The 72,089-nt window shown below is 35.4% G+C and overlaps 2 pseudogenes; one reads left to right on the top strand and one right to left on the bottom strand.

The window, feature by feature from the left end:
- Positions 1-44,817: 44,817 nt before the first annotated feature.
- Positions 44,818-50,041, bottom strand: LOC123827752 (annotated as a pseudogene).
- An 18,342-nt stretch (positions 50,042-68,383) lies between these two features.
- LOC123827753 lies at positions 68,384-68,652 on the top strand (annotated as a pseudogene).
- Positions 68,653-72,089: the final 3,437 nt, after the last annotated feature.

Consider the following 72,089-nt stretch of genomic DNA (forward strand, 5'->3'; position numbering starts at 1 on the left):
GCTGAAGTTAGCTGTATGAAATGGCATAGAAGAATACATATAGTCAGCACTCCTCATCTGTGAACTCCCAACCATGGATGGAAAACAGTAGTTTATGAACAGATTTATTGAAAAAAATCTGTGTATAAGTGGATCTGCACAGTCGCAATCCATGTTGTACAAGGGTCAATTGTATAAATATAATTCAAAGTAATCAAAGAAAGATATAATGAAAAATATATAGTAAACTATACATTGCTTGATATAGTTACCACATAATAGCTATAATTATTTAGTAATTACTATAATTACTTTATATAGTAATTAACATAATTGCTATATAATTACTCTATAAAGATATAATCATCAAAAAATTGAGATTAAAACAATGAAAGACCATGTAAAATCCTTTTTTCCTAATAATAATAATATGAGTAAAGAGTATTCCCATACACTCTAGTTAAGAGCACAACTTCATATATCCTTTTTGTAGACAATTAAATGGCCCTCAATCTGTTTTTATCTTTTAGAAATTCAAATCTCTTTCTAGATATTTTTGTGAGAAAATATTCAGAAATGTGTTATGTATAGGATTATTCAAAATGTCGGCATTTATATTAGTAAAAATTTTGAAACTAAATATTTAACAATGGAATATTTCCTAAATAAATTATAATATATCCATACAATAGTATACTAACCCTCCCTTTAAAAAATAAACAAATGTGTACTGTTAAAAATATTTAGTGGCATGGTAGGATGTTTATAATTTTTACAGTAAAACATTTTGTAATATTAAAGTAAATGATGCAATTACATTAAATATGCATAGAAAAGAAATAGGTTATGGTCTTAGTTTTTAAGGTTCTTATTTCCTCACTTGGCTTTTCATTATTTATTCAATTTTCAAACACAGTGAATGTACTGAAGACTACCAAACTCTATATTTAAAATGGTTATGAAGGAACTTTTATGTTATGTGGTTTTTAACCACAATTTAAAATATATGTTATATTTTAAATCTAATATATGTATTTAAGATAGATCTCCAATTGTGGAAACTTGTTCTATTTTTTGTTAGCACAGGAATACTTCTATCCAAAAGGGCTGCTGGAATCAGAAAACAAAGGACAGATTAGGTGCATTATTAATTCACATTTCTTGGCCAGAATTAGTTAATTTGGCTATCATGGGCTCTGGGTAAAAGAATAAATATCTATTGGTTAGAATTTTGGGAAATATATTACTTAAAACATATCTAGTATATTAAGTATATATATATAAACACAATAAATAGGACAAATATATATATAAATAATCTAATCAGAATAAGTGACAATTTATATAAGGCACACAAATCTTAGCAGTAATTTAAAAACTAAAAACTTGCAACACATACCAGCAGAAAATGTATCACAGATATTGTAGTCTAATATAGTTCATGACAATAAACCAAAAATGTTAGACATTTAAAAATAAAAAATGCAGCACTCTTTCTTTGAATATACTTTAGAAGTAAATTTTATTTTTTTGAAGACAAAGATTACTTGTATTGAGAATCACTATATTAATTTCATTTTGACAGATCCAGTGTTTGATTTGTACTTGGTATTATATTTGATTTGTTGTCCAAGGAAAAGTGACACATATGACCCTTCCATCAAATCTTCCCATTTTCCCCATATGAGTAATATCGTTGCAGCAAGTATGTAAGAAACTGACAATGTTTTCAAGTTGGTCTCTGCCAGTCATTTGCTAAGTGGAAATCCAAACGTAGGTATGGCCTCACTTTAAGCAAACTTAAACTGAAATATAGGTTTATAAGACAGACCTGTTAATCAGTGACTGCTCACTTCATAAAATGATTCATTCCAAATTATATACTTCCCTACCAAATTTAAACTAGAATTAAATTTTGATTTGCACAAGTTCTCAGTAAGAGGTTTACTATACTGCTATCTATTACTAGGCATCTGAATACATTTTATCTACAGGGCAGACTAGAGTAAGGATAAAGCTATACTTGGTTAAGAAGTAGCTGGCACTCATAGTGGTTTAGTTTAGATCACAAAAATATTGTATAGAAGGTTAAACCTTTTATATTTTATACTATTAATAATTAAGAGTAATTGAAGAATTATAAGTAAAGGATGGCATAACCAGGCTTGAATTTAAACATGATAATAAAGATTACAGGGGGTAAATATTAGAGACAATGACAAATTAGTAGATACCTGCAATAATTCAGATTTTGAACAGCTCAAATTGACCATAAAGATGGAAAGATACAGATCTGAGAATGATTTGGAAGATTAAATCTACAACATTTAATGACTAATTGTGTATTAAGGAAAGGAGAAAGTCACAAATGGCTCTAGGATTTTTAAATTATTACCTGAGAAGGAGAATATAAGAAAAAGCACAGGGTTAGGGTATATAATTAATGTTCCTAGAAGACATGAAGATAGAGATATCCAGACAGAAATGGAAATATGAGATGAAAGATAAAATCTTCTGCCCTGGAGATAATGTTTTAAAGTCATCTTATTATATAATGTGATGGTTGCTTTTATGTGTTGTTTTGGCTGGGCCACAGGATGCCCAGATATTCTGGATGGATTTGTGAAGGTGTTTTGGCTGAGATAAATATGTAAATCAGTGGATGTTGAGTAAAGCAGATGGCCCTCCATAATGCCAATAGACCTTATGCAATCAGTTGAAGGTGTGAATAGAAAAAAAAACACCAGCCTTCACACTTTATTGCAATGTCAGTTCTATAGCACATGATCTTCAGACTAGAACTCTATCTACTTTCCTGGGTGTCCAGCCTACGAACCTACCCTACAGATTTTGGACTTGACAACCTCCATAATCATGTGAGCCAATTTCTTTTTTTTTAAAGACAACGTGTTTTTTTAAAGATTTTATTTATTTATTTTTAGAGAGGGAAGGGAGGGGGGAGAGAGAGAGAAACATCAATGTGCGGTTGCTGGGGGTCATGGCCTGCAACCCAGGCATGCACCCTGACTGGGAATCGAACCTGCAACACTTTGGCTCACAGCCCGCGCTCAATCCACTGAGCTATGCCAGCCAGGGCTAAATTTCTTATAATAAAACTCTTTACACACAAACACACACACCCTATTAGTTAGTTCTGTTTCTCTAGAGAACTCTGACTAAAACATACATATATGTAGGAATGAGTTGCCATCACCTAGGAACAAAGTATAAAATACACCCCCAAAAGTAAAAATATTTAGAGGGTGATCGCAGCAAGAAGAGTGATGACTGAGAAGGGATTAAGAAATATAAAAAGGAAGCCCTGGTTGGTGTGGCTCAGTGATCTGAGTACTAGCCTGCAAACCAAAGGGTCACCAGTTCTATTCCCAGTCAGGGCACATGCCTGAGTTGCGGGCCAGATCCCTAGTGGGGGGTGCCCACACATTGATGTTTCTTTCCCTCTCTTTCTCCCTCCATTCCCTTCTGTCTAAAAATAAATAAAGTCTTTTATAAAAAGGAAATATAAAAAGAGAGGCAGCAAAATATATTATCCAAGAAGAACAGACAGGAGAGTATCAAGAAATAAATGACAATCAGGGTTAAGTACTGCAAGGAGGTACAGTTAGATAAGGACTAAAAAGTACCCAAGTAGATTGGGTAAGAGGTAGAAGTTAGATCAGCCACAGCATTATCCAATTTTGTATGAGATGCTGTGATAGCAGAATGTGAGAATAATGCCTGATATTTGTAAAGTACTTCATCATCTACATAGCCCTTCCACGTGTTTATTTATATGATTGAATCTTCATGACAATACAGTATGAGAGAAGGAAGTACAGTTACTGTCATTCTGAATTTGAGAAATGAAAGCTTGAACAAGCTTCCAAAAGCTTTACCTTTCAAATGTCAAAATTAGTAAAAAAAAAAAAATCTAGGTCTCCTGACTCCTAGTGTAATCAGTTACACTATACTGCAAGAAACTCCTACCAAGCTACACTATATTCTAGAGAATCTGGATACATACTGGCAAAAAACTTGGTTATCCTTGACATCAACATCAGAAGTCCTGGACTTCTAAAACATTCCTACCTTGAATAATCCATTATGAAGTATTCATTTTTTAATCTAAACCTTTATAGACGCTACTAATGTTTTTGGTTTCTACCACTTTGTATGGTAATTACATTCCATAGGTTGATTACTATTTTGCATCCAGCCACACTTTATTTTTAAATAATTATAATAATATTAATAATAGTTAATATTTACATAGTGGTTACTACATTCTAGACACTGTTCTAAGCACCTTACAAATATGGGTCTGTCTGGAAAAATTCCAGCCATTACTAATATAATGAGAATGGGTTGCATGACATTGATGTAACCTGGCAGCCAAGGAGAGGGGACTGGAATGCGCCTGTGTGAACAATGATGACTTCACTGTACTAGTCAGTGGAGGTGATAAATGCCATTGAGTGAGCAAGTGTACTTTGTAGCCATCCCATTCAAAATGACTGAGTAGAACAGCAAATTTGCATCAAATTTTGTGTTAAGCTTGAACATTCCTCCACAGAAACTATTCAGGTGATTAAGAAAGCTGCAGCTATGAGCAACTGGTGATTGGCAGCTTTGTCACAACAATGCACCTGCTCATGCATCATATCTTGCGCAGTTTTTGGGCGAAGCATCAAATCACCCAGGTGATTCAGCCCCCTACAGACCACATTTGGCACCCAGCAACTTCTGGCTTTTCCCAAAACTAAATTCACCTTTGAAAGGGAAGAGATTTCAGACCATCAAGGAGATTCACGAAAATACAACTGAGTCTACACATCAACCAGGCCTATACATCAGCTGATGGTGATTAAAACTGTGTGAGGTTCCAAGGTCCCTATTTGGAAGGGGACTTAGGCATCATTGTCTTATGTACAATGTTTCTTGTACCTTGTATCTTCTTCCATAAATGCCTCTATTTTTCATATTACATGGCTAGATATTTTCTGGACAGTCCTCATAATTTATAATATGGTATATTACATTAATTGATTTTTGAATGAAAATCAATCTAGGATAAGCTCACTTTGGTCACAATATGTCATCTTTTTTAATATTAAAGAAGCTTAATGAAATGCAAGTGAACACAGACAAGTAAATAAAATAAGGAAAACAGTGCATAAAGAGAATGAGAAATTTAATAAAGAACTAGAAACTGCAAAAAAACAAACAGAAATCTTTGAGCTGAAAAATACAATGATAGAACTGAAAACTTCAATAAGGAGCTTTAAAAGCAGACTCAATCATGCAGAAATAAAAATCAGAAAACTCAAAAGTAGGTCATTAACAATAAGGACTTCAGCAAATTTTATAGCAGGGACTTTGTAGGCCAGAAGAGTGGGTAATATAATCGAAGTGCTGAAACAAAAATCTGACAATCAGTAATACTCTACTCAGCAAACATTTCCATCAAAAATGGAGGTAGACATTCTCAAACAAGTGCTGGAGTTCTTGAGCACTAGACCTGCATTACAAGAAATGTTGAAGGGATGTCTTCAAATTAAAATGAAAGGACAGTAAATAACAACAAAAAACATATGAAAGTATAAAACTCACTGGTAAAGGTAGATATATAGTCAAATTCACAATATCCTAATACTGTAACGGTGGTATGTGAATCACTTTCACCTACATAATCACATTGTATACATAAATATATACAAAATTAATTTGACAAGCACACCTCAATAAAGTTGAAAAAAGACTATTAGAGAAAACTCGTGTTTCTTTCACAAGCAAAAAAAGAAAAGAAATATATTGGAGGTATTCTATGTGCTTTGAACATTCATTCTAAATCTTTAATTGACATCATAATATTCATAATTATATATATACATATTAAAAATAGCTACTCCAGATTTTATTTTTCTTATATGCCTTATGGTAGCAGAGTTGTGTTATATGTATGAGTTAGGATTTCAGACTAAAAATGTTTGAAACATACAATACTATACCATTATGCAGGTTTCTTTTTCTAGAGACATGGATGTGTGTGTGTGTGTGTGTGTGCGCAATAGGTTGTATTTTAGCTTTTTCATAATAGCTTATGTTAAGAGTACAGGGGTAAAATATGAAGTGATTTTACAATTGCTCAATAATCACTTTTGTTCTATCCTCACATGGACCTTTTTTATCCAAGTGTGGGTTGTGTCAGCATAAATACATTAGGAGAAAATATCAGTTCTTGATGTAAAGATATATTGTCATAAGAACAGAAACATCTGTTTTAGATATTTTATATTCCTATAAATGGCGGGTGCAGGGATTACATCTACACATCCACGCATTCGCAGGTTGCCTTGTGAAATTTTTTTCCCTCCAAAAGGGATGAGTTGGGAGGAAAATGCTTATTTATTTGAGTAGGCATTTGGCAGCACTGCTTTAGAAAAAAGTGCTGGTGTATTTTACCAGCACATACCAAAAGAAGTACTGAAAAAGGTAAGAAAGACAAGGGAAGGAAGACATGGATAGTCAAAGGTAGTCTTTACTATAAAAATAAGATTTCCACAGGCAAGATGTGAAGACAGAGAATCTAAAACAGAGGACTCAAGAAGCATAAGATACTTTAAAAAACATTTTGAACTGTAGAGGCAGCTAAAGGAAACTATGTGGCTGCATTGGGAAATCCTTCATGAGTTCAAATTATTCTTCAGAGACATGCAAATATAGAAGAAAATACATATAAGCAAGAACAAATCTAAAATCTTCTGTTAGAATATGGTTAGAAAGGTCAAGCACAAAATATGCTTGAGACCTATAAAAATGCTGAGGACAGACAAAAGGGCTTTGGTAACAGTATTAAATGTAAGAATGAAAACCAGGACAAGAGGGGACCTCTGCTAGAGACATAATATGAACAGATGATAGAAATATATTGATTCAAGCCTATTTTGTGCCTAACATTTATAAGGAAAAAATACCTTCCTATTCGAGTCCATTAAATAAATGTGGTTAGGGGTGAAATGAGGCCCAATACATAGGAAAGAATAGTAAGAGAGCATTAATGTTCTATCAATGCTTTAAACTTCCAGGCCAGATAGATTTTATGTAAGGGAAATGGAACAAATTCCAGATGTAGTTATCAAACTTTTGTCACTAATCTTTGAGAAATCACAAGAATAGAAATATCAGAAGAATGGAACTGCACAAATATTTCTCTAATTTAAAAATGTTGTTTTGATCCCCGCCCCGAGAATTGTGCAGAATGTAAATCCTCCCAATTGTAGACAACCGGCATCTTTGTGTTGATCACTTCCCAATATTTTTATTAATAAACAAATACATTTATGACCATTTAGCAAAAAAATAGTAAATACAAAGTATACCTTCATTTAATAGAAATAAATATTGTTAAGGTTATTTAATTATCTTTATTAAAAGGGTTACTGGACTGATAAACTGGTAGTTAAGGGAAAACAGGTGGTATAACATACCTAGATTTTGGCAAGACATTAATAGAGTCTCTTATTTTATCTGCCATATAGGTGTCTCTTTTTTGGCAAGGCCATTGCAAGTTTGAAACTGTATTTTCATCAAATGTTCCCTTGTGTCCTCTCGCTGGGTTTTGAACTCCTTTAGGGCAAAGATGGAGCCTTATTTATTAGTTCTAAGAACATAATAGATACTCAATAATCATTTGTTGAATGAAAGAATGAACACATTAATGCATTAAAATGATTCAGTAAAGGATGGTTAAGAGAAAGTCAAATGAATGTGTAGCTGGTTAAACAAGTCTGAAATGTTTTGATTAGCTGTCTTCTGCTTCTGGAAAGATGGAGTAGGTGTACTTTTCTATATTCCTCCTGCTAAGGACAACTGAAACTCATAAGTATTGTATGCAAAACAAACAAGAACACTCTGAACGGTGGAGAGAAGAAGGAATATTGGCTGAGGACCTCAGGAATAAAGGAAAAACATGATGGTGAGTTCCCTGGATTTTCTTTTTGCCTTATATATACCAAACTTAAAGCAAAAGATGACAACCAAAAAATGAATAAGAGCCAACAAAAGAAAGACGCCCATCCCCTAAATCTATTATTTATGGCTAAAGGACAAGGAAGGGGTCAGACAATCAACATAAAAAAACTTTTAAATAGTAACTGCTCTACTTCAGCAAAACACCAAAGAAAAACTGCGACCCAGTATCTACCCACACCAGAAAACACAGTAAGTGGCGAGCCTAGACTTTACCTTCATTAGGGCTGTAATGTGGTATTCCAAACTCTCCACTGAGAGAAGTGGACTAAGGAGAAGGCTAAGTAGTGAGTGAGTGAGGACTCTGATCTGAAAGGGGAAGTAAGGAAACACACCCTTCTCTTTACTTCCTGCATGATATCTTACTGGATACTGCTGGGAATATGGACTTCTACCCCACCAAGAAGTAATGAAATACCCCACTTCCTCTCCACTGCAGTTGTATCATAAAAGGTCTAGGAGGAAAATGAAAAAAATTCACTATTATCCTGCAGTCATGATGCCACACATTCTCCTACCACTGTGGTGTCAGGAGAGGACATGTGAAGAACCACTTCTACCCACCGTTATGACAAGCAACTCTCAGTGTCAAAAGAGGACCTAATGGGGAGCTTGGACTTTGACTCCCATTTGGCAGTAACTAGGCAGCACCCTACTTTCCTTTAGCAGACTGGTGTCAGATAAAGTCAGCAAAAACAGGTTTTAATAAGATACCTATTCTTATAACATCACACCCAAAATACTTAGGTTTCTTTTAAAAAATTACTCATCTTGCCAAGAATCAAGAACATGGTTAATGATAAAAGACAATTTGTCTGTGCCAAAACCAAGATGACACAGAAGATGAATCACCTGACAATGGTTTTAAAGCAGCCATCATAAATATTCTTCCAGGAGCAATTACAAGGTGGCTTGAAACAAATAAAAATATAGAAAGTTTCAGCAAAGAAATAGAAAGTCTGGGTAAAGAAACAGAAAATTTTTAAAATAACCAAATGGAAATTTCATAAATGAAAAATAGGAAAACTAGAATAAAAAGTGAATTGATGAGCTCAAAGAAGAATGGAGGGTGCAGAAGAAAGAATCAGTTAACTTGAAAAGAGAATAATAGAATTGCCCAATCTGAAAAATAGAGGGAAAACAAATGAAGATAACCTCAGGAACCTCTATATCTATAAAAAAAAGCATCTAATATTCATGTTATTAGAATCCCAGAAGAGAGGAGACAGTGGGCACGCTTAAAAGAGTACTTAAAAAAATAATGATCAATGACCATTTTATATGCAAGAAAAGTATTTGAAAAAAATCCAGCACATTTTCATGATAAAAACATTCAACAAACTATGAATAGAGGTGCATTTCTCAATCTGATAAAGAGCATCTGCAAAAACCCACAGATAATCATATATAATGGTGAAATACTGAACACTTTCCCTTAAGATAAAGAATATGACAAGGATAACCAATCTCTCTTCTTCTACTCAACATTTTTCCTGCAAGTTCTTGCTTGGGCAATTAAGCAATAAATTTAAATTAAAGACATCCATATTAATAGCCCTGGCTGGTATGGCTCAGTGGATTGAGTGCTGAGCTGTGAACCAAAGAGTCGCTGCTTCGATTCCCAGTCAGGGCACATGCCTGGGCTGCAGTCCAGGTCCCCAGTAGGGGACGCATGAGAGGCAACCACACATTGATGTTTCTCTCCCTCTTTCTCCTCCTCTTCCCCTCTTCTCTCTCAAAAAATAAATAAAATACTTTTTTAAAAAGACATCCAGATTAGAAAGGCATCCTTTTATAGTAACATAAAAAAGTACAGAAATCTTGGAGATTGCCCTGGCTGGTGTGGCTCAGTGGATTGAGTGCCAGCCTACAAACCAAAGGCTTGCCAGTTTGATTCCCAGTCACAGCACATGTCTGGGTTGCGGGCCAGGTCCCCAGTAGGAAGCGCATGAGAGGCAACCACGCATTGATGTTTCTCTCCTCTCTTTCTCCCTCCCTTCCCATTTCTGTAAAAATAAATTAATTAATTAAAAAACCACATTTGTGGGTGAGCTTGACCTTTAGGCTGGGTGGCAGTATGGATTGATTAAAACTCCATTGTATGAGCTGCTGTGTGGGAGCTGACCCACAAAGTGGAATTCACCCTAGTACAGTCTAGTGCATGTCGATTTCCTATGGCACTTGTGGAGCTAAATATGTAGTGTTCTTTTGTGATCTGAAGCCAGCCACTGAATGTGTTGGTTCTGGAGCCTCTTGGGAGTGACTCTGGTGTAGGTCAATGTCAGGTGTTGCCTGTAACTGGTGGAAAAGCCAATATTTCTTGAAATCAGTTTTCTTTCCCTTTGTCTCTCTCTTTTCCTTTTGAAATCCTTATAATGTGAATGTTAATATGCTTGATATTGTCCCAGAGGTCCCTTAAATCATCCTCATTTTTAAAGATTCTATTCATTTATTTTTAGAGAGAGGGGAAAGAGGGAAGAGAGAGAAATATCAATGTGTGGTTGCCTCTTGCATGCCCCCTACTGGGGACCTGGACTGCAGCCCAGGCATGTGCCCTGACTGGGAATCGAACCAGCAACCTTTTGGTTCACAGGCGTGCACTCAATCCACTGATCTACACCAGCCAGGACTATGTCTTTGTTTTTTTTAAATAAAAATAAAACAAGCTCTGGCCAGTTTTATTAAGGAAAAGTTTTGCATGATTTTCTTCTCTCCAGTCTGTTCTGGCATGCCTCTAATGATATCAGAATTACCTGGATCAATGACAACCAGAATGCACACTCTGCAGTACTTTCCACACACTGTGCCCAATTCAATATTATTGCCACTGCAGTGATGGACACCAGTCATGGTCAACATCACATAGTACTCCATTTCAGATTGCCTAAAGGCTGGGCAGTTGTTGGTGAGGATGACCAGTTTCACTTTGTCTTGTCTGATTATTTTCAGTGTCTGCTTATACCTCGGCTTTTACTTTCCACTTTTCATAACAAGATGGATCCTAGAGTTGATTGATTCCAGTGACTCCCAACCAAGAGCAGCCACCCAGATAGCCAGGGAGCAAGACAAACTCTATCCTAATTTTTTAAATTGTTTTATTTTTGCTGTTCTGACTGGGTAATTTCTACTATTTTGTCTTCCAATTGGCTAGTATGTCATCTAATATATCATTTAATGTTCTGCTGACTCCCTCATTATACTTATTTGATTCTTTATTTCTATTTTTTCATATGTTTTCTAGGTTTTTGTTGAAGTTCTCACTGTGTTCCTCCATTGTTCTTCTGAGTTTGGCCAGCAACTTTATTACCATCACTTTGAACTCTTTATAGGGTAAGTTACTAATCTCTGTTTCTTTCTTTTTTCCTGTTTTTTTTTATCTTGTTCTTTCGTTTAGAACATATTTGTGTCCTCATTTTGTTTGACAATGTGTTTGCTTCTATGAATCAGGTGAAACAGTTACCTCTCTCGGTCGTGAAGGAGTGTCTCTTGTTTAGATTATGTATCCCTGGTGGCTTTGGCAGGCTAGCTGGAACTGTAGAGAACATGAGTGGGGGAAGTTCTGGGATGTACCACACTGGAGCCTCTTTGTGGGGTTGGCTGGAGCTTGAGCTGGAGCAGGTCTAACGCAGTGGAAGACCCAGGACATGCCATGCTGGGGATGCCTTGGCAGGTTAGCTGCAGCAGGAGTGGAAATATTCTTTTGGGAATCTTAAGGCTACCTTGGCAAGTTTGGAGCTGTATATCTCTCCTAGTGTTGAAGCAACGATCTTGTGTAGGAGATGTCACATGGGGTCTGAAGTGCAATCCATCCTGACCACCAGAGCTGGGTGCTCAAGGGCTGTCCCCTATGTGATGTGCATTTGCTGATTGGTTCTGGTGGGGATCTGCAAGTGGAATGAGTTTGTAGCTGCTCACCTGCCATGTTTGTCAGTACCATGAGTGGCTGGGGTTGGGGTAGGGAATACTGCTCACCTGCCACTGTTAGCAGGTATGAGTGAGAGTGAAAAAATGGCACCTGCCAATGTCAGCACCAGCAAGTTAGAGGGAGCCTATAAAAAATGGTGACTGTCACTGTTTTGTCCCTAGATACAGTCCCAGAAGACTTCTGCCTCTCTGGCAGATGTCTCAAGATCAGCAAGTGACTCTTCATCACATATTGTCTGGACTCTTCTCCACCTGTTAACTTTTTGCACTGAGTCCTTAGGCAAGTGGTTCTGCATGCAACTCTTTGAAAGCAAGGTTTTGCCCTGGCTCGTGTGGCTGTGGATTGAGCACTGGCCTGCGAATCGAAGGGTCTCTGATTCAATTCCCAATCAGTGCACATGCCTGAGTTGTGGGCTAGGTCCCCAGTAGAGGGTGCATGAGAGGCAACCACACATTGATGTTTCTCTCCCTCCCTTTCTCCCTCCCTTCCCCTCTGTTTAAAAATAAATAAATAAAATCTTTAAAAAATAAAATAAAAGTGAGATCTTCATTCACTATAGCCCTATTTTTCTCCTGGATGTGAGCCCAATTGGTTTTCAAAGTGTCCTTCCAATGCAGGATCCAAGGGCTGGACTGCCTGATGTGGGGTACAAATTACTTGGTCCTCAGGAAGAAATTCTGTTAGCAATTGTTTTTTGAGATCCCTCCCAACTGTGAGTCCCTGCACAGATTTTTGGTGAGAGCATGTCTCTGCCACTCCTACCCATCTCCATATGGCCCTTTTATCCTTTTTGTGGAACAGGCTTTCAGATTGGTTTGAAGTGCTTTTCCGAGGATTTTGTTCCATATGTAGGTGTATATTTGTTGTGTCTGTGGGACGTGTGTTCAGGATCATCCTAAGCCACCATCTTGAACCACCTTCTCAAGACCTACACTTTTTTTGTTCCCTGTAAGCACAATATGCTTCTACAGTGATACGTGGATGCAAAAAAAAAATGCACACAGTCATAAAAGGCCACACAAATTTAGGGTACTTTATTAAGACTGAACAGAGAGTGTTCTAAATATGTGACAGAAAAAAATAGTATCATAAAACTTAGCACTGGTCAAACCACATCTTTTATATTATGTTTAGCTCTAGGCATGACCTTTGGAGAATGACAATGACAAACTGAGGTGTATCTAGGGATGGTGAAAAGAATGGTAAAGGATATGGAAATGGTGTCAGATAAGGAATGGTTGTGGGAAGTAAAGATATGTAGCCCAATGCAGAAAAAAAGATGGAATATAATAGTGGTCTTTATGTATTTAAAGGACTATAATGCAGACAAGGAATTATATTTATTCTGCATAGTTTCAGAGGAGAGAACTGGAACTAACAAATAGAATTTTCACAATACATTTGACTTTAATATAAGGTAAAATTTCCTGACTATAAACATTGTTTAATAATGGCTGATATGTGACATCATGTATTCCATTTTAATGGAAGTTTTAAAGCAGAGGCTATATGAATATATTAGGGTGGGATTCTGTACTGTATAGAAGTTGGTCTAAAATACAGAACACAGTTTTTCTAAAACTTCAGAATGCATCTTTGTGCAGGGAACGTCAGGGATGAGGCCTGACTCATATTTTCTTAATGGCACAAATGATTCTGATACAAATGGTTAAGAATCCCATTTTGAGAAACATTACTTAATTTACTATAAAATAGTAAGTAATATGCAGAAGTGTATGTTTCTTCTGAAGTGATAATAATAAATTGGCCAATATAAGGAGATGAACAAAACTTTGGCTATTTTGAAATATTCTGTTAACCACAAAAGTTTAAAAATCACCCACATAATAATATCGAACCATAAAAAATGGTATAATCTGGGAAGAAATTTCATTAGTTTTTTTTCCCTGAAATTTTTTTCCCTGAAAATTTCTTGTTTTTCACCAATTCAAAAGAACCTATGCATCCCAATGTTCATAGCAGCACAATTTACAATAGCTAGATGCTGGAAGCAACCAAGATGCCCATCACTGAATGAATGGATCAAAAAACTATGGTACATTTACACAATGGAATTCTATGCAGCAGAAAGAAGGAGCTCCTACCCTTTGCAACAGCTTGGATGGAGCTGAAAAACATTATGCTAAGCGAAACAAGCCAGGCAGTGAAAGACAAATACCATATGATCTGACCTTTAACAGGAACCTAAATAACAAAACAAAGAAACAAGCAAAATATAACCAAAGACACTGAAATAGAGGCCAGGCTGACAGTGCCCACAGAAGAGAGTAGAGGAAATTTAAGGAGACAGTGGGAAGGGTTCACAGGAACAAACTTAAAGGACACATGGTCATAAACTAAGGGGAGGATGGTAATGGGAGGGAAGTGGGGAGGGTAGGAGGGGGGCTGGATTGGGAGTAAAAAGGAGAAAACTGTATTTGAACAATGATTAAAATTAAAAAAAATTTCTTGTTTTTAAAATATATTTTATTAGCCCTGGCTGGTGTAGGTCAGTGGATTGAGCTCAGGCTGCAAACCAAAGCATCGCAGGTTCGATTCCCAGTCAGGGCACATGCCTGGGTTGCGGGCCATGTGAGAGGCCACTACACATTAATGTTTCTCTCTTTCTCTCTCTTTCTCCCTCCCTTCCCCTCTCTAAAAATAGATAAATAAATCTTTAAAATATATATATATATATTTTATTGATTATGCTATTATAGTTGTCCCATTTTCCCTTCACTCCCCTCCATCATGCACACCCCCTCCCACACACATTCCCCCACCTTTACTTCATGTCCATGTGTCATGCATATAGGTTCTTTGGCTTTTACTTTTCCCATAGTATTCTTATCTTCTCCCTGTCTATTTTCTACCTACCATCTATGCTACTTATTCTCTGTACCTTTACTCCCTCTTTCCCCCTCCCACTCTCCTGTTGCTAACCCTCCACATGATTTCCATTTCTGTGGTTCTGTTCCTGCTCTAGTTGTTTGTTTTTGTTTTTGTTTTAGGTATGGTTGTTAATCATTGGGAGTTTGCTGATACTTTACTATACATGTTTTTTATCTTCTTTTTCTTAGATAAGTCCCTTTAACATTTAACATAATAAGGGATTGGTGATGATGAACTCCTTTAACTTGACCTTATCTGAGAAGCACTTTATCTGTCCTTCCATTCTAAATGAAAGCTTTGCTGGATAGAGCAATCTTGGATGTAGGTCCTTGCCTTTCATGACTTGGAATACTTTTTTCCAGCCCCTTCTTGCCTGTAAGATCTCTTTTGAGAAATCAGCTGACATTCTGATGGGAACTCCTTTGTAGATAACTGCCTCCTCATCTCTTGCTGCTTCTAGGATTCTCTCCTTAATTTTAATCTTGGGTAATGTAATTATGATGTGCCTTGGTGTGTTCCTCCTTGGGTCCAACCTCTTTGGGACTCTGAGCTTCCTGGAGTTCTGGAAGTCTATTTCCTTTGTCAGATTGGGGAAGTTTTCCTTTATTATTTGTTTAAACAACGTTTCCACTTGTTTTTTTTCCTCTTCCCCTTCTGGTACCCCTATAATTCGGATGTTGGAACCTTTAAAGCTGTCCTGGAGGTTCCTAAGCCTCTCATTTTTTTTGAATTCTTGTTTCTTCATTCTTTTCTGATTGGATGTTTCTTTCTTCCTTCTGGTCCACACCATTGATTTCAGTCCCAGTTTCCTTCCCATCACTATTGGTTCCCTGTACATTTTCTTTTATTTCACTTAGCATAGCCTTCCTTTTTTCATCTAATTTGTGACCAAATTCAGCCAATTCTGTGAACATCGTGATCAGCAGTGTTTTGAACTGTGAATCTAATAGGTTGGCTACCTCTTCATCGCTTAGTTATATTTTTTCTGGAGATTTGATCTGTTCTGTCGTTTGGGCCATTTTTTTTGTCTTGACATGCCTGTTACATAGTGATGGGCGGAGCCTTAGGTGTTCACCAGGGCAGGGCAACCCACATAGCTGGGTTGTGACACCGTATGTGGGGAAGGGGTCAAGAGGGAACAATGGGACTTGCTCTGTTCTCTGCCCCAATTCAGTCACTTCCCCCACTTTCTCCAAGCAAACTGGGCCCTTTTGGTGCTGATTCCCTTGTGGGTGGGTTTGTGTACATTCTAGCACCCTGTAGGTCTCTCCAATGAACTTTCGTGTGAGGATGGGAGTTCCCACTCGCCTTTGTTTCACCTGGTTTATCTGTACGTGAATGTGGGACTGCCCAATCCACTGGTGCCTTGTCGACCAGCTGCAGCCTTATGTGCCCGTTCCACACTCTGCAGCCTCACTGGGTCCACTATTGACTGCCTTGCCTCAAGTGCTCTCCACCACTGACTGCCGGACTCCACCCCTCCTACCAGTCTGGATGCATACGTCTTCTTTAACTCCTTGGTTGTTGGACTTCCATACTGTTTGATTTTCTGTCAGTTCTGGTTGGTTTTGTTATTTTAATTGTTGTCGTCCTTTTTTTGTTTGTGCGAAGAGGCACAGTGTGTCTACCTATGCCTTCATCTTGGCCGGAAGTCTCATTAGTTTTCATTAAAAACCAAATAAGTATGCAAAACATTGTGTGCAGTTTTCAAATATGTTAGGAAAGATAAACTTTCCTTAGACCTTTCTAGGTTCTTCAGCTGTAGTCAAATTAACACAAGACAGATTAACAGGAGAAAAACAAATTTAATGATATACTTATGGGAGCCCCATAAGTACACTATTTAAGGCCCAAGGACAAGTCAAGCAGTTGGAGTTTATATGCCTTGCTGAGATAAGAGATGGAATAGGGGTCTGTGGCTTCAAAGGGAGGGAAGACAATTCAGAGGAAGACAGGAAGAGCAAATGTTTGGTAAACAATGTTTGCCAAGTCTGTAGAGACAATGAGACACAGAGAGGATTTTGAATAAACAGGCTGTACTGCACTCTCCGCCAGGCTTAGGACTGCCAGTCCGTATTCTCTGTAGTTATTTCTGATAATAGTTTCCTTCCTGCCTCAGGCCCTCTATCTAAACCCTTTTAGGCAGTTAAAAGGGAGGTAATAAGCTCTTCTTGAGTCCTTTTGGCCTTGATTGTCTTTAGCTCAATATAGTCCACATGCAAAATGGCACATTCTGGACAGACTTGTTCTGGACCCCTTCAAATACTATTTATTCCTGCTCAGTTGGGGGAAGGTCAGGGAGAGCTTAATTGGCAACAGTGATCAATAGCAACTGAGTATTTTATTGAATGTTCTGGAAGTCCTCAATTTATTTTAAAACTTTAACATATCTTCAAGATATTCTTTTTTCTTTTTTAAAAAAGAACTTTGGCATAACCAGCATTCTTTGAATTATTATAGAACAAATAACTACTGGCAGGTAAATTATTCACAAGAAATTAAGTATTACCAGAGAACTCAAAAAGACCTTTGGTTTTCCTTTCTTTAAATTTGCAAAAGAAAAGCAACTAAGGAATTGGATATGAAACTTGAATACTGATGTATTACTTATTCTCGTGCTATTTGGAAAAAAACTCATTATTTTTACTTCCCTGCATGTACTTTCTCACCACCATTAGAGCTCAAATTAAGGGAAAAATAATTTCTCGCAGTGTATGTAGAAAAGTACTTGATGAACTCAAGGAAAAGAAATTGCTTAAAATGAAGTTAGTTTTGTCCTTCCGTGCATGTAATTATTTAAGTACTTAGCATCACTATTTTGTCTGCATTTATTCCTTTTTTTAAACTAGTTGTGAATGAGACATATATCAAGGGTTCCCTCTTCCATTAACTTGCAAAGGGTCTCACCTATCCAAAACTCTTGAAGCTATTTTTCCCAATGCCTATGTTTTGTCCCAATCCCTCAGAGTTCTGTTAAGTGCCAGATGACTACTAATGTGATAAACAGTGTATCAATGACTTCTGAAGTCATTATCCCTGAGGGAGTAACATATGGACAGAATTGTTGACTCTGTGGTAAATCCATGGAAGAGAGAATTCTGAACAAATAGATCCTATTGGCTCTCTTCAAATCACACTACATACCAGTCTTTTCCTGCTCGTTACTAGATTGGTTTGGTGAGTCAGACAGAGCTTTGAGTGTGAGTATCCTGGCTTGAGTAGATGTCCTTCCCTGTACTCAGCACCTTGGCATTGGAATTTGTAGAGCATATTTCTGTGACTATACAAAAGTATCATGGACTTGCCTGAAATCCTAAATAGTTGCTATGATTCTTGCTCTTACTCACAAGAAATGTCTTCCCAAGAGTATGAAAGAGAATATTGGGCACAAAGTCCATGAATGCATGATTTTTTTGTCAAATTGGTTTTGGGCCACTGAATTAATGTAGCAGCTGAAGCCAGACACTTCCTCCAGAGCCATCAACAGTTCAAAAAGGGATGAATCTGTCCCTAAAGCAGAGCAACCGAATAGTTGCAAGAAAAAATTCTTACCCAAGAGAATGATATAGAATGTGTCAATTTTTTGGATGATCTTTTATAGGGTGATCAAGAGGCTTTCATTTAGTGAATACATTTGCTCACTCAGTTTTGGAGAGTCGCCCTTCATTTATTCTTTCCCTTTGGAAGTACTTTTGAGTGCAAATTACAGCTATCAGAAGCCTTGAACTGAGAGGCTATTATTCTCCTCGCTCAGATTAAATTAATTTTGAACAGTTTAATGCAGCATGTCCGAGCGGCAAGTCCAAATGGTGTCAAATCTATTTCTCTGCTTTTTTAAGCTGCACCTTCAAGGGCAATATGATTCATGGTGAATGTGTTCTTCTAATGTCTTGCTAAGCGTTATTATTTTCTTTCATTTGCAAGTCATGAGGCTACAAATGTTAACCATTCTCCTCCTAACATTGTATAAAGAATGCATGATTTAAGCCAGGCTGATTTTCCAAAAGGGAGCTTATTACATTTACTTGCTTTGCAAATGAAATAAAGAAAAAATACTCTGGATCAAAGCAAGAAGTTTAAAAAGCTAATGAAACATTAGAAAGAGAACTGCTTTGAGAAGCACTGCGACATCATCACTGTTGTGTTAAAAAGGAATTATCTTGATCTGGGCCTATGTAATAAAATAAAGAGGTTTTAATGATTGGCTATATAATTCTGTTTGTGTTTTTGCAGAGTTGCAAGAAAAAAAAGGATATAAATTTACTTATCTTCTCTCTTCCAGTTCAGGCAATCTACTGTCTCTCCAGTATTCACTCTATCTAAAGTGTCATTGAAATGTGTAATGAAGTTTTCTCTGGGTTATTGTAGAGCAGTCAAAGGAATGCCAATCGATTAATGACAGCATAGAAGATGTGCTTTAAGCAGCTAGAGGTTTCAAAAACCTATCAGCCTTGTGTCTAAGTAAAGTACTTAAACCATACAGTCCAGGACAATGTTTTCTACAGCTCTATTCACTAGTCCCATGGATTAAGCAAATTAATGTTTTTAAAGCTTTTGAACAAAGTTGCATGAAAATACTATATTGTAATCTTCCTATGATAAGCACATTGCTCTTGTCATACTGCTTTTTTTACAGATGAAATACATGTACATGAATTTATTAACTAAATAGAAATGAACAATTGATATAGTCCAAAAGATAAACATATATATATATATATAGTGTGTGTGTGTGTGTGTGTGTGTGTACTTACAACATTGCTAAGAGCATTTGATATGGACTATCTTTAGTTTATATCAAAACACAAGAATCTGTAACTCATGAAAACTTACCTGAGATTCAGGCACCACATTTGGAGAAAGATACTATAGTAATGAATAACATGCCCACAGTGATGGGGCAAGGGATGGGGGAGAATGAGAACTAGAGGGACTGCCATATTAGTATATACTAAAAGGGTTAAATTTTAATTTTTAAATGCAGAGGCTGAAATCCAAGTTTGTAAGCTAATGAGGGGACAAAGTGAGTATACGAGTACACAAGAAAAGCTATATGATCATTTCAATAAATGCTGTGAAAAGATTTGACAAAATATGCTTCTGTCATACATTCTTAGAAAATTAGGAATAGAAGGAAGCTTCTTCATCCTGATAAAGGGTGCCTATGAAAACTTTACAGTTAATAAAACTAATTGTAATGTATTCCATCGCAATTGTGTGTAATGTTCATGTTTGATGTATGCTTTTGCTCTAGTATCAGGATGAAGACATGGATATCTACTTTCATTGCTTCTCAAAATTTCACATGGATGAATCTCAAAATAAGTGTGCTGAGTGAAAAAAGCCAGACAGAAAGGGTACATGTTGTATGAGTTCATTTGTATAAAATTCCAGAAAATGCAAAGTAATCTACAATGACAGAAAGTAGATCAGTGCACTGTGGAGAACAAAAGGAAGGAATTACCAAGGGGCATGAAGAAACTTTTGTGGGTGATGAATATTTATATGGATATATTTCTTGATTATTGTTATGGTTTCATGGGTATATACACATACAAGGGGGCCCCCCAAAAGGAATTTATTTATTAAAAATTGAGTATTTATTCTCACATGTTTAAACTTCAGTCACCTTCAAAGTAATCTCCATTTGATGCAATACACCTTTTGAGATGTTTTTCCCATTGTTCAAAACAGTTTTTCAACCCATTGATTTTGATGCCTTTTAGTGTTTCTGTCATCTTTTTTCACCTCTTCCATATCAGCAAAACATTTCCCTTTGAGGACATTTTTCATCCAGGGAAACAAACAAACAGAAAAGGTGGCTCAGGGTGAGATCGGGTGAATAGAGAGGGTGGGGCACAGGGGTCATGCTGTTTTTGGTCAAAAACTGCTAACGCTCAGTGCATTGCAGGCAGATGCACTCGTAAGTCACCCATCATGAAATGGGCAAATGCACTGAAAGAGTACTAAAAAATTCACTGAAGCTGAATGCAGCCTCTCACAACAACACCAGTGGGTACACTGATACAGACGGGTTCCTAGAGCACTCACCTAGTGGGGGAAGCTTGTAGTAAAATGGGCCCACCCTCCAGAAGATAATTCTGTGTTTTTTGTATCCTCCCTCATATACATATGTCAAAACTTCTTAAAATGTATACTCTAAATATGTCCAATTTCTTTTACACCAGAAGGTTCAGGAACATGTTACCTCTTTCCCAATTAGCAAAAGAGTCTGCTTCTCAGATAACTCAAACATACATCTCATTAGTTAGACTTATTTGCCCTGATAGGCATGACATTAGTTATGCCCAGAGCCTTCAACCATTTACACTATCGTTGAATAGAATATATAACTTGTACCAATTACAGCCTAGCCCTAGAGCATGAAATGGGGTTGATCCAACCCAATTACATGGTATCCAGGAGCTAGATCAGGTTGAGGTATAAAGGATGTGAAAATAAGAATAGATTTTATTCTAAATGTGACTAAAAGTCATTGGAGATTTTGAGCAAAGCTGTGATATGATCAGTTTTTAACTCCAAAGAAAAGATTACACTGACTGCAGGAAGAGAGAGAAAGCAGAAAGATTAGTTATGACACATTTCTATATCCAAGAAAGAGAGACTGTGGTGACTTAGACTAGGATGAGAGGAGTGAAGGTGAGAATGAATTAGATTTGTGGAATATTTTAAAGTAAAAGCTGATGCAACTTCCTGATAAATGTGTGTGTAAAGGAAAGAAAGAAATCAAGGATAACTACCAGTTTTGGGCCTGAGCAACTAGGAATATCAAGGCAGAAATAAGTTGGGAGCAACCAAGAGTGATGTTCCATGGTAAGTGTGAAATGTCTATTATATCCAATAAGAGTCATTGAATAGGCAGTTGAAATGGTCCTGGAACTCATGGCAGAAATCAGGAAATAATAGAGTATATCCCTAGAAGAGGAATTCCTGGGGAATTGAAGGAAATAACAGAGAACAAAAGAGACCAAAATCTGACCTTCATGAAGTTTATATTCTACTGACAATGAGCAACACTTGTATAATTTAGCTTACGATGGGCCAGGTACTGTTCTAAGTACTTTGCATATAATAACATTTAATGTTCACAAAAATCCTAAGGGGTAGGTGTTACCATTATATTCATTTTTGAAATGAGGAAACTAGGGAACAGAAAAGTTAAGAGGTTTCCCAAAGGTCACACTGCTAGTGCAGGATACAGTGGAGCTTCAACTGAGTTTGATCCAAGGATCTGTGTTCTTACCTACCACATTATACTGTCACATTCTAAAGAACAATAATTGCTCTGGCTGCATGGCTCGGTTGGTTAGAGCATTGTTCCATGCACCCAAAGGTTGCAGGTTTGATCCTCAGTCAGGCACACACCTAGGTTACAGGTTTGATCCCCAATCAGGGTGCACACAGGAGGCAACTGACCAATGTTTCTCTCCTCTCTCTCTCTCTCTCTCTCCCTTTCCTCTATTTCTGAAATCAATAAATAGATCCTCAGGTGAGTATTTAAAAAAGAACAATAATTCATAAATAGACAAATATGCAGGTATATAAACTTAGAGATACAGTTTTATGTGACAGAGGCATACAACATATGTCCAAAAAGGGAGGAGGGATAAATAAGCTCATAAGTAATTATGCAGCAGGTGCATTCTATTTGTTCAGTTCCCATGACAACCCTAAATGCTAGATTATATTAATCTCATTTCCACATAGAAGACATACAATTTGAAGGGGTTGGGCAGAGATATGTTTATAGTGTGCAATAGAAAGGCTTAAACCCTACGGTTATAATTTAACTATAAAGTAAATACAGATTATGCAGAATAAGTAAATATGGTACAAAATGATGACAAAAAGGCATAAAATTAACTTTAACTCATAAGTGCACCTCACTTGATACACAAATAGGGAGCTACTAAAGGGATATTTTTCACACCACATCTCAGTGTTTCTTTGTATTTTCATAACACTAGCATTAACATTTTGTTCAAAATAAAATCAGAAATATATGAGTTAACATTTAAAAGGTAAATAAAAGGAGGACATGCAGCATGACTGACTTTATTTCAACTCCTTCAGTCATTGGAATTACTATGGTTATTTAGCAAAAAAAAAGTCTATCTCTGGTGGATATTTTGTTATTTACTTTTGCCTACATTATTCATTATGAGTTACCCAGGGTTATCTCTGGTTATACTTACATTATTTTAATACAAAGGGGAAAATGCTCCTGATAATTTAGCTTTCCTCCATGGTCTGACTATACCTTTCCACAGCATTTGATTTGAAATATACTTAGAAATACAGCATAATCAGATCCCCGAAATAATTCACAATTTGGTTATCTTGTTTGATATTCTATAAACAATGTTGAATTTATCCAGACAAATCCATAGCATTTTATGGATCAGATATGGTTTTACTATCAATGTGATAAGATGCATTGGTGGTCCTCAGTCAATCTATGTCCTTATGAGACCCCCAACAATCACTTAGCTGTTGAAATTAATAGAAATCTTGTGATTTTATAAATATCTAGCATCCAAGTAACTTTAGGACCATTCTGTTATATTTGACCACTTCTTCTGTAATTAAAAAAATAGTGAGAATATCAGTGCATATGTTTAAAAAGTTATACTTTCTATAACTTACCATTAAATATTTTTGTTTTTATTTTTAAATAAACTTCATTGACATATATTTTATATACAATAAAATGTTCATAATTAGGTTTCTATATTTGGATCAACTTTGACAAATAAATACACCCGTGTTGCTACTACCAAAATCAAAATACAGAATATTTCCTTTATCCCCAAAAGGTTTACTTGTGCTCCTTCCCAGTCAATCCTTGGAGCCGAACCACAGAAAGATTGACCACCCATTCCGCCTTTCTCAGGACAGTCCTGGGTTTTACACAGAAATTCCTGTGTCCTGGGAAGCCTCTCAGCACCAGATGAAGGAGCATGGGGAACCATGATCTTCTTTTATCTTTATAGATTGGTGTTGCCTGTTTTAGAGTTTCATACAAGTGGAATTGTGCAATATGTATTCTTTAATATATCAGCATAATAGTTTAAGATTCATCCATGTGGTTGCATATAATAACATTTCATTTTCTTTAATATGGAATTGTATTATATTGCATTTACCTTTTATGGAGATTTGGTGGTTCTCATTTTTAAGTGCTATAAATAATACTGTTATGACTATTCATATATAGGTCTTTTTGTAGAGATATGTTTTCATTGCTCCTGTGTAAATACATAACAGCAGTAATGCTGGGTCATAAGATAAGTATATGGCTAAGTTTATAAGAATCTGGAAAACTATTTTCCAAAGTAGGTATACCATTTTACATTTCTACAAACAATGTGTTTTAGTTTCTCTACATCCTTATTATAAATTTATATTTAATTTTAGCTATTCTAGGGGTTATGCAGCCAAATGTCATGATTTTAGTTTACAACTCTCTGATAACTAATGATGCTGAGAATTTTTCATGAGCTTATTTGTCATCCAAATGTCATCTTGTGAGTGCCTAATAAGCATCACAAACAGTACATATATATCCAAATATTTTGATATCCCCCTGCAAACCTTTAAGTCATCTTTGACTTGCTCTCACACCCCACAGGAATACCAACAACTAATTAAGTGTGCCCTGGATTTTAGGATATTTATACACCAACTCTTCTCACCACTTTATACCGATCCTTGTTCAAGCTACCATCATCTCTTATCTGGACTAATGAAATTGCTTCTTAACTGGTCTCTCTGCTTCCACTCTCCCTCAGCCATTGGATTATTCTTTGAGTAGAAGCCAGGGTGGTGCTTTTAAAATAGATGTCAGTTCTGGCCGGTGTGGCTCAGTTGGTTGGCCATCATCCTGCAAAGTGAAAGGTCACCAGTCTAATTCCTGGTACATGCCTGGATTGCAGGTTCAGTTCTCAGTTGGGGCACATACAGGAGGTAGCCAATCGATGTTTCTTTCTCACATCAATGTTTCTCTCCCTCTCTTTCTCCCTCCCTTCCCCTCTCTTTAAAATAAATAAACAAAATCTTTTAAAATAGAATAGAATACATGTCAGATCATGTGCTCAATACCTAATGAAACCTGATGGCCCCAGGACTATAAAATAATATACATAAGATTCTACACAATCTTGCCCTTCTGCCACCATTCTGACCTCATTTACTACCACCCATCCTTGTTTTACTTCATTAAAGTCACAATGACTTCCCTGCTGTTCCTTGAACATGCCATGTATGTACCTACTTTAGACATTTGTACTGGTTTTCCCTCTGCCTGATTTTTCCCCAAAACATTCATGTGGCTTGTTTTCTCACTTCAGATGTCAGCTAAAAATGTTTTCTTAACATGGAGGTCATTTTTGATCACTCTATATAAAATCAGTCCCCAGTCACTCTCTATTCCCCTTTCCCTATTCTATTTTTCTTCATACTAGTTATCTCTACTTGGCTGTTATATATTTATTTTTTTTAATCCATTGCATGCCTTTTCCATAAAATATACACTTCAAAACAGTCTGTTTTTCTCATACTGGTATCCCTAGTGCCTAAACTATGCTTGGTATGATGACAGAACTAACAAACCTTATTGAATAAATAAATGTGAAGGATTTCTCCATGCCTACCAAGTCCACATCCCAGACCACAGGTTACGTTTTTCATAGGGAGGAATCTTACCTCATTATTTTCATAGTACCTTGTATGATGCACATATTAAACACTTGTTGATTGGTTTCTCAATATTTGAAATAATGTCCTATTATCTTAGTTAGGATTAAAATTAGCTAGGAAATGTTGGTGTCTGGCATTAACTTGAATTGATATTATAGAAATAACTAGTGCACTTGATAAGTTTAAAAATAGATGAAATTTGTCTTTCAAGTTCCACAAACATTTATTGCATTTTTGTACATAGCATAAATAATTTAAGATGTTTTATATGGCATTTTCTATTGAACAAATTGATTTTCAGAGACATAATAAGTAACTCTCCTAAAGTCATAGATATAGGACATTATAGAACTAGGTTTCTTATGCCTTAGCTCATGGTTCCAAATCTTGTGCTTGCACTTCTCCCTTTGATTTTTTTCTCCTCCATCTGAATGCTTCCATTTATTGCCTCTATCATTCCCACCTCTTGTTCTCTAATCCATGCCACATCCCGAGAAGTGTTCCATTAGTCACACTTTAGCTGATCTCTTCACCTTCATCAAAACTTATCCCTTCATTGGCTTATCATTACATTAACACAAGTCAAGGGTAAATGACCACTATTTAGTGCAGTAACCTCACAGAACCGAATTGACAGAAGTCTTTGGCTATGAAATGAAATGATAAACTACTCTGAGAATTTTAAATACTGGGGCAGACCAGAGAGGGAGCATTATGTGCTTAGGCATTTCTGAAGGCTGCTTGCACACATTCTCTTAGGCAACTGCTGATTGTGTCTACTTCAAAAGTAATCTATAGGCACACATATACATAGATGTTCATAGACCAGTCTTACCACAGAGATTGTGAAATGATGAGAATTTCTTTTCTCTTACCCTTACTTAGGATTCCATGGACAGTTATATGTTCTGTTGTAAACTAGGGGACAGTGAAAATAAATATAACAGATGAGAATTAGTATAAAGAATATTATTTTTCTTCATTTTTATCTCTAAATGGTATGAAGTAAGTTACATATATAAATTTTGTATAATTTTTACTTATTCACGCCATCTGGACTTGTAATAACCATTTATCAAATAGATTCTATGCATAATGCACTGTGTTAGGCACTGTGAGAGTTAAAAAATTGAATATGATACAATTTTAGCTCCCGGAGAGTCATGTAATCTGCTGGAGAATACAGAAATGTCCATGAGAATTGGCAGTAAAGTTAACTTAGTGTTCACTTTTCCAGCACCAGGTTTAATCCACTCATTTAATACATTCTAAGTGCCTACTATGTGCAATGTACTATGCTTGGAACTGGGAATTAAATGATGCACATAACCCACCACAATCTCTGAGCCATGGTATACAGAGAACAGTAGGAAATACATGGACATGAAGAAAATAGTAAAAAATTTGGAAATTTTTCAACAGTGAAGAAGCGCTATGAAAATTAGGTAATAAGAGGATTTTACCTGGACAGGAAGATCAAGGAAGGTTTCAATGATGGAAGAATAACTGAGTTACAATCTAAAGAGTGAATAGGAGTTAACCAAGTAAAAAAGGGGGAAAATAATGTCCTAGGCCCTCTGAAAAGAAGGAGCAAGACAGACACTGGAAAAGACCAGTGTGGCAAAAGCAGAGAAAGCATGTACATGACTGATCTAGAAAGGTAGATGAAGCCAGACTGTGATGCAAAGATTTGTGAGATGATATAAAGTTTCCAAATTTGAATAGCATCTCCCTGATGGAGTCGAATCTCTTTAAAATATTCTATCCTCTGGATATGCCTGAGGTTAAGGTCTTTTATTTAAATATTAATTATATGTGTATGTCATTTCTGTACATTATAGCTAACTTGATTAATCATGTAAATTACTATTTAACAAAAATATGCAACAGATGAGAATATTTAACACTTAGTCTTCCATATATTTCCCTAAGCTGTATACCGTAAAAGAAAAATGTGAATTGCAAAGTTTTAGAGATTGTGACATAAATTTAAATTGGCAATTAAATATTTAAGTCATTATGAAAATAAATTATATATATATATATATACACATACATATATATATGTATATATATATATAAAAGTTTTATCCTCACCCAAGGACATCGTGCTTATTGAGTTTAGAAAAAGAGGAAAGGAGGGAGAGAGGAAGGGGAATAAACGTTGATGTGAGCGAGAAACAAGAGGCGATGTTGCCCATCATCCACACTCCGACCTGAGACCAAACTGCAACTTAAGCATGTGCCTAGACCAAGAGTTGAACCCATGAACTTCTGGTTTATAGGCCAATGTTCCAACCAATTGAGCCACACCAGCCAGGCCAAATTCCATAGTTTTTAGTGTATTGAGATCATTTGATTTTCTGAGAAATAGTCTGAGGTAATTGTTATCAAATACCAGTTATGTTAAATGTTCTCTAGACATCAAACTGCTCTGACTTTTAAAGAGATAAAAGAGAACAAATTCTTTCCTAAGATAATACTTTTGCTACCCTCCTCCATTTGGAGTGAAAATTCGTACTGTATTTAAGTTTAACCAAGTGTGTTTTTAGCAATCAGATAATGCAAAAAATACATGTTGTTCTAAATGCTATCTATGTCACTAAGAAGTGCTTTTATAGCTTTGCAAATCGGAAGTTCAAGGTAAATTAAACCCATGGTACATACTTAAAGGCCTGCTTTAACCCAGACATAGCTGTATATTTTTTTCCATTATATTCATGGCAGATACAATATCATAGGCATTTAGCAGAAGAAATAGACTGCATAGGTCATGCTCTACTCATTATGCACATCTGTAACTTCAACAACGCACAGTTCTTGTTAACATACAGGTAACTATGTAGGTGAAATATCCCCACCAGAAATTATAGCCTCAAGAGAGAAAATTGTGCCTCTTGACTTTTTGGCTAAATAGAGAGCAAAAGAGCAAGAGTAGGTACAAAGGCCTCTTCCTATTTCAATAGTATGATGCTTTTATTCAATACATACTTGATGAAGGCCCAATAGTATCCACTTTCCAAATTTCATAAAACATTAAAAACATTTAAAAATCGAATTTTACTAATACAAGAAACATTTCAGCATGATATTTTTAAAGGAATTCTTGAATAAAGGCTAGCATGTTACTCAGGCTTTTTTCCCCTTTTATGTATACACTTGCTCAAGAAGCTTGAGAGATTCTGGAAACTTTAAAGATCAAAGAAGTTTAATTTCATCAATTCCACATTTTTAGTCTAACAAGTATATCCCCATTCAATGTTCTTGAAAGGGTTCTACAGTAATCCACACTTGAAAGTTAATCTGATTATGTAGCTTAGCTCACCATAGCTATAGTATTTCACTTTTTCAGTGCAGTGGTCAAATTCAGTGCCATTGCTTCCCATAACTAAAATGGAGACTGTTAATGAACATGGGCTATATTACTGATTGAATATACATTATTGTGATGGTTATCCTTATTACATATGACATTTTGAATTTTCTTTTAAGCAACTTTTCACATCTTGTGACTTCTAAAATATTAGTTCATTAATATCATTGCAATTTGAAAATATCTCTGTCTTGATCAGTTTTGGCTGCTGTAACAAAGCACAATAGACTAGATGGCTTACAAAAACCATAAATTTATTTCCCACAGTTCTGGAGACTGAAAGTCTGAGATCAGGGTGACAGCTTGGCAATGTTCTGGTGGGGCCCTCTTCCAAGATGGAAGACTGCTGAATTCTCCTTATGTCCTCACAGGAGAGCACTCGAGACCTTCATTTATAAGGGCACAAATTGCATTCATGAGGGCTCTATTCTCTTGACCTAATTATTTCCCAATTACTAGGGTTTCAACATATGAATTTTGAAGGGACACAAGCATTCAGTCCATAGCAATCTCCAAAACAGCAAGTTTTATTTAATTTACAATGATTTATCTAAATTAGAATATGTTCTCTGAAATCAGAAGTAATGAAATGTCCCCTATAAAAGATGTATTAAATGTATTAAATAGATGTATTAAAATTCTAAGAAGTAAACTTCATTGTAGATCAAATATACTTTAGTTATAGTATTTATTTTATTACTGAAATCTGTGTGCATCTTTTGAGGTTTTTGGTGTATTTGAGTCCCATGGAAAAACAACATGCTGTAGTTCATTATTCAGTATTCTTGTATCATAAGTGAATCCAAACTTCTGGAAAGCTTCAATTCATGTAATGTCAGTTGACATCATTCAAATTCATATAAACTTAGTGTGGATTAAGAAAAATGAAACATATTCAAGGGAAGCTTAAATATAATCATACACTGTCTGAAGAGAACTGCAAAGCAGTAATGCTAAAAACTATATAATAGGAGTAGAAAATTATATATGAGCTTACCACGTGATAAAAAGAACAGAAAGGTAAGTATTCTCCTCACAATGCAAGGATTCTCTGTTCAAGAGAAAGTAGAACAGTTTCATCAAGCAGTGAATGAGGTACTGTAAGTACTGTAGAATGTGAAGGAAAAAATTCTAATAGTTTTTATCTGCAAAAAGATATGGTTGGACAATTAAATCAGCCATCAGTCTCACCAGTAGAGAAACAAGTTGGTGACAACAAATGGTAGACTTCTGAAGTAGTAAAAAGTTTCAATGCACTATTTTTGGAGCTTTGCTGTCATGCAGTCCTCCAAAATATAGCATTTATCTGAATTTGGATACATGTTGAAACTCCTAAGGATATTTAGTTACCAGAATTATCAACAAGAAAAAGTCCTTTGCCTTACGTTGTTTTCCTGTTTACAAAATATCTGCAGAAGTAAAGGTATTAGGAAAAAATAATCTCATAATTGCCCTCTATTACATCCATCTGAAAAAGTTGGATTATATTTTATATACTTCTTATTTCCTTTAATAATTCTGTCAGGAATATCTTATGGATGAATTTACCTAAATCTTAACAAAACTATTTATATTATTATTGTTAGCATGATACGGGTTGTGAAATAATTCACAAAGAGAAGAAAGTGCAGAGAGCAAAATTTGTATTTACTTTCCAAGAGGGAAAGGGGCTGGTGTGAAGAGATACACCAGCCTTGAAATGTAGGGGCTTTAAATTTTTATTGGGTGTAAAGAGGAGGGGGATGGAGCTGGGTGGTCATGGCAATTAGTTGTAAATCAGAAGATTCAAGGGTGATTGTGCAGGCTTCATTTTGTTTTGCTGTTATCATTGGGCATGGGCTCGGATGCTCCAGTCTGGTATGTCTTGTTGTATAAGTTTATTTTTTCCACTTAAGATATTTTTAATTGTATTTTTCCATTACCATTTAGTCCCCTTATAAACCCCTCACCCCAGAAATCACCACACTGCTGTCCATGTCCATGAATTCCTTCTCTCTTTTGCTCAATCCCTCCACCCCCTCACCTACCCCCACTAGCTGTTATCCTGCTCTCCATCTATGAGTTTGTCCCCACTTTCCTTTGAGTTTGTTTATTAGATTCCACATATGAGTGAAATCATATGGTATTTGTCTTTCTCTGACTGGCTAACTTCACTTAGCATAACGTTCTCCGGGTCCATCCATACTGTCACAAAGGGTAATGTTTCCTTCATTTTTACAGCTGAGCAGTATTCCATTGTGTGAATGTCCCATAGTTGTTTTATACACTCATCTACTGATGGACACTTGGGCTGCTTCCATATCTGGTCCATTGTAAATAACACTACAATGACCATAAGGGTTCTTATGTTCTTTCAAATTAGTGTTTGGGGTTCCTTCAGATATATTCCCAGAAGTGAGATTGCTGGGTGAAAAGGCAGATCCACTTTTAATTTTTTGAGGAATCACCATTTGCATTCCACAGTGGCTGCACCAGTCTGCATTCCCACCAACAGTGCAAAAGGGTTCCCCTTTCTCCACATCCTCTCCAGCACTAGTTGTTTGTTGATTTATTGATGATAGCCATTCTGACAGGTGTGAGACGATATCTCATTGTGGTTTTAATTTCCATTTCTCTGATGATTAGTGATGTTCAACATCTTTTCATATATCTATTGGCCATCTGTATGTCCTCATTCAAGAAGTATCTGTTCAGGTCCTTTGTCCATTTTTTATTTAAATTGTTTGTTTTTTTGCTGTTGAGTTTTGTAAGTTCTTTGTCCATTTTGAATATGAAACCCTTATCAGATGTATCAGTGAATATGAGACCTAGCATTTGAACACAGAAATGTGTGGTATAATTTTATGACATAAACTCAGTTTCTTTTTGGATGATATTTTCTATCTTGAACCTTTCTTTCTCTCTCTTTTTCTTTCTTTTTTCTTTCCTCACCTTTGGGATGGTTGACATTTTGCATGGGATAATTCTCCACTTTGTGCAGATATCCTATGTATCTTAGGCTGTTTAGCAGCATCCTTGGTCTCTGCCCAGTAGATTCCAGTAGCACCTCCTTCCCTCAATCATGGCAATTATAAATTCCTTCCAGAAATTGACAAAACAAATATCTCCTCAGAGGCAAAAGTGCCTTCTGCTAAAAATCACAGGTTTCTGACAATACCACAAAAGAAAAAGAACAGATAAGCATTCTTCAAGTGCAGCTTTATTCAACACAGAAAGAAGGCAGAATCATGGACATTGCTTTTCTGACCAACTTAAGGATTATAGAGTTGCCTATTGAATGAAAAGTGTTTTGAATACATAATTATAAGCATAGTATATTTTCATCAATTTTTCATTCTAATTCAATGTATGTTATTAAATAAAATTTATATAGATAACAACACCTTGCAAAATACAAGGAAATAACTGTATATTTGGTGTTTTTAAAATGATTCCGGTTATAAATAATATACTGAGTTGTGGCATTACATTGCAGAGATTTCCCTACCTTGTGCTCCTGTAAGTTGGACTCTGTGTTTGGCCTAAGAAGCTACTTTCTCACTAGATTAAATATTGTGAAATAAAGAGAAAATATATAAATATAATATGCCCCAAAGCAAAAAAAAAATAATTTTAAACACAGATTGGTTTTAGGAGGTTTAATGCCAAAAATTTTAAAAACCTTGTGCCAGAGGGACTTTGTTTGCAACTGAGAGAAAATATTTCCTGTATTACCCTCACAGAATGATGAGTTTCATTCCCAAAGCAGGCATTTGAAGGGTCATTTGAAATAAAGTAAAAAGCATTAAATGTCCAATTCCTTCAGTCCCAACAGTATTATTAATTCAATCTGTGCTGTCCCCCAAAATGGAAAGAGGGAATGGTAGGTAGAAAGGTCGGTAAAATGCTTTATGGTGTGATTTTTTTTACCAAAGAGAAATTAATCACAAAAAGATAGTTTTGCACTTCTTATTCAGTGACAACCTTATATGAACTCAATGGGAGTTGCATCTAAATAAGAACAAGCCTAATTCCCATTCCATATGGTGAATTGATACCAAGGAAGTCTTCCACCCCTAGCCAAGAAAACCTGATTATCGTAAAATGATGAATTTCTTTGCAAGTCTTCCTTTGTCAATAAATAAACTACAGTATATGGAGGGGTCAGGTTACCTATTAAATAATGAATCTACTTAGTCATTGTTTTCAAAGAACTATTAGTCCATAAAAGGTAGTTAGGGCAGAGATACAGGGAACTACTAGCAACATATAATTATACTCTTTCCCCCCACTGAACATACAATGTTACATGAAACGAAAATGAGAGATATTACATGAGTTAGAAAATGAACTCAATTGTTCTAGGAAGACTTATACCTATACAAAAGAAAGTTGCAAATGACCTAAAATTCTTAAAATTTTATTGAGGAATTTTTCATGAAATCTCAAAAAAGTATATTTGATTATTCAAAATGCATGGTTTGGGCTAACAGACAAGTTACAAGAGCATATTTGCAGCCACTATACATCTCAGAATTTCTGCAAGAGTCCAGTATCACCATAAATTTACTCAAATTTGTCCCAACTTTTGTTAAAGAAACCTTGCTCAAAATAAGCACTTTATTCTTGAACACAAATCCCAAGGCATACCTGTAGTTGTGGCTTTGTCATTTGTTCAAATGATTCTCTGTGTAAGTGTTCCTCTATAACTTAATTTGTAGTTGGACTTATACAGACAAGTTTTGGGGGGAACTTTTCTTTATAAATGTCTGACATCCCCACTATGGCCATATGGCTAATTGGGGAGACTCACTTCCAAATTACAAGATATGAAAGGAGAGAGTTTATGGATAAACTCAAAGGTCCTAAGTATGCCTTGTAAGAAGTTGCTCTGAAGGCTGTACCTTGTTGTTCTTAGTAAAAGAATAACACGCAAAAAAATAAAATAAAATAAAATAATAAAATAAAATAAAAGAAAAGAATAACACCCTTTAGAGTTTGGATGATCCCAACACGCTTAAGCCATCTTATCCCTAGTCTAAACAAACATTTACTATTTTGTACTACACCATTCCAAAACACCTGTTTAATGATAATGATATTTAGCTCTAAAATTGCTATGCATGCACAGTATTGGTAAAAACTGGATATGTTGTTATAACATATACTCATTTATTTTACATGGATGATGTATCATAAAAAATTACTCTAAATAGAAGTTTTGGTCAACTCAAACAAAAAAGGTAACCTTGTATATGTACCTCAAAAGAATTCTTTATAGGGAGAACACTATCATATAAAGGAATGACAAGGGACACTAGCAATGTAAAATTTTTAAGTGATAAAGTCTAATTCTTACCACAAAAAGTACTTTTAAAAAGCCTATAGAAAATACATTGTGGATAAAATGTTTTTAAAATTGATATATATACCTCATACAATTTTCAGAGAACATCATAGAAGTTTACATTTAAAGTGACATAAGAGATTGAATGCACCATAATTATGTTACTCAGTTTACTGTGACCCTACAAATGTTTATTTTTTACTTAAACATAAGGTCAATATTTAAATATATAACAAAGTGTACACTGTCCAATATGAAAGCCACTAGTCACATGTCTTTTATATTTAAAGTTATATTGTTCAACAATGAATAAAATTTAAAATTTAGTTTCCTGAACAGTGCACCAAGGTCCCCTTTTCTTCACAACCTCTCCAACACTTGTTGTTTGTTGATTCATTTAGGATGGCCATTCTCACCAGTGTGAAGTAGTATCTCATTGTGGTTTTAATTTGCGTCTCTCTGATGGCTAGTGATGCTGAGCATCCTTTCATATGTCTCTGGGCCCTCTGCATGGCCTCCTTGGAGAAGTGTCTGTTCAGGTCCTCTGCTCACTTTTTAATTGGATTATCTTCCTGGAGTGGAGTCCTATGAGTTCTTTATATATTTTGTTGATCAAACCCTTGTCCGAGGTATCATTTGCAAATATGTTTTCTCATATGGTTAGTTCCTTTTTCATTTTGCTGATGTTTTCTTTAGCCATGCAGAAGCTTTTTATTTTTATGAATTCCCATTTTTGTTTATTCTTTACTTTATGTCCCTTGCTCTAGGAGACATATTGGTGAAAATATTGCTGCGTGGAATATCTGAGATTTTCCTGCCTATGTTCTCCTCTAGGACTTTTATTGTATTGCAACTTATATTTAATTATTTTACCCATCTTGAATTTCTTTTGGTGTATGGGGTAAGTAGGTGATTGAGTTTCATTTTTATGCATGTACCTGTCCAGGCCTCCCAACACCATTTGCTGAAGAGGCTATTTTTACTCCATTTTATGTCCTGCCCCCTTTCTTGAATATTAATTGATCATAGAGACGTGGGTTTATTTCTGGGCTCTCTAATCTGTTCCATGGGTCTATGTGTCTGTTCTTATACCAGTACCAGACTGGTTTGAATACAGTGGCCTTGTAATATAGTTTGATATCAGGTATTTTGATCCTTCCTCCTTTGTTCTTCTTTCTCAAAATTGCTACAGCTATTTGGGATCATTTATGGTTCCATATAAATTTTTGAAATATTTGTTCTGTATCTGTGAAATATGTCACTGGTACTTTAATAGAGATTGCATTAAATCTATAAGTTGGTTTGGGTAGTATGGACATTTTGATGATAATTCTTCTAACCCATGAACATGGTATATGCTTCCATTTATTTGTGTCTTCCTTAATTTCTTTCTTCAGTGTTGTGTAGTTTTTTGAGTACAGGTCTTTTACCTCCTTGGCTAGGTTTATTCTTAGGCACTTTATTTTTCTTTTTGCTGTAGCAAATGGGATTTTTTTCCTATTTCTGTTTCTGATATTTTATTGTTGGTGTACAAAAATGCCTTCAATTTCTGAATATTGACTTTGTATCCTGCTCTTTTGCCAAATTCACTTATTGCTACACAAAAGAAAGAAAGGAGCCCCTACATTTTGTGACAGCATAGATGGATCTGGAGAGCATTATGCTAAGCGAAGTAAGCCAGTTGGTAAAAGACAAATACCATATGATCTCACCTACAAGTGGAACCTAATCAACAAAACAAGCAAGCAAGCAAAATAGAACCAGAGATATGGAAATAAAGAACAAACTGACAGTGACCAGAGGGGAAGGAGGGGGGTGGTAACAAGGGAAAGAAGGGAGATGATCATCAAGGAACATGTATAAAGGACCCATGGGCAAAGACAAAGGGGAAAAGGATTGAGGGTGGGAGTTGGGGTGGGTGGGGCAGGGGACAGTGGGGTGAATGGAGATAACTGTACTTGAACAATAGAAAAAGAACAAAATAAAATAAAATGAAATTTAGTTTCTCCATCCAGCACTCAATAGCCACATACCCATCATTACAGAGAATGTTGGTGTCACTTCTGTTATATATAATATAGATAATAATATGAGAAATATATGTATCTTGCAAACATTTTAGGATTTCAAGAGTATTTATATTTTCCCATTTGTAGAAAATTTGACTTGCTGAGAATAAAGGCACTGCTAAACACTGACCACTTTTATCTGATTATACAACACTTCTATCAATCATTCTAATTAAAGCCAGGAAATATTAAATTCAAACTTTTCTACTTCATGCAATTTTGAAAATACCTTTCCTAATTTCATTGACCAGCTATTCACCAAACTAATGGCAAGGCTAACAAGTGCAAAGTGATGATTATTATATATAATTTTACTGATTGCTCCCACTATTATTATCATTTTCAACTTAGTTTTAAGTCCACTTAAAAATGGAGTAAAGCTCTTGGCCCAAGTGCCATCTTCTTAGAAACTTCTGTGCCATGAGAGCCAAGTGGAGGAAGAAGCAAATGTGCAGGCTGAAGTGCAAAAGAAGAAAGATGAGGCAGAGGTCCAAGTAAACTGCTAGCCTGTGTACCCATGGAAGCCACAGGAGCAGAAATAAGGGAAGCCAGAGGCCAGGGACACTGATACAAACTGTTCGACTGCATGCCTGCTATGGAGAACTTGTCGATGGATGTAGAACATACATTGCCATCTGATCACCATGAACACCTTTTGAGAGACCCACACTGCTCTTACAACCATAGTCCCTTTTGGTCCTTTGCCCTGGACCTGTGACATTCTGGACTGGTTCTGTTATCATTTGTGGCTGAATATGTACAATAAATCATCTCTTCTTAGCTAAAAAAATGCAGGAAATATGATATATCAGTCAAGATATTCCAGAGAAACTAAAGTAATAACAATATACATAAATACACAATTGGTTTCTAAGGAACTGGCTCACTTGATTGTGGGAGCTGACAAGTCTGAAAGCTGTCAGGCCGGCCAGCAGACTGGAAGCTCAGGCATGAGTTCATTCTGTAGTCTTGAGGTAGAATTTTTTCTTCTCTGGGAAACCTCAGTTTTTGTTCTTAAGATGTTATACTGATTGGATGAAGCCCACCCATATTATCAAAGGCAATCTCCTTTACTTCAAGTCAACTGATTGACTAGGTGTTAACCATATGGAAAACAAACACCTACAAAGCAACACCTAGAACAATGAGTGATTGCATAACTGGCCCTAGCAAAGTTGACCCTGAGCAACCATCAGATTTGGTAATGAAGTCATCTGAATTCTCTAAAACAGGACTGGAGTGGGAAGGAAGTCTCTTTCCATGGCCGAATATGTCCAAGTCACTGCAGGAATTTCTATCTACCACTTTAAGTGTGCTTGAAAGACTAAAAGAAACCCTGTTATGACTGTGATCTAGAGAAAAGGCTCTTCAAGAATGTGATGAAATGGACACATTGTAAGGATATCCCTTCTTTGCAACTTTGGTGAATTGTCTGCAGTTTTCTGCCTTTTTACCAAGGACTTTTTCCAGAAGAGTGACGAGTTTCTATTTATTTCCTTTGTCAAAACCCATTGAAAATAACCCTACATGCCTTTGTCCTGCCCTCTTTCCTCCCAACCTGATGATACTTCTCACAGACATTTTTTTCAGCCTCTTTCCTTTTTCTACTTGTTCTAACCCCAGTTTATTTCAAGAACTTAAATACAGATCTACTTTAAGACTAAACTTTTAAATACTGGGTTCTAAATACTGTATGTTGTATTAAAGGCTATAATTTTGGACATTTGAAAGTACTTCAAATTAAGATAAAATCATGAGGAAATATTATTATAAGAATTCATGCCATGTGTACCCTAAAATCTGTCTTTAAGCATGTGCATTCTGTATTTCTTATTGACATTTTTTAATATTTATTTTTGGTTTTAAAATGAAGCTGAACATTCTTGCACATTTTAACCTCAAAACAAATGCACATGCTTCATGTGTATAATCCTCTGAACTCAAATGTGAGAATGTTAAAGAATGTACTTTCTGGTAAGATCCTGTGGCAATGTGGAAAATCATACATTCACAGGATTCTAGGTTATGAGCTTTGATCAATCCAAATAAGAACATTGGAATTTGCAACTTGGAACAGCAATTACATGATTATATAAAGGATGGATAGTGAATATGCAGTTTGAAACTTTTTATTACAAAGGGGTAATGTTTGTTCATTTAAAACATATTTGTCAAGGGCTGCACCAGGTGCTAGAGATACAGTGATGAATACCATCCAGTCCTGCCTTCAAGGAGTTTATGCTGATTTGTCAATATGACTGGACCACAGGGTACCCAGACATTGGGTCAAACATTATTCTGGGTGTTCCCGTGAGGGTGTTTATGGATGAGATTCACATTTGAATTGGTAGACTGAATAAAACATATTGCCTTCCCTTATGTGAATTGACCCCACAAATCATTTGAAGTATTAAATAGGCCAAAAAAGCTGACCCTCCCATGAGTAAGAGGGAATTTCCTCCTTTCTGATTTCCTTGACTTTGCTTGTTTTCCCTACCTTTGGACATGGTCTGGAACTACTATACTACTTCTATGTACTACATTATATATGAGGTGTATATATACATAGATTTGCATATGCATATCTGTAAATATATTCTTTTGGTTGTTTCTCTGGAGAACCCTGACTACCAAGATAGTTTCCATATATCCTTCACCTACTTTAGTTTTCCCATAAAGTTATTATCTTCACTATTATGATGCATTTGTCAAAACAAGAAAAATGCTACATTAGTATTAATTTGAGGAAAGAGTGTGAGATATATAAAATGGAGTCATTTTAACCAGACTGCTAAAATTATTAACATTTTGAAAGTTGAGGCATGAGAAAAGACTCTATTCTTGTTCTAACTAGCGTGGGAACTTAAATGTTTTTTTTAAATTTTCCAGTACTGTGTCAATGCCTGCATGGATATACATCTGGACATCCAGGTAACCCTCTAATTATCCCCTGAAGGACCTATGTCTCCATCCACCTGACATCCATTATCCAGACCACCAAGATGGACCAGGCCTCCTGGTACCCATCTTCTGGACCACCTGGCATCCATCAGCCTGACTGCCTGACATCTGATTGGTAACTGTCCTGGACCAATCCTAGTGCTAAGAATGCAGAACAAGTAATTTTCAAGAATGTGATTTTTGCTATAAAATTTTTTTAACTTTTATTCCTTTTTTGGAACACTTGTGTGTTTTTACCTAGCTGTGTTTCCAGTTTGCAAACTCTAAGACCCTTGAATAAATCACTACCGTTTATTTCTAGAAAAGCCTCCAGATTCTGTTAGAGTTTGTTTGATAAACTAAACTACAGACCTAATTCAGATCTTACCAGTGTTTCCTCTGTGTACTTTTCCTGTTCCAAGATCCTTTTTTCTAGGGTCCCATCCAGGATACCACACTGTATGTAGTTTCCATGTCTCCTTAGTCTTCTCTGGTTTTTGACAGTTTATCAGATTTTGACAGTTTTGAGGAGAACTGGTTATATATTTTATAGAATGCATCCGTATATGGGTTTTCTGATGTTTTCTTTTCTCAAGATCAAGCTAAAATTATTAATTTGGGGGAAGAATACTACAGAGGTGAAGCCCCCTTTTCATAACATCACATGAAGAGGTACATGATATGTGACATCAATAGTGATATTAGCATAGATCACTTTTTTAAGGTAGTGTTCTCCATGTTGCTCTATCATAAAGTTAGTATTTGCAATTTACCATATTTTATTTCTGTGAAACAAGTCAATATGTCTGGTTCACACTAGGAGAGGTCAAGAAAGTAATCACCTCCTAGAGGTGGAAGTACCCACATACATTATTTGGAATTCTGAAAATTACATGTTTAAGATAACCTTTTTACTTAATAGAGGAGATTTCATCAAAAGAATAAATACATGATACTCAGCTGTAGAGATTCAAAGAACAGAGCTTGTGGTTCATCTTTGCTTATACATCATGTCATGTTAATGCACACACTTCTGGGGTATATGGGTAGTAAGTAATAAAAGGCCTTTTTTTTCACTAGGAACTCTTTAATGTCCCTCACACTGGTGGAAGATAGGAGAAACACAAATTGAAATTTAACTTGTCTCTTTGTACTTCAATTTCTAGTGATATTGGTCACTTTGCTTCCAATATCAGCTTGAAGTGTGGATTTCCCATCCTTGCAACAGGAACTAATAAAAAATCTCATAAATGCTGAACACATTGTGTAGGTTATTAAAAGTATTAAGCTCTAGCTATTTAAAAATATTATGTTGTCTTTGAAACAAATATTTCTCATTGTTGTCATCCATGGGTTTTGTTTCTTTATAGGTTTCACTCCAACTCCTTGCCCCATCCTTGTCATATGAGCACATCTTATTATTCTCTATGCTGTGTTAAACAACTAATTTTTTCTCCTGAAGTATATCAATATGTGCATTTGAACTTTGTCATTCAGTCACCAACTCAAAAATACACTTTGTCTTCTAAACCTGCCTTTCAAAAAAATCAGCCATATCACTAAACACTGTTCACTGAATAATAAAGGTGAAAAAAACATAATTCTTACTTTAATTCTAATATTATATTGCTTTGTAGTTTACAGAGGGTTTTTCTTTATTTTTATTGTTGACACTATTATAGATGTCCCATCCCCCATCCCCTTACTTACCTCCTCTCCACCCTCATCCCCCTTCCCTCTGGCAACCATCACACTATTTTCTGTGTCTGTGGATGATGTACATATGTTCTTTGGCAAATCCCTTCACCTTCTTTCATCCAGTACCCTCCCCTCTGACAACTGTCAGTCTGTTCCATGTATCCATGCCCCTGTTTCTATTTTGTTCATCAGTTTTCCTATATGTTCTCTTATGTGATCAAGCGATCTACCCCCAGAATCTCAGAAGGAAGGCATACTTTGAAAATCATAGTTTTAAAACAAAACAAAAAACCCACTAAGACTCAGAAGTTAATGGCTTGCTCTTGCTGCTCATGAAACATAGGGGTATATATAGAATGCATGTGGTCTGCACATGTTTCAGTTAGATTAGATGAGTTTAGGCTGTGTACCAGCTTCCCAAGAGCTTAACACATCAAAAGTTCATTTCTTATTCACATTAAGTTCACTCTGAGTCTGTGAGAGCCCCCAGGGCATCTGACCTCTATTTTTTCCTTCAATATTTCAGGCTTCTTTTGTCTTTCTTCCTCACCCCAATATGATAAACACAATCTTTCACAATTACTATGGCAAGGAAAGAGAACATGAACAATCTCACACCAGCCCTTAAATACTTCTACACAGAAATGGAACAGGCCACTTCTCCCACTTTACTGGATAAAGCAAGTCATATGAATTTATCTACATCAAGGAGACATTTAAGCAAAAGGAGGGAATCAGAGATCTTGGTGAACATTTGTATGTCCACTACAGTTTACTTGTTTGATTCTCTTCCAAAAGAACATGCATCCTCAATTCAGAATGTTCATTAGTACCATCAATAATGACCCATCATCTAATGAATTGTCCTTCTGGACTTGCAGGCTAAACAATTTTATGACTCTAAGTCATGTTTCAATCTACCTTAGCAAAAAGACTCTCAAACAGGCATTATTGCCTAGTAGTCAAGAGCAGGAAGTCTGAAGTAAGAAGAACTTCGGTTTAAACCCAACTCTACTACTATCTTTGAAACCTGGGGCAGGATATTTAACAACTTCAAGTAAAAAGGAGGTAAAAATAGTATCTGCCTTGCAGATTTCCTTTGAGCATTAGGAAAATTAACGCATAAAAGCACAGAGCTTGGCATATAGTAAACCCTCAATCAATTTGTGCAACTGTAGCCCACTGTAATTATAATAAACATAGACTCTGGATTTCCAAGGACAGTCCCAGAGTTGTCTTATCTTCACTTACCTTACATGTACAGATTTTGATGCAAAAACATCGCTACAAATGTACCATACAAGATAAATTTGAAATATTAGAGAAAAAATATTATACCTAAAATGTTTTCATATGAATAATATGGTAGGTTAATATTTGGGGAGGAGTGGCAAGAATATAATACCTGTTTTAATTGGATTCTATTTAATAAGGTCATTTGTCAGTAAGAGTAAAAAATATAGTGTTCTAATATGAATGATTCTTCATGATTCCATGTTGTTTACTATATTATCCTGAGCTCTTAGAGATAAATGATGATTAACCATTTAGTGTTTAGAGGCATGAGCTACTAGGACAGAACAGTCTTACAAATTAGAAAGCTAGGAACATCATTAAAACATACGACCCTTTTCAACCAGGTACATATTATGGAAACACTGTAAGCCACGTAAATTTATTTATTATCACTATAAGCACTAACATCACAGAAATACTGTAATTTCCTTAGTATTATTTCTGAAAGGCCTAATGCTATGTTAACTTATTTTATTTTATTTTATTTTAATCGTTGTTCAAGTACAGTTTTTTGTCCTTTACTCCCATCCCAACCCACCCACTCATCCCTCCCCACCTCCCTCCCTGTTAACTCTTACTATTGCCAATTAATATGCTTACAAACACTAGCTTTCCCCAACATTAGTAGAATCCTATGAAACTGACCACTTCTTATTTACTCACTTTAGATAAATAACATTCTGAGTTTATAACAGTATCAGATAAGAAACCATTTAGATAAACTCTTAATATCAGGCTCATCTAACTGCTGATCAAAAAAGAATTTCTGAACTTTTGAAATCTAGCTGTTCACAATACTAACAAGTTTGGGTTTTGTTTGTATACCTGTGTGAAGCATGAATTTATCCTTAAAATTATACTGAAATAATCTGCTAACCTCTTTTCTATAAGTCAGAAAACATACAAATGGAAGTAAACTGTTGAACTAATGTGAAGTCACAAAATTACGACTTTATCTCCAGCTCTATGCTAGTTGATAAACACTCACTAAAATTATGTTCTTTACACAAAGAAATATCTTTCCTAATACTTTCTTAATGCCAATATCGTTTCTTTATAAAATGGTATAATTATTATGACTGTCATTGGTTAAAATTTTGCCTATGTTCCCACTTTTTCAAGTATAACTAAACCTTTGAAATATGACTGAGATGACAAATGACAAACTTTGCCCTCCTTTTCAGAAAGAAGCTAAATTTCTTTTCTTTACAATGCTTTTTAAAATACAGCTTTTTAATTTCCTTCAAAGTGAAATTTTTCTTTGATGTGTTGTGAATTCATCAAATATAACCATTAAGGATTGTTTTTACTGCCTCTACCAGTGTGGACAAACAAATTTACAGACATTATTTTTAATGTACAGAGTCTCCTAAGGAGTTAATTCATCTGTGTTGCACAGTTCATATTTTCAGGAACTTATGGTGGAGTTCATGGGACAAGCTTCTGACCCTGAAGTCTCCTTTTGAGCCCTGCTCCCAGCTAAATAGCAGTTGGACAACCCAATCTATCAACCCAAGATTCTACATGTCCATAAATAGTATATTACAACCTGTCCTACCTACATCACATGGTTCTTGCACAAACTGATAGGGTCAATATATATAAAATCTTTTCAACAACTATAAAGTGCTATAAAATGACAACTACAGATGAGTCAGTAAAGTTAACCACCAAAATAATTATTTCAACTTCATGCCTATAACCAGGAGCTTTTAAATGAAATAGCTTTAAAAAAAGTGGTCCACTGTTGTTAATATAACAAGATCAGTTTTCACATCTATGTAACATGGAAGTAAAGGAGAGTGGACTGGAATGCACATATGTGAACAACAATTACTTCACTGTACTAGTCAGTGGGGGCCGTGGATGCCACTGAGTGAGCATGTGTACTGTGTGGCCATTCCATTCAAAATGACTGAGTGAGTAGAGAAACAAATCTGCATCAAATTTTGTGCTAAGCTTGAACATTCCCCCACAGAACTATTTGGATGATTCAGAAGGTTTCATCACTCATACATCATGTTTCGTGCAGAGTATTTTGGTGAAACATCAAATCACCCAGGTGACTCAGCTCCCCTACAGCCCAGATTTGGCACCCTGTGACTTCTGGCTTTTACCCAAACTAAAATCACCTTTGAAAGGGAAGAGATATCAGATGGTTGATGAGATTCAGGAAAATACGACAGGGCAGTTGATGGTGACTGGGAGAACTGCGTGAGGTTGCAAGATGCCTACTCTGAAGGGGACTGACGTGCAATTGTCCTATATACAATGTCTCATATCTTATATCTTCAATAAATATCTCTATTTCTCATATTACAAGACTGGATACTTTCATATGCCTCAACACAAGAAAGCAAGGAAGGACTACTTTACATTACACCCACCAGACATTCACGATGAGTTACCCTTCTAACCAAAGACTTATTTTTTTATATTGATTACAAATATTGTAGTCAGTTCAGTATATGTCAACAATCATACACAGTTCTAACATTTAGTAGTGTGAAGCACATGTTTCCATAGGAATAAGTGATGTGGTCTTCATTTCAGAGGAGCGGAAGTGATTGAATTACTCTCTGCTCTTTAATGTTTCAACTAACCATTCCATTGCCTCATCAAGACCAGTGCCTGTGGTTGCTGAAGTTTTGATATTTTCTATTTTTGGTCCTTCAAGGCAGGTAACCCAAGTGAATCTGCCATCTCTATGGGAGTCATGGCTTTTTCCATGTCCTGCTCATTTGCAAACACCACCAAAATGGCTTTTCTCGGTTCTTTTTCCTCCAACTTGGCAAACAACTCTAATTTGGGAATGCCAATTCATTTTGCTCACAACTGTCCACTACATAAATGACTGCATCTGTGTTTGAATAATAAGATCTCCAGTATGGCCTGCTAATGGTCTCGCCTCCTAAATCCCAGACTTGGAATGTAAGGTTCTCATACGGTACCGTTTCAATATTGAATCCAATAGTAGGAATGGTAGTAATGACTTCTGCAACCTGTAATCTGTACAAAATTGTACTTTTTCCTGCTCCATTTAAGCCCCAAATTAAAATCTTCATTTCCCAGATTCCAAGCAGACTAGAAAATGCACTTGAGGAAAAAGTCACCCTTGATGAACTGCCTCGTCGATCATCAGAGACAGGCCCTGGCCTCAGCAGTGACTCCTACTCAAACCCTGGTACCGCCACCTGCGAACCCCGGTGCTGCCAACTCCCTTTGCCTTGGCCTCTGGCTCTGGCTTGGAGGTGTTTTCCTTGGAACTGGTCTGCTGGCTGAAACTAATTTTCTTTTAAAATCCAGTTACCTATAGTCATCTGCACATCAGTTTCCCAGATTGTCTCCGTAAGGTCAGGTTTCCTTGTTAATTTACACTAAGTGAATTTTGTACCCTACATGAGGGGAATGACATCCACCTTAACTGCTAAAGTACCATCAGATTTGCATTGTAACTGTATACTTTTATACCAGATATTTTGGACCCTCACATTTTCCAAGTCAATATTAAACTACTTTTTATTAAGATCTCCTCATGTAAAAAAAAAAAGTGTTTGCAATTAGAAAACTGAGATATTTTTAATTATTCTAGAAAACTCAGAAGAAAAGTAAAAATAATAATATGGAGTGAATAGCTAGTGTCTTATAGGGGCATTGTTCTTCTGAACATGTATTGGGAAATACTGATGTAGACAGTATGTGGCTCAAGAGCAGTAACCTTGATTTATTTTTTATGCAATTTCCCCAGTAACTAGCTTAGTGCTAGTAAGTGTCTAATAAATGTTGGATGGATGGATGGATGGATGGAAGAGTGAATGAATTAACAAATGAATAAAATGACTTCTGATCAAGAGTTGAAATAGGTCACAGACTTCACTTTATGAGGTCAAAATTTCTATGCCCCAAGAAAAATTCTTTTTGTACTCTATTAAATGGCCTTTTAAGATTTGAACTTGACATTATCATCAAATCAGTAGATACATTTCAAGAAATAATACATGATTTTGACCTTTTTTTATTGTAGCCACCACATCATCAGTCTGCTTGATTAACTTGTCAGCTTTCTCCTCTGCAGATGGTAAGTCAAGCCCTTAGCACTGAAAGCTTTTAAAATGGCTAAAGAATCCATGATAAGGTCAGAATATATCAATAAAGATTTATTTTATTTTATTTTATTTTTATAAGAAGAAAATGACTGAAAATTGACTAGTGGCTGACTCAAATGCCATTTATTCATGTTTTTTATGCAAATAGGACACAGGTTTTCTCACAGTGAAGACTTCGAAGTTAATTTAAGGTGCATTTCTATTTTAAGACCACATAAACTAAAAGTTCTTTACAGAACTGCAATCTGAGCTGCATTTTCAGGAAGTGTCTTATTTATTAAACAAACAAAATAGTAAAATACTAAGCAGGGAGAAATAACACTACATTTCCCAAACCTAGCTATTATCAATGTCGATCAACATTTTTAATAATCCCATTTGACACTGCACTACAATATGTATCATGAAGGGGTTAGAAAATATGTCTTCTAAGTACCTAATATCAATGTAATTCATGTAGAGAGAGAAAACAGTCATGTGATTCAGCCTGAGACCACTTAAAAACATTGCTATAAAAACATATAATTTTATTTCTTTTCTTATGATAGAAAGATTCACAAAATTTTAATTATATAGAATTTTCACAGATACCCCAATTTGCCTCTACAATGAATTCCAATATTTACAGGAGATATTAAACATTAAATTTTAATTGACAAGAAAGAAAAGCAGTGACTGCCAAAGTAACAGGGCTCTTTCTTTGTCAGGTTTTTAGTGACATGAGTAAAAGTTTTGAAAGTTAGAGTTTACTCTCAGTGTTCTTTCCATCGTAATTACTATTTACTGATAACTTCTTTTCCTGCTTTCTCAAGTTGCCATCTCCCTCAGAGAGCTTGAGATCTGGGAGATAAATAAATCAAGAAGTACAGAGAGATGAAAGAGTGAGGCTGAAGAGATTTGGGTTGAGATTTCAATAGCCTATAAATCGTCAATAACAAGTGAACCATCTGACTTTAGAAATACATAATTTTAAATACTCAGAAGAAATAATAAGCAAAGGACAACATAGTGAAGGATTAAGATGGTGGTTCAGAATGGATTAGCTAAGTCAGTGGTTCTCGGCTGGGGAAGATTTTGTCCCCCAGGAGATATTTGACATTTGGAGACATTTTGGTTCATCACAATTGTGAGTGTGCTACTAGCATTTCAGTGGTAAAGACCATGAATACTGCTAAAAACCCTACAATGCACAAAATAGTCCCCAACAACAAAGAATCTGGCCCAAAAACATCAATGGTGCTGGGGTAGAGAAACTCTGACTGAGCTAAGTTCTGGTGAGACAAATTCATGTTACTCTTGGTGTTCAACTTTCATTATCTTCCCACAATATTAGGTTACTAAGTTTGCACTAAAGCAATCAATATTTCAATGTACACATTGCTCTAAAAATTGTGTGATCTTAGTTTATTTTCCTACTTTAATATAATGACACTTGACCTTTATGTATCAGAATGATTTTAGTGGTGGACAGAAACAATATTATTGTTTGTTAGGGTGTGAGATAAGATTATTTAATTTTCCACGTCTATTTTTAATTTTCAGAGAGGGAGGACAGTGAATCAGCAAAGAGTTAATGACAACTATTATAACATGTCTCATGTCAAAGGCAAAAACATTAAAATAGAACTATCCATAATGACCCTATAATTAGCATTGATTTTGATTTTAAGTGACACACTTGCTCGAGCATTTTCACCTCTCAGAGACAGCAGTATACTAATGATATCAAACCTCAGATTATTTCCTCATTTCACTCATCAGAGTCTTTGTTACCACATAGTGAGAAGCATGATGATTTGGAATAGTTTGAATATCGATGTGACTGACTTTTTTATAAGGCAAATATTTACTGCCAAATGCCCCTCTCAATTTTGCAAATGAAAACTATCTGATCTGCAAATAAAAATACCTTGAATATGATGGTCCAAGTTCTCATGGTCTTTGGCTGAGGTTTTATATGCTATTTGACTTGTGTTCTAAAAGAAATGAAACAATCTCAGGAGTAGCTTGAAATTTTTAGGGCTCCATTTTACATTATGTGATATGAGAAGATGAGACATGATTTTCAAATGACCTTAGTCAAGAGTTATTAAACAATGCCATAAACTTTATTTTTCAGGATTTTTATTGTACTTTTTCCATTACTACTCGTTCACCTCTACCCACCCCCACAATCACCACACTGCGTCCATGTCCATGAGCCCTTTTTCTTTTTGACCCATCCCTCCATCCCAACTTCCCTGCCCAATGGCTGTCAGCCTGCTCTCCATCTATAAGTCTGTCTCTATTTTGCTTGTTAGTTCAGTTTGTTCATTAGATTCCACACATATGTGAAATCATATGAAATTTTATTTCTCTGACTTATTTTACTTAGCATAATGTTCCCCAGGTCCATTCATACTGTGGCAAAGGGTAAAACTTTCTTCTTTTTTATGGCTAAGTAGTATTCCATTGTGTAAATGACCCATAGTTGTCCTAGTCACTCATCCACTGATGGACACTGGGGCTGCTTCCATATCTTGTCGATTCTAAATAACACTGCAATGAACATACGGGTGCTTATGTTCTTTCAAATTAGTGTTTTGGGTTTCTTCACATATAGTCCTAGAAGTGCAATCTCTGGGTCAAAAGGCAGATTCATTTTTAATTTTTGAAGAATCTCCATACTGCTTTCCACAGTGGCTGCATCTGTCTGCATTCCCACCAACAATGCAAAAGGATTCCCCTTTCTCCACATCCTCACTAGTACTTGTTTGATTTACTAATGACAGCCATTCTGACAGGTGTGAGATGACATCTCATTGTAGTTTTAATTTCCATTTCTTTCATGATTAGTGATGTTGAGCACCTTTTCATATGTCTATTGGCCATCTGTCCTCTTTGGAGAAGTATCTATTTAGGTTCTTTGCCCATTTTTTAATTGTGTTGCTTGTTTTTATGCTGTTGAGTTTTGTTAAGTTCTTTATAAATTTTGGATATGAACCCCTTATCAGATATTATTGGTGAATATGTTCTGTCATTCTGTGGGTTGCCTTTCTATTTTGTTGATGATTTATTTTGCTGTGAAAAACCTTTTTAGTTTGATGTAGTCCCATTTGTTAATTTTTCCTATTGTTTCTCTTGCGTGGGGAGATAGATCCAATAAAATATTGCTACAAGCTATGTCCAAGATTTTGCTGCCTATGTTTTTTCCTACAATTTTTATGGTTTAGGATCTAACATTTAAGTCTTTGATCTATTTTGAATTTACTCTTGTGTGTGGTATAAGAAGGTGATCTAGTTTCATTTTTCTGCATGTATCTGTCCAATTTTCCCAATACCACTATTGAATAAACTATCTTTAGCCTATGTATGTGCTTTCTTTCTGTGAATATTGACTATAAAGGTGTGGGTTTATTTCTGGGTTCTCTATTCTGTTCCATTGATCTATGTTTCTGTTTTTATGCCATAAACATGTGGTTTGACTACTATGGCCTCATAGTGTAGTTTGATATTAGGTAGCATGATTCCTCCAATTTTGTTCCTCTTTCTTAGGATTACTGTTTCTATGCAGGTCCTTTTCTGATTGTTTTAGACAGTATATTCAAAATAGAAAAAGGTTTTGGCAAAACTTTTGAGTGTAGCTCACATAGTAATCTTCTCTATGTCTGAAACTTTGGTATATCTGTAACGCTCCTCAATTCCCAGCATCCTTTACTACAGTGTTTCCATTCTTCTCTCCCTTTTTTGAGTGAAGTTCCACAACCAGAACTTATATAGCCCTGCTTTCATCAGCAGGTGTTCCATGTGATCATTGACAGGTAATCTAAACAACCAATGCATACTAATCATTGTCAAAGTATAATTTCTCCCAGATACTACATCTGCATTTTAATATGGACAATTTAGAAATACAATGCCTCACATGAAAGCAGTGATTCCAAAGCAACATTAGTTGATTACCATATTGATTGCATTTTGGCCTAATAGATGTATTAATATGTGAAAGATGCAACTTAACCAAATGATAATTGAAACAATGAATTCATAGACCTAAGAAAATAAAGTATAAAATAATTGAGGGATGGGTATCTCTGAAAGTGACCCTGATCATAATAAAATATACATATGCACATTCAGTTATTATAGAACAGAAATGGAATCAATCCTATCTAATATTAATATACTTTGGTGACAGAATCTGAAGTTTATCTATTTTTATAAATATTAATCTAAAAGATTGTTGTAAAAATAATGTATTTCTTTCTTGCAGTTGTCACTCCAGGTTATTTTGATTTAAAACAATCAAAAGAATACAGAGTTGACAGCTGTTTAAGTATTCCTCATAACATAAATTGTGAAGACCCATCTTCCTATTTATTTCAGTAATAATTCTAGAAAAGTCAACCATTACATTTTACAAATGAACAAAATATCATAAGGGAATATAGGAAGCTAGAGATTCTATTAGACTAACACTGTATGTAACTTAGCTTGAAATCTATTTTCTGTGACACATACAAGTGAGTGTGATATTCCTCTGGATTATCAGCTCAAATCCAAAAAAACATAGATAAATAATGACTGAACTCCCACAGCCTGAGAGGCAGGTTAACATGCATGCCATCATGACAAACTATAAAAGCTGGGAAGGAGTAAGTCTTGGTGTTACAGTTGAAAACATTAGGCGAAATGATAGATTGAAAATGATGGTTATACCAAAGGTGGAGAGAGAATTTCACCATAGAAGGAAAATATATAACATGATAAAACAGTACATGGGAAGAGGCATAAAAAATAAATTGCTGAAAGGAAAAAAAAACTAATATAAGAAAAATCAGGAAAATGCTATAATCACTTATCACTAAAATATATTTTTAAAAGAATTATCAAAACAGCATATTAGGCTTTAAAGGAAAGCATGGAAAGCATCTAGTCCATCTTCATCATTTTGAAAATGAAGAGAGTGAGGTCAACAGATATAAAAGTTGTGTAAAGCCCTGGTTGGTGTAGCTCAGTGGATTGAGCCCGGGCTTGTGAACCAAAGGGTTGGCGGTTCAATTCCCAGTCGGGGCACATGCCTGGGTTGCAGCCAGGTCCCCAGTTGGGGGCACGTGAGGGGCAACCACACATTGATGGTTCTCTCCCTCTCTTTTTCCTTCCCTTCTCCTCTCTCTAAAAAATAAATAAATAAAATCTTTACCAAAAAGTTGTGAAAAGTCACAAAATAAATCAATGGCACAATAGTAAAACATTTTATAGTATAATAGAATTATCATTTGATTGCAGCAGATAATTTGTTTATTTGAATTAGAGTACAACCTCTCCCACACTAATTCTCCAAAGAAGAATAAATATACAATGGGGATTTTCTCCCACTTACCTCTTAGCATAAAATTGCTGATCATTTTAGATTGGTTTTATCCACATTGGAAAATAATAATTAGCATGTATTCATTGCTTAATGTGTCAGATACTGTATATATTTTTCTTTTATTTCTTTTAATTCTTACAGCAACCTTATGAGAAAAGAACATTTAGTGTTGCCATTTTCAGATGAAGAAAGTGGAGGCTTAACAAGGGAGTAACTTGCCCAAACTCACAAATAAAAATAGAAGCATTAGCATTTTTAATCTGAGCAGTCTATCTTTGGATACCTCTAGGTTCTACTGCCTCCAAAAGGTAAAACTTGCCCTTAAAACCTAGTTTGTCAAGGTCTGCAGGGGAAGAAAATTAACAACAGTAAACACTCTTGAATATTCAGTGAAGCAACATGCAAATAAAGAAATGAATCATAAAACAGGAAGTTGATTGGGAAAATCAACTAAGCAAATCTCATGGCAACAATTTTTTAAACCTTCAAGAATAATACCTCTTCATGGGAAAAATTTTATTTACCCATGACATCCATTACTAAGGGTAGAATCTTGGAATGAGTGAACAGAAGCACAGAGGTTGGCAATACAGAAGAGAGGGAATCCTCCATACACTAGTATTCCTACAAAGATAAGAAAGAATGGGACTCAGCTCATGAGTGATGGTTAGCCTTGAAAAGGAGAAAGGACACCTCTTCCCTGGAGAAGACAAGAAAGAGGAAAATGTCGAGTGTGGATGCAGGTAAGATTTTTGGTTTGATAACAATGAGACAAAGGGGGTATAATTTAATGGTATCTATTTTCTCTTTGAAATAGTTAAGAGGTAATCAACTGTAGAAGGTTGAAGGTTTAAAGAGAATGAAAAAGTTTTGAAATAGCCATCATAGAGAATGAGAGAGAGCTGACTGAGGAAATGGAGTATTGTCAGGTAGCATTAAGGGCCCCTCTAAATAAGGAAGTGGGTGATTGAGGTAAATATTTTATTGTGAAATATGAGGTCTGTCCAGAAAAATTCCAGCCATTGTTAATATACTAAGAATGGTTTGCAAGACATTAATGTAACCTGGCAGCCAAAGAGAGTGGACTGGAATGTGCGTGTGTGAACAATGATGACTTAACTGTACTAGTGAGTGGGGGCAGTAGACACTGTTGAGTGAGCATGTGTACTGTGTGGTCATCACATTCAAAATGACTGAGCGAGCCCTGGTTGGTGTGGCTCAACAGGCTGAACACTGGCCTGCAAACCAAAAGGTCACCAGTTTGATTTGCAATCAGGGCACATGCCTGGGTTGCAGGCCAGGTCCCCAGTCGGGGGGCATGTGAGAAGCAACCACACATTGATGTTTCTCTCCCTCTCTTTTTCCCTCCCACTCTCTGTAAAAATAAATATTTTTTAAGGAAATGACTGAGCAAGTAGAGTGATGAATCTGCATCAAATTTTGCATTAAGCTTGAACATTCCTCTGTGGAAACTATTTAAATGGTTCAGAAGACTGCAGCTATGGACAACTGGTGACTGGCATCTTCATCATGAGAACACACCTGCTCATGCATCATGTCTTGTGTAGTTTTTTGGGAAAAATATCAAATTGCCCAGGTGACTCTGCCCCACTAGAAGTCAGAACCTTGGCGTCCTGTGACTTGTGGCTTTTCCCCAAATGAAAATCACATTTGAAAGGGAAGATATTTCAGACCATCAATGAGATTCAAGTAAATACAACAGGGCAGCTGATGGTGATTGAGAGCACTCTGTGAGGTCACAAGGTGCCTAATTTGAAAGAGACTGATGTGCCATTGTCCTATGTGCAATGTTTCTTGTATCTTCTTCAATAAATGTCTCTATTTTTTTCATATTGCATGGATGGATATTTTCTGGACAGATCTCATATCCCATCCATTGTGGTTAATTGTGTGTATCAACCTGGCTGGACCACTTTGCCCAATAATGTGGTCAAACATCATTCTAGATATTTCTGGGAAGATGGTTTTGGATAAGATTTACATTTAAATCAGTGGGCTTTAAATAAAGCAATTGTCCTTCATAATCTGGATGGGCCTCATTCAATCAACAGAAGGCTTGAATAGAACAAAAGGCTGGTTTTCCTTGGAGGAAGAGAATCCTCCAGCAGACTGTCTTCAGACTTCATCTATAATATCAGATCTTCCCTGGGTCTCCAGCCTCACTGCCTTTGGATTTAAACTGCAACTTTTTTTTGAGATTCTAGTCTGCCAGCCACTCCATCAGATTTCAGACTCACTAAGCCTTCCCAATTGCATGAGCCACTTCCTTAAAATAAACCTGTGCCTACATAATTACACATCCTCTTGCTTCTGTTTCTCTGGAGAACCCTAATTAATATATCACCCATGTAGAAAAATGAATTAAACATAAATGTATGATGAAAAAATAAAAATTATAAACACTGGTGCTTACAGATCAAGATATAAAGCATTCCTAAAGCTCTGAAGCTCTTATGTACCCCAGCCTGATCCCACTTCCTCCCAAGAACGTGTTGTACAATGGACAACAGTTTTCACAGTTGTATGTTTTGTTTTGTTTTTTGTTAATCGTATTCAGCATCTCTCTGTAGACTACAAAATGGGAGATAGGTACATTGAGCCAAAGTTGTGTTTAACAGGGTGGTAAACTATAAGAAACCCTGAATGAAAAAAAATAAGAATATGAACACAGTGTCATTGATGGAATGGGCTATATAGGAAAAGGGATAAACTGTTACATCAGAAAGGAAAGAGAAGACTGGAAACCTGTGAAACACGGTCTTAACAGACAGAGCTGCTGCTGGCTAGTGATTGCCAGAAAGCATGCCTCCCAATATTCCAAAATTACTTACAATTTTTAGTAAATATCCCCTGACCTTTAACTGACTTATAACTACTAAAACTATCTAATTGTTTAACCTAGCTTGATCCCTTTCTACATATTTTGCAACCAACTTATACTAAAAGGTTAACTGGGGACTTATGTTGCTTGATTTTTAAATGTATTATGGGTGACTTAGTGAGCTTTCCTCCTTCCATATGAGAATGGCTGCATGTGGCAACACACTTGGGAACTTCATTTGACTGTTTATCTGTGTACCAAAGCAGAACTCAAAGCAAAACATACTGACCTTGTTAGCTCTCAGCCCACCTTTACAGAGATGAAAGGGTTTTGTTGTGAAATGTACATTCTCATTGAGCTTCTTTACTTGATAAGAAGTCATTTCTATGCCCAGTCAATGTCAGAAGTTTATGTGTCTATACTTAGCCATCAACACACTCCATATTATACACCTCAGACCTATTTGAAATCAATATGAATTTTAAAAATTAAGTGAAATAGGATTTTTAGAGAATTGCCTAAACATGCTACAAAACATTTATTTCTCTATTTACCAAGAATTTTTTCTTGGACTAAACTAGACCAGCAGGTAGTGATATATTTGAACCACATTATTCAGGACTCATATACAATTGTTTTATTGATAGCAGTGTCTTATCTTGAGGAAGCCTATGAGGAAAAATCTCATAAAATGCTTAATTGTATTTACTATTAAGTTATTAAGGACATTGCTCATCATATTATATAACACCTTCTTTACAAAAATACATTGGAAAATTTTCTCTTACATCTCAGTATGAGGTATAATTGTATTTCTTTAATAAAACTGGCTTATTTTTACCTCGTGTTCACTGTGAACCATATGTCTTTTTTTGTATGAAATGTTAAGAAGCTCAGAGGTAAAGGTTTGGCCTACTAGCAGGTGTACTGACATTTCAGCACTAATTCTGTGTATTTTTATCACCCTGGCTTTTTGTTTTGTTTTTTTATGTTTATTTTTATTTTACTCTGATTGATCTAATCCTTTCTTTTGTTTCAATGTTTTTGTGCTGTTTGAACTTTATAAGTCCTTTAAAATGCTTTTGGAACAAGATTGGGCATAAATCAGTACATAACTAAACATAAATTATGAACAAAGAGGGAAGCATGGACTAGTGGAAAAAACAAGTGCTATGGTAACTTAATTGGCTTCTGTTTCCTAATATAAATTGTGCATATTTACACTTTCCCCTTATTGCTCAAGATCTTTGTGAAAAGAAAGTCACAGAATATACATGAAAACACTTTAAGTAGCAGACTAATTCTTAAATGCAAAACAGCCATACCAAAATCACCTTTCAAGCAGAATATAATTGATGATTTGTGCAATAATAAGTTAAATAAGAATTATCTCCCCCAATCACACTGAAAATAATAGCTATCTAAAAAGACATTGTGGCCAATATTAGTGAGAATTGAAAAACTCAGCATTATCATCAGCCAGTTTAAAGTTATTTATTGCTTTCTCTATGCACAAAATGTTCTGCTAGAATCCACAGAGCTCTTTATCCCAGAAAATCAGTTACACCGTTTTCACATCTGTAAATTAAAGATAGAGATTGGACTACATATTCCCATGTTCCCTTTCAGACAAAATGTCTATGATTTTATAGCTTTTCTTGGTTATGTCAGTCAACCAATTATTCACAGTATGTTTGTATGTTGTCATAAAGTGATAATTACCATTAACATTATTAAACATTTCTTTACAGAACTGATTGCTAACAGTCCATTGCTCTACTTATCCCTTTTTGCCATATATAATATAGTCTCCTGCTCAATACCAAGACCTAATCCATAATAATATCATAAAAGATGTTAGTGAAACAAAAAAACCACTGCTAGGACGGAGGAAATGTCATATTCAACATCCATGTTAGGAGTCAAATACAGAACAGATAAAATATTTCCTGGAAAATAGATACAAGTAATTGTTTTTAATGTGTCTGTGAACATCCAGGAAAAATTATTCAAAAGTCTATTTACTCACTGGGGTGATCACTTTGTAAGTGATATAAGTGTGCAGTCATGTTGCACACCTGAAACTTACACAGGGTGGGAAAAAGTAGGTTTACAATTATGCATACGTGAAACACAAAGTTTATTTTGTATTATTATTTATTTTTTAATTATTGTATTATTTACTATGAATAACTGTAAACCTCCTTTTGCCAACCGCTCTATAATATTATGTCAACTGAAATAAAAAAATGTCTATTTAAAAGCACCGTTAATGAAATATACAATAATATTAAGTTATTAAGAGATGTAGGAAAAAATCTACAGATGTCTACTACCAAAGCTGCCACTGAAGCCATAGAGAAATAATGGGTGATTATCCACTCAGGCAGCTTTTTTAGTGGCTATGAGGAATGACTAACAAGAATAAATGATGCATAATGTGATGGTTTTATATTATGTCCACAAATTCTTACATACTCCTCACTTCAAGAGGCAGAGCCTAATAGACCACCTTGAATGTGAATTTGTTAGAAGCAATTGCTTCTATTTGTTAGTATGTGGTTCTAACAAATAGAACAAAATATTGTGTGACTTCAGAGATTAGTTCACAAAAAGCACTTCAACACTCTTTCTCTCTCAAATCACTCATTGTGGAGAACACCAGATGCTGTCATGAAGACACTCACTTATCCAGAGACACGTGTTGTAAGGAACTGAGGCCTTAGCTGGTAAAAAAACTTAAGGACTCAAACCAACAGCCATGAGTAAGCTTGGAAATGAATCCTCCTGGCTCTCAGTCAGTCCTTCAGATGATAGCAGTCCGGCTGACATTTTGGCTATAACTCCTGGAAGATCCTGAGCTAGACTCACCCAACTAAGCTTCTCCAAAATTGCTGACTGAAAGAAACTGTGAGATAATGTTCACAGTTTTAATCCACCGAGCCTGAGGTTAACTTGTTATGCAGCAATTTATACCTTAAACAAAGGGACACAATCCTAGATGTGTCAAGTATACAAATTCATGGAAAAGAGGGAGAAAGCATTTGAATTAGTGGTGAATAATGGAAAACATCTAATAAAATAATATACCTTTGTGTTTCAATAGATACAGGTCATTTATGTAAGTAAATTATTCAAGTTTGAGAGGTTTTTAATATATTTTGAAACCAGTTTTCAAAATTTAATCCTTTATTATGGTTTAACTAGGGACTCTAAAGAGAATTCCCCTTATGAAAGAAGCATTGTTCATACCAAATAGGGTGCTTCCTTCTATTCCTTGTTTCCTTTGTAGACTGTGATTACTTCTAATCCCCACTAGACTAGTAATCAATTTGAAAGCATTTGGCATGTTTTATTATTGCTAGAATCATAACCATTGCTAAGAGTTTAGAAACCAGAGAAAAATGCATTTAAATATCACAGAGGCATAACATTACCTACCTGCAAACAAACCTGAAAAAATGCAGATAATCACTCTCACAAACATATACTACTTAAAATGCAACCCCTCCATTTTGAATGCCCTCATCGTTTTTCAAGATGACAAACCAGAAAGCTGGACCTTTTTCCTTCCCTTTAGCTATTGTATTTATTCAAACTGAACCATGAACAGGCTTGCAAAAGGTAAATTTAACTGACAATGTGACAGCAGGGCAATGATATAAAATACTACAGCAGCTTTTACCCACCTCACTTTTAAACATTCCTGGTGTTCTCGCATCATACACTTTTATTCTTTGATTCTCATATATGCAAAGTAAAAGAAGACATTCTATCTTATTTTCATTAGATAAAAATAACAGTGAAAAGTTCACAGTTCTTCTCATTGATTAATACACTAAATCGTCATAACAAGGTTTGCTTTATAGAAACTTTCCCTATGTCCATCCAAATTCACAATGATATACCAAAGATCTCATTAAGAGTCAGTTTGGTCTCTGATGGCCTCAAGGAAGACAGAGAGCTACAGTAAAATGCCAGCATGTTTATTTAACCCCATCAAAATTATGCCAAAATGAGTACTAAGAACATTAGTTGAAAATAATAGGAGCCCTGACCAGTGTTGCTCAGCTCATTGGGGGTCATCTCACAAAGCAAAAGTTTGCCAGGTCAATTCCCAGTCAGGGCACATGTCTGGGTTGTGGGTTTGGTTTCCACTTGGGGCACATATAAGAGGCAACCAATCGATGATGTTTCTCTTCTCACATGATGTTTCTTTCCCTCTCTCCCTCCCTTCCTCTCTCTCTAAAAATAAATAAATAAAATATTTGAAAAAAGAAAATGAGGGCAACAATATGAGTTCTCAAGTTTAATTTTCTATTAAAAGCACATTTACTTTGAATAACATTGCAAATCACTTCAACAATTTGCATTTGTAAAGCTTTTAAAAATGAAATACAACATGTGAAGTTGTGACAATAGACCATGGATCTGTGGTATGGACTCAATGGATGGTACTTATTGTACTAGTACCACTGATACTGCTGCCGCTCTCATTTTTACTAGAAAAAAAATAGTGGCAGTAATAATCTAGCAGCTTCATAAGAGTACTTTGCTATCCTCCCCCTTTTTATATGTGCATTTTTCCGAAAGGGAGCATTACATTAATTATAGAAGGGTCACTAATTAAAACACATTACCAAGATGATCACTGAGCCCCTTTAGTATATATAATCAGGAGAAAGGGACCAGATTTTATGCAAGACAATAAAGACTCAAGTGGGAATCAGGAGGAAGGAAGGCTGGAGAATTCTAAGTAATTTTGCAAAGGCAGAAAAGCTACTGACACAGTAGTAATACTAATCCATTATGAGATCCACTGATATAAGTTACAAAAGACATTACCACTATAAAATCCACAGGATGAAGAGAAGAAAAAGGAAAAAAAAGAAAAATAATCATAATCATTATCACAAAATATGGAAATGTATACAGAAAAGAAGACAATGACAACAACTGAAGATAAGTTTGCTAATTGTAAAATCATCTTGATAAGGAAACACAGAAACAAAATGTGGAACACTATTCCAAAGCTTAGTATTTTACAGTCTCAGGAATTTACCTACTCTATTTTTTGTAAGGTGACTCTGGTCCTAACTCCTCTATAGAAGAAGTTGAATTTATAGAGGACATTAAAGATTTTCAAGAAAGGCAACTTAAGAGAATCTTTAAGTAGACATGTGGGTTAAGAGAGTGTAAATCCTGGGGAATCTCCAGTTCAGACATTGAATTACCCTGAATCCTCTTGTAAATCACTTAGCTTCTCTGTCCTACTGTTTTCCCTAGTTAAGAGGCCTCCTTTCTAAAGTCTAAACAATGCACATTCCAGTATCAGTCATGATAAAGACTCTTTATACATACAAAATAAATTTCAGCTGCAATAATTTCTTTTAAAAGTAAAGCTATGATTTTATCTAAGATCAGAAAGAAAGTGAGATTGAGGAGGAAGTGCCAGAGGATTTTAGAGTCCAAGAGGTTTATTGTTCTCTATCCTCAGCACTTCTGAAGAGTTCACAGAAATACTAATACCTGTTTATTAAAAGTAAGAGAGAAAAGCAGTAGGGAATAGATAATAAAAAAGAACCTGATTTCATATTTAGTTCCTTTATTTCTCAAAGCTCTTTCAAGACACTTTACATGATAATGAGTTAAATGTCAGCAGCAGTGAGCATAGGTAAATCGAAATAATTTACACTTGGCAATAAATTACACAGAAGCTTGGAGGAGAGAGCCGCCTTTATTGAAAGAGGGGATATTTGGTAGGATGCAAAGTATTGCTATTGCTGTTCTTCCTGTTGAACACACATTTGTACAATGCTTAATATATTATCAACTATAATAATTTTTATTAGTTTTTGTTCCTAGGCACCTAAAGAGATGAGCCCTGTTAATTATCCTATTTTCCACATAAGAACACTGGCTTACTTACATATTTCTCAAGTTGCTGTTACCTAAATCATTCATTGACAAAGAGCCTTTTAAAATCAGTTCATCCTGCCCTGGATGTGTGGCTCAGTTGGTTGGAGCACTGTCTTATATACCAAAAGCTTGTGGGTTCAATGCTCAGTCAGGGTGTGTGCACGTGTCAACCATAGATGTCTCTCTCTTATGTAGATGTTTCTCTCCCTCCCTCCCTCCCTCTCCCTCTCTCTCTCTCTCTTCCCGCCGCCTTGCACTCTCTTTTAAAATCAATGAACGTGTCCTAGGGTGAATAATAAAATTTATACATATATAAAAATAGTCCACCCAAATAGGAAGAAGTCCTCGTTAGGAGTTATAAAATCACAGGACTGTAACTCAAATGGCATCTGAGTCTATCCAATCTAAATGTTTTCTTAAAACATAAATGAATACTTTATATTTAAAACTTCATAAAAACAACAATATAAGGAGAACATAATCAGAACTAGATAATGAATATATACAGTTTGCTGAGAACTAATTTAAGCATATACAGTATACATTGAAAAACAAATATCAAACGATCTCTTTTCACTGGTCTCTGGACTACATCGTACTTCCCTCTCTGTCACTATTCCAGGCCTCTGCTGAGCCACAAAAGATCCACCTAATTTCTGATATGATAATTATAGACTTTTTGTTATTCTCTCAGAAAGTATTCAAAGTTCAGATTTTATATTACTGAAAGGTCTTTTCCTCTATCCAATTTCTTAAAACTGTACACTGAAGAAGCTACAATTAAAAGCTGATTCCTTGCAACAATAAAAAGATGCTATTTTGCTGAGGTTTTTCCATTGAACTACTTCTTGCCCTTCATTTGTGGGTTCCAAATATAATTCTCTATTCCTGTCTTTCTAGTCAGTTGCTTAACTACCTGAAAAAAAATATTTTACTACTTTCAACACCTGAATAGGCATTGCTATTTTACCAAGAAATGACTACTGGGGGGCAATAAAATTGCAAGGGAAAGGAAATGGATAATTGGCCTTATTCTAGTACTGTGGGCTACCAATACTGTTCTTGTGAATTTTAACAGACTAGGTGAGTTTCTAAAAAATAAATTATATATTTCTGTTCATAAAAGCATAATGTTTCCTCTGGCTTATATATTTTTTAAATTAGAGGAATATTCCAGTGAGATGAATGGCAGGAGAAAAAGAACCTGACCAAATTCTGAACTTTTAAATTCCACTTAAAAATTGTGTAAGCTATTTAAAACCCCACTTTTAAGGAATTACTAAACTCTTTATTTCATTAATACAACTACCCAAAGTGAATACTTATTACCAGATCATTATGCATAGTTTGGTGATCAAAAGATGTTTAATGAATGACAAGATATCACCATATAATCTAACATAATATCGCTGGAAAAAATATTCTTTAGGGCACTGAATTAACATGAAGTACTATACACCCTTTGGAAGTTCAAAGGCCTGTAGAAAGCACATAGAAAGAATAAACCTGCCTCATTTCTAACAGTTCAATAAATGCGTTGTATTCTAACCCAAAATTCCTTTTTTCCATAGTACTTACTATTGAGTTGATAAACTACTACCAGTGGTTGCTGGATTAAACTACAATTTCTTAATTACTCCATTTATTAATATTTATAAGTGGGCTTGTTATTTCCTTATAGAATATGGGAACAGAAAGGAAGGTATTTCCTTTCATTTGAAATATCCTTGTGAACTAGGCAGAACTGTCCTCCTTAGCAGACATGACTCCATGTATTAGAATAATTAACAATATTCTTTATTACTTTCATAAAACAACCATTTCATTTCCTCTGGATTTAAGTGAAGTACATAATATCTTTCATATGTATGTATCACCAACCAAGCAAAAAAGTCTGCATTCACTTTGGTTGAGTGATACTTCCATCTCACACAGAAATTTCTGTCAATGCACTATATGGTTTACCTTGCTCTATATGATTGTGGACTTTGTTCATTTTACATCATTGTTTTGTCAGTATAGGAACAATTCTTCCACACAGAAGTCACAACATGTGAGAGGAGCAAATGCCCTACCTTAATGTATTTTTTAAGTTTTTCAACAGTGTTGAATCAGAAAAGGAACATAAAGACAGGAGAGGGTCAGAATCTTCAACACTGAATCCAAACATAATCAGAATATCCCACCCTAAATCACAGTCACACAGACCCACTAGTCTGCAAACAAAACAAAGACTAAGAGGAACTCCTCTGAAGGAAAAAGTCCAAGATTTAACTAGAGGAGCCTAGAGGATTTCACTAGAGACATTTTTCTTCTATATAAGAGGGGCAAGAAAAAAGATTTGAGTTTGAATTTAGTGACCTCTTTCTGCCCACCCAGAAGTAGAAACAGTGATGATATTCAACAGCAGTGGGCCAAAAAGATGAGAGAAAACAGAAGAACGCTTGTATCCTGAGTCCATGAACACTTGAGTGTGAATGGTACTACAAGATAGGTTTCTTCCTTCACCTTGTGTTTATGTTTTCTTCCTCTCCTCACTAAATTTCTTGCAAACATTTGTCCTTTAGAAAGATAAAGTATTTTAAAACATTGGTTGTTGAATACTTGATACTAAAATTGGGTCATGAAATTAGTGAGAATAATGCTACTCTAGCTGCCAAGAGAAATCAATCTTCACTTGAACCTTTGACTTGGTTAAAGTTCAGGGACTGATTTGCATCAGACATTTTTTCCACATAATTACATAGCCAGGAGTAAGAGCATTTGACAATGATCACATAACTCATAACTACCTACAATTCAGGTAAAGCAGAAAAGCCAACTGTATGTCTTCAGGTTATGTACCTGTACTTGAGGCTACACAGCATCACTAATGTAGCTTTTGACCTTTCATATGTGCATAGAGTATCTGCACAAGTCAGTCACAATGATCAGTGTTACTAAAAGAAAAACTGAGAGAGAAGGAGGAGAAGGAAAGAAGGAGAGGCCAAAGGGGAGGGTGAGAAGAAAGAGGGAAGAGAAGAAATTATAGTGGAACACAATTTACACCCTCATATTTCTTCTGTGATGAACAGACTGTTAGGTCGTTTCCATGATACTTATCTCCTGGTGTTTCTGTATAATCCTCTCTCTTCCAGTGTAGGTGGGACTGGTGACTTTCTCCTAAGCAACAAAAAATGTCAAAGGTAATAGAATGTCACTGCCATCATTGTTTTGTTATATAAAACTCTATCTTGCTAGCAGACTTGCTCTAGAATCTTGTTCTTGTTGGCATTGAAGAAGCAAGCTGCCATGAGTCCTGTAGCCATAAGGAAATGAAATCTGCCTGCCAGCTGGGAGAGCTTGGAAGCACACACATCTTCACACCTCCAGATGAAAACTCAGCCCTGGCCCACACCTTGATTATAGTCTTGCTAAGGGCTCATATAAGCTGTGCCTGAAATTCTTACCCCCAGGAATGATGAGATAATAAATGTGTGTGTTTTTATGCTATTAGTATTGTGATGATTTGTTTTGCAGCATATAATACTAATCTATTCTCTTTTGATCACATGAATGTGTATCCCAAGGTGACTTATCCTATGTATTGGGGTTTTTCTGAATAAATTAAATGGTCTGGCACAATATCTTGAAACTTTCACATGGCTTCTAAAATTGAGATGTGAATGCTAACTAGTGATAATATAAATACTTATTTTCCTCAAAACAATAGTACAAAGTACTTAGAAAAATAGAAACTCAGTTTTTACTACTGTCCACGGGTATCAATTCATGGTAATTGGGAATACTGTGTATATAAAGCATTAAATGCTATATTTTCAGATGCTCAGTTATTATTAAGATAATTTGAATGAAATCATAAATGTAATAGAAATGAAAGGGACCTTAGAGATGCTTAAATCCAAATCATTTTGGAGATAAAGAACTTGAAGCCTACAGAGGTGAAGTGACCCAGGGAATTTAGCTAGTTAGTGGCAGAGCAGGAAATAGGAAGCTTGGATGCCAAATACTTTGTACCATTCTATCCTTACTCCTAATAATTGTACTGTTATTTTAAAAGAAATGATAGCACATTCAAGTAAATATTATCTATTCAGAATACAACTAAAAGTTTAATTGCACAGGTAAGAATTATAGGTGCCTACTATATTCTTGGGTTTTCTTTTTTATTTTAAGAAATGGTGTGGTACTCCATTCACAAAGTGATGACATCTCTCTTTCCAACACACAGTCTTTCTGCATTAGTGCCAAAGTGGTAAAGGTCAATCCACTGTTGCTTTTACACATGATTATTATTAAAAGGCATAACATTTAAATTGTATAGTGGAATATTTTACTCTATGGATTACACTTTGCAGTTTCTGTAAGTAGCTCCTAAATTCTTGAGTCAATACTGAAACACAACAATTCTTATACTTTCAGTTAGCTCAAGACATCTCTATACCAATCTCCCATAAATTAAAAGACCATCTGGTCCTACCATCTATATTATAATATTTTTATTTGGGTTTTGAAGACAAATTGTATTTTTTTCCAAAAAATGAGTTTGATAGTCATTTTATTTTTATTCTAGAGCATTCTGAAGTGAATAACTCAGCAAATACTCTTTAGTCACAGTTTCCATAAATGAAACAATCCCACTAGGTAACCTTTCAAACTACAATATTTGGACCACAAGTAATTCCTTTTAAGATGTTCTGGTGAAAAAAAAAAAAAACATGATGAGAAATATGTTGTCCACATTCAAAACTCAAGCTGCACTCTTAAATTTATAGTTCCTTTACAAATTCTTATTGCCCATTAGATATTTCTCCACTCTATTGCCTTGAACGCTGCCCAGGGGGGAATGTAAAAGGAAAGAAAGTGACGAATGGAGGGAGAGATAATAATGTACTGAGAAAAGAATGGTACAGTACCACTGAAAATTGTCTCAGATAATCCAAACTTCCACACCTTTTTCTGGGTTATAAATAGTCTATTTTTGAAATTGTATTTATTTTTTTAGAAAGGGGGGAGAGAGGGAAAAAGAGAGGGAGAGAAACATTGCTCAGTTGCCTCTCACACACCCTCCAACCAGACTCCTGGCCAGCAAACCAGGCATGTACCTGCCCTGACTGGGAATTGAACTGGGGACATTTTGGTCTGCAGGACGACACCCAACCCACTGACCCACACCAGTCAGGGCTAAATAGTCTATTTTTGAACTTTCAACACACATGCACACTTGGATTTGACTCTTTTAAACAATAAACAGAAGTAAACTAAGGGAGTATATATGGAGAATAGCTCATCTTGGCATTAACCCTCTGGTAAATACATTCCCTTCCCCCCACACACACCAAATAAGCCAACTGTCCATTATTGTCTCTGTGTAGTTTATGAGGTAGCAAGTCACTACTGTGTATGGTTATGCCAGGTAATACGCAGCCCAGGGTTTAGGAGCCAATTCAAAGGGATCAGATCATCCCCATGTTCCAGGATTGCTCAGAAATGAAGGGAGACCCTTTATTAATGCCTTGCCATTATTTGGGAACTACATGATTGACTCCAAGGACTTCTTTTCATTTTCATTTTAGTTTTTCCAAATATACTGTAGATAATAGATACATTGTGGTGGTCCAGTGTTGTAAAAGTTGTTAAATTAGTGCTCTTAAACAAAATTGAAAATGACATTTTTATTAAGCTGGCATGAACCATGTTGCAAAATTGCTTTTAATATGACAATGTTTGCAGTTTACTATGCCATAAGTGCAGTTTGGCAGTGGAATGTACATGAATATTTCATCTAGCACAGGCCAGGACTTTGTAATTATAAATAGACCTGTTCCAACAGACAGACAGATGCTTGTGTTGCAAAGCAAATGTTCTAAAGTATGAGTAGCTGGGTAAAGGCTTGGGGCAAAGCACATGTATGTGGTGTATGTACACACATGCACATGGGCACACATGCCCACATCCAGGTGTATGTGTTACCTGTAGAAAGTCATGATTTTAGGCACTGGGAAAGCTGAGAAGGGAGTGGTAATGTCAGCGACAGCTGTGACCCAGACTGTGTTACCTCTGTGGCACCCCATTGTAATTTGCTTCTCTTGTGCTGCTTCCATATAGGAAAACAGCTTCTGTCTCTTGTCCCAAGCACAAGTATACCTTTAAACCCTGATCAAATTGTATGGAGATCATCAAAGGGCTTAAGCAGCCTGTGTGCTCTACATTTTGCCACAAGCAAATTAATCAGCAAAAGCAATTTCTCATGTGTCTTTCTTCAACATTATCACACAATGTATATTGAGTATCATGTCACCAGGTGAAACAACTTATTGTATCAAAATGAAGAGTAAACATTGTCCTTCTTGTGTGGACGTCCAGTGAACTCAGCAGTCTGAAATTTTCATTGCTCTACCCATTTGATGATGATTGTGAAAGACATGCATTGCTTGCCACATTTCTAAGTGAATTTAGAGTTTCTTCTTCTCCCTGTGTTTGGTTTGATGAAGGCAATAGAATACATGTGGTTAGAACACGACACACAAACAATGATAATATAGCACATCACTAACAAGTTTTTACATTATGGCAATTTTCAAAAAGACTAAATCCTCATCAATACATCCAAAAAGTACTCTTTTAGAATACCTCAGGGGCTAAAAGGAGTCTCACAAATATTAATACAACTTCCATTTACACATGTGGAAAAGAAGAAGCCCTGAATAGAAGTTCCAATGGTCTACAGCCTTGGGAAAAGAAAGCAGCTCTCTGAACCTGGTAAATAGTCAAAACAAATTTAGTCAGAATGAGTTTGTATTTGAATAAAAAACAATGCCTTGAGGAGGAGTGAAAATTGCCACAGTTAAATAAATTACTAACAATTCCCTTGCTTTACCAATATAAAATCACTGGCAATGAGAAAAGTTAACACCATTTAATAATAATTTTTCTAAAATTATTTTTAAGTACTATTGGGTTAATAATAAATGTAAACTATAACCTTTTTATTTATGTAATAATTCATGCAATTAAAATATACAGTTTATAACTAAATGTTCATTTATCAGTAGCCTTCATAATTTGTATTGTTTCCTTAGCCAGTGAAAATTACATGGATACAGTTCACATGAAAGAGAAAAAAACTTTTTTTGAAAATTGTAAAGTACTATCTTGGAGGATAATTTTCCTTTCATATGGTTTTGTTTTAAAGTTTCAGTTTGTTTTATTTTTACCTCTGAAAAAGTTATTATTATGCATTTGCTTTGTACCTTTGTTCATTCCGCTCCAATCACAGGGTTTCTTTGCTCCATTACAAATTCCCTTTCTGTAGAATCAAAAGAAATCTGGCATAGAATTTGTCATGTTTTCTAGTTTGCCTAAACTAATCTCATCCTTTGAAAATATCCCTGTATATCTAGTTTTCTTTGAAAGTGCAATTCAATTTGAAGCAGATTTAGAAAGTTTCTTAGCAAAACTAGACTTTTTCCCTCTATGTTATATAGAAAAAGAAAAAAAATTTTTCAACTAGTTTGTGTAACTTGGAGCACAACTTCAGTGAAATTGTGTATTTTTTTTCTTTCACACAGTATACCAAAATATAATATTAATGTTTGGCATTACAAATTGTCTCAAAATAAATTCATAACCTAGTAGAACTAATGTATCATTAATACTGCTAATAACCATTTATGCTTACATCCTTGTATATCTCCACCTCTTGTATGATGCCGATCAAACCTTTCTCTTGTACTTTCTCTCCTTATTCTGCTTCATCTTCTCCTACTTTTATTCTTTAGCTTAAAGTTTTATTGCCTATCTTTGTAAAATGCTCTATGTTGCAATTTGTTTGAAGGATACCATAATAAAAAAAATTTTGGCTTCCTCCTCTCTCTTTCTCCACCATTGTGGTCTGTGAGATTCGTTCTTCTTCACCATGTCTTCTCACAAGACTTTCAGGATCAAGAGGTTTCTGGCCAAGAAACAAAAGCAGAATTGCCCATTCCCCAATGGATTCGGATGAAAACTGGTAATAAAATCAGGTACAACTCCAAGAGGAAACATTAGAGAAGAACCAAACTGGTTCTACAAGGAAGGGCACATCAGAGGTGTCTCATATTTATGCTGTATTTGTGTTGTCTGCCTCTTGAAGTCACAGAAAAGACCACCGCTGTGGGGACAGTTTGGCATTTTATTGAGAATTAGATTATTATTTCCTTGACATTTTTCCTTCAGTAGTAGGTTGGTTCATTAATGTGAGGCTATTTAAAAAAAAAACATTTGTAGAGTATTATATGCATACACCACTTTTCACCCCAAAGGATCCTAAACCAGTTCAGGAAGAATATATGGAGTCAAAATCTACAATCAGCCCATGCACCATCTCCTATTAACTTCACTGGGAATTCTGTGTAAAAAAAAGAAATGATTACAAGATCACATCTCCTGAATAAATACTTTAATCACATCACCCATTCACTGAAATGTAGTCACCTCTAGGTTTGGACCCAGTAGCTATTTGAAAGCACAATACACTTCACAAATGAGAATAGGAAATGAGATAGCTGATATTTAAAGTAGCAGGAAGGAGGTGTTTAGTTATTGTTTGATTCATAAATGCACACAATGCTATAAATAGCCTCTGGGCATATAAACAATATTTATAGAAAATTTCAAATACTATTTCCCAAAAGAGAGGAAAGCAGTTGGGTGAAAATAAGTGACCCACTTATAGCTGAGCTAATATGTAAATAAAGAAATTCCTTTTGGGGTAATTTCATTCTCCCCTTCCTGCCTAAGCCAAGCTAAAGTGAAAAATACTAAGAAAAATTTTAAAAATAGCAATTGAAATGACAAAGGAGAAAAGGTATTCTAATGCTTGACTCAAATTTGCAGTGAAAATGAAGATCAAGGATAAGTAATCTTTGAAGGAATCCTCAACAAGGTCTCAAAATATTTTCTTAGATAATCTGAATAGTTAGGGGGCTCTAATCCCAATTGCAGCTAATAACAAGCACACCAAATGCCTATACAAAGAAACACAAATTCAAATATGTTCTTTTGCCTCTCTTCTTCCTTCCCTATGCTTGAAAGGGCTGCTTTCTATATCTTCTACCTTTTGGATTGATTTTCTGAACTATCTTATGAGCTCTTCACATTACTCATTCTTTCCAGTGATAACCACAATGCCCCCTTCTCTACATAAAAAAAATCATTCATATAAGGGAAGTTGATTTGTCCCTTTCAATTCTTCCAGGCTAACAAGTAAAACCATAAAAGCAAAAAGAAAACAAATGACTTGTCTTAGATCACACAGCTCAATAGTGACAGATCCAGGATCAAGTTTCTTATACCTTACTGGGTTTAATCAACCAGCTCTACCAGAACATTATTTTATTCATTTCTAATCAGTGTGGGTTATTGAATTTTATCTAAAATACCAATCGAAGTATGTTTCTACCTGATGTACAGATTTCCTCCAAACTTTTATTTTCATTGTTTTTATGAGGTAAAATTCACATACCATAAAATTGACAACACTGGATGCTGTGGTTCAGTGGATTGAGTGACGTGGCCTGTGAGTCGAAGGGCTGCCAATGTGATTCCCAGTCAGGGCATAAAAATAAATAAATAAAATATTTTTAAAAAAATAAAAAAAAACTTTTTAAAAAAGATTTAAAATAATGAACAATTAACCATTTTAAAGTGTATAATTTAGTAACATTTATTTCATTCTCAATATTGTGCAACTGCCACCTGCATTTCCAAAACTGTTTCATCATTCCAAAAGGAAACCCTGTACCCATGAAGCAGTCACTCTCTGTTCCTCTCTACTCTCAGCTGTCAGTAATCACTTATCTAATCTCTACATAGTCTGCATGTTTCACATAAATTCAGTCAAACAATAATGTGACCTTTTGTGTCTGGCTTCCTTCACTTAGCATGATGCTTTCAATGTTCATCCATAAACTGTATTTTTTTATTTTTTAAAGGTTTTATTTATTTTTAAAGAGAGGGGAAAGGAAGGAGAAAGAAAGGGAGAGAAACTCAATGTGTGGTTGCCTCTTGCACACACCCCACTGAGGACCGGGCCTGCAACCCAGGCATGCACCCTGCCTGGGAATCGAACCAGCGACCTTTTGGTTTGCCGGCCTGTGCTCAATCCACTGAGCTACACCAGCCAGGACCATAAACTGTATTTTATTCCTTTTCATGAATGAATAATATCCCATTGCATGGATATACAACATTTGTTTATACATTCATCAGTTGATGGACAAATGGATTGCTTTCATTTTGGGGCTATTATGAATAATAGTGATAGGAACATTCATGTACAATTTTTGTGTGCACATGTATTTTCAATGCTTTTGAGTATATACCTGAGACTTCTGACTCATATAATAGTTCTATTTTTATCTTGCTGAGGAACTGCCAAACTTTTCCACAGTGGCTGAAACATTTCACAATCCCAACAATACTCTACATGGGTTCTAATTTCTCCACATCCGTGTCACCCAATTGGGTATGAAGTGGTATTTAGTAGTTTAATGCCCATTTCCCTAATGACTAATAATGATGAACTTCTTTACATGTGTTAGTAATGTGTATATCTTCTTGGAGAAATGTCTAATTAAATCTCTTGTGCATTTTTAATTGGGTTGTTTGTCTTTTTGTTGTTGAATTGTAACTGTTTTTTAAACATTCTGGATATCAGACCTTTATATACATATATATGAAAATATTTTATCCCATTCTGTATGTTGTCTTTTCACTTTCTTAATTGTGTCCTTTGATGAACAATACAGTTTTTTTTAACCTATAAGCTTTTTGCTACAAATTTTTTCATAGCATTTTGGGTCTTTCAAGTGCTGATATAAATTTTACCTTTGTAGCAATTTTTATTGGTTTCTTTCATAAGCATGCCTGTAATTGTATACCACTATTGTCTACATTTACTTGACAGATGGGTTTTGTTCTGTTATACTTTTACTAGAGCTATAAGTCACAATAAAATGAACAAAAATGAATTACTTGAGTTCTTTTATCATTCTGTTTCAATTAAATGGCTGACAGTTGCTCCCCATAAAACTGTTGTAACATTAGATAAAATCAGAATATTACTGTACTTCTTTAAAAAATGTATTCCTTTTCAAGTCATGGTGCCTTTTCCCCCAGCTTTACATGATACGGATTTAATTTTTAAAAGTCTTCTTAGAAAACAAATTATTACAATTTATTTCAGTTTTGCAGAATGTTTGTTTTGCTGTATTGCATTTAATATAGTTTTAAAAAGATGTTCCGAATGTGCTTTTCAAAGTGTAAGGATGTCGGCTCATGTTTTGTAGTATTTATTAATTCCAGAGAATCATCAGCAGTTATTAAATTTACCTTAGATTTTCATGAAATCTTAAATAATTTTTTTATTTTTCAATGTACTCAAAATGTCTGCTTTGATACAATTGCCTAAAATATTAGCATTAACACAGAAGCGAGTAGAAACCTTCCTGCAAAATTACAATGATAAGTGCTATTCTAAAATAGTTGTAATCCATTAAGAAATACAGTAGTATTTTCATCATTGCAGTTTTTTTCTCCATCGGGAAAAATGGATCTTTTTTACTTGGATCCAAAGTGTACAG

This window comes from Phyllostomus hastatus, unplaced genomic scaffold, assembly GCF_019186645.2.
Source record: "Phyllostomus hastatus isolate PE091 unplaced genomic scaffold, TTU_PhHast_1.1 phas_contig_90, whole genome shotgun sequence".
NCBI lineage: Eukaryota > Metazoa > Chordata > Mammalia > Chiroptera > Phyllostomidae > Phyllostomus > Phyllostomus hastatus.